The 72,089-nt window shown below is 35.9% G+C and overlaps 3 protein-coding genes and 1 long non-coding RNA gene across 4 annotated transcripts in view; 3 read left to right on the top strand and 1 right to left on the bottom strand.

Moving 5' to 3' along the window:
* Positions 1-36,824: 36,824 nt before the first annotated feature.
* Positions 36,825-38,700, top strand: LOC136832424 (uncharacterized). The gene is made up of 2 exons (XM_067093316.1): positions 36,825-36,984; positions 37,951-38,700. Exon 2 carries the CDS (start codon positions 37,962-37,964, stop codon positions 38,454-38,456), a length of 495 nt encoding a protein of 164 aa, XP_066949417.1. The 5' UTR covers positions 36,825-36,984; positions 37,951-37,961; the 3' UTR covers positions 38,457-38,700.
* Positions 38,701-39,909: 1,209 nt separating this feature from the next.
* LOC136832229 (uncharacterized) lies at positions 39,910-49,030 on the top strand. The gene is made up of 4 exons (XR_010851129.1): positions 39,910-40,113; positions 43,218-43,331; positions 43,686-43,793; positions 43,991-49,030. It is a non-coding gene; the product is annotated as an uncharacterized lncRNA (long non-coding RNA).
* A 10,730-nt stretch (positions 49,031-59,760) lies between these two features.
* Positions 59,761-69,469, top strand: LOC136832423 (type-2 ice-structuring protein-like). The gene is made up of 5 exons (XM_067093315.1): positions 59,761-59,803; positions 64,564-64,638; positions 65,930-66,028; positions 67,319-67,498; positions 68,154-69,469. Exons 1-5 carry the CDS (start codon positions 59,767-59,769, stop codon positions 68,345-68,347), a joined length of 585 nt encoding a protein of 194 aa, XP_066949416.1. The 5' UTR covers positions 59,761-59,766; the 3' UTR covers positions 68,348-69,469.
* A 2,123-nt stretch (positions 69,470-71,592) lies between these two features.
* The window catches only part of LOC136832228 (U-scoloptoxin(16)-Er12a), a 15,960-nt gene continuing 15,463 nt past the window's right edge, over positions 71,593-72,089 (bottom strand). The window contains exon 3 of the mRNA XM_067093076.1: positions 71,593-72,089. This exon is cut by the window's right edge and continues 4,506 nt beyond it. The gene's annotated coding sequence lies outside the window, so the exon portion shown is untranslated.

The following is a 72,089-nucleotide window of genomic DNA, read 5'->3' as shown; positions in this document are numbered from 1 at the left end:
GAGAGAGAGAGGGTTTGATAATAAGATTCTTGAGGAGGAGAGAGAAAGAGAGGGAGAGAGATTCTCTGTTGGTGTAGAGAGAGCATCTTTCTCTCGTCCTTGAGCTCCATCAAAGACTCGTGGCTGAGAATATCGGAAAACGGAAGAAATTTAAAGTTTCGAGTCCACCGACCTTATTAAAGTATATTTCTTGTCCGAAAACACAGTTTTCATGCGAGACTGATTCGAGTTCTTCATGCGACGCTAAAGCAGTCTTGTTTCGGCGCTGTCAGTGAATTCATGAGACATCAAAACTGTTTCAAATGATGCTTAAACTGGTTTCCGGTGAATTTTTACCTGGTTTCATGAGGTGGTTAACCGAGTTTTGTCAGAAATTACAAAGGTTTCACGAGACTAATCATTTTACTGAAATGTGTTTCTTGTTGTATGAAAACATGTTTCATATATCGGTGAAACATAAACTTTAATGAAACGGGCTTCAAGTGAGACTGAATCCTTGGTGCATGATATAGAATAATTATTCGTTATATTATTTAAAATTTTGTTACCGGCATAGAATACTTATTTTAAGACGCAGTATGGGTTGAAATGCAAAGAAATAAAACGTACTTTTGTTACCATTGTGTGAAGTAGTTAAATTGACCTTGAAAACTGTGAAAAGGAATTATCGATCAACTCCTTTTGTAGCTGGCTCACTTTTGTCTGTGGTTCTTGAACCATGCAGGGAGCGAACCCAGATTTTTAATTAGCTAAATATTCACACTGTGCACGTTCAACTTTTAATAGTCTGTTGTGAACGCCAGAACTCTCCTCTCGGTCTTCCAGATTTCTAAGCTTTCGTCATGTTTCGGTTCTTTCTTCTCTCAGTTCTCAGCTCAGTGTATTTTGTCGTTTCAGGAACTAACTGGCGATAGTAAAAAAAGTTAACTAACGGTTAAGTCGTACACGACGAGATACCGAAACTTTGTTTGAAATCCAGCTGACTATACTCAGAATGAGATGGAAACGGACATGAATGAAAGAACTAGAAAAGAAGCGAAAACAAGAGCTAAGGTAAGGACGATAGACGGGGAGACAGCAACGCTCTAAGGTCTAGACCTTGAACGCTCGATATAAACGCGAGGTGGCAACTCGTAGGAGGACAAAGAATGATGAAGCAGCAATACTTCTCCTAAAATATGGCTGCCAAGGCGAGAACTCATACAGCTCTTTCATTTTTTGTCGATATTACAGCAGAAGAAACAAGGAGCGCATTTTCTCTATTTCTGAAGGCGGTGTGAATTTTCCTCTCTGAGGGAAAAACGAACGAATAAGAGGAAGAAGAAGAAGAGAAACAAGAAGAAGATGAAAAAGGAGGAGGAGGAGGAGGAGGGAGGAGGAGGAGGAGGGCAAGGCACGAGTCGCGTATAAACCTCAACTCAGTCTGCAATTAAGAGGTTGCAGGCTTTTGCAAAGGAAGTTGCAAGCTTCTTTGTTTTATCTAAGCCCAGGAAAAAGCTATGCAACAAATTCCACGGCCTGCGTGAAACGCCCTCTGTTGAGAATGTTCTCGAGATGGCAATTAAGTCTTAGACTCGAGCTGGTCATATAATGAAAAAATAAAATAATAAATAAAATTAAATAAAAATAAAAATAAATGTACTTTATATTTTTATTTATTTTCTTTATTTCAATTTCTTTTCATTTTCATTAAAATATAAAGTAAAGAATAAAAATAAAAATCATTAAGGTGTGATAGAGGAGAAGGGTTCGAGAATAGCGGCAGTGGGTCTCAATAAGGTCCGAAAGCAACCGGAGTGAAGGGCTAATTGAGTGTTCTTGGTTTAGAAATATGCTGGCGTGCAATCTTGCAAATTACATTTATTACAATATACGAACGCTGAGTAATAATGGTAATGCATATCAGACACAGTATGGATGTAATATATTTTTCTTTGTAAATAGTATTTTACTCAACAGTTAGAGACTAAACTTATTTACATATATATATATATATATATATATATATATATATATATATATATATATATATATATATATATATATATATATAGATAGATAGATAGATAGATACAAATAAGGATTTAAATTTAGCTGAAAACACCATTAGGATGCTAGAGATTATATTCTTCAGGTATTTAAACAAAAATTTAACACTATCAACGCTCATTAGACTACAAGAATTTTACAGCATACTTGTGTCTGTGTTAAACTTTCCTATTCCTTTTTCTTCAAAATTAGTGCTCTTATATTTGTACAGTAATAAAATCTCTTTACCCTCACTTCCTGCCTTCTGGTCAATGCAACTAATGAAAATGATTGAAGGAATAAAAATCTAGATCTCTAGGAATGGCTGCGGAAGTGAACATCCAATTTGGAAGCCGATCAAGCGTGAAGATCGCCTCTGCTCGACATGGCATCAACGGATTAGATTTTTTCTCATGAATATTTGACATTTTCCAATTAAATTTGTCCTTGGAACTCCATCCAGGAAATCATATCGACCTGATATACAGATAAACACTCGTAAACTTAGATTCGTAAGCATTCGAAATACATTTACGTACGATCGTTGAAGCCACAACATAAATATTTGTGGAAATATACTTTAAAACAATGCAGTCGTTCTTGGGCTAAAATGTGTGCAAAAATTGCAAAATATATTTATTAAGGCATTTGCCAAAGCTCAATGCCCATGTCAGGCCTAGAAGCGATGACAACAAGATCAACTGACTGATTCTCTACAGTGGCGTCACATATTTTTGCGTGTGATGTTGGAATGATTTCAGCCAGACTGCTTTCATTCACGTTAAAAGTGAAAAGCTTTCACAGGTGGAAAACGGTAAGAACATAGAAGACAACAATTCGGAAATAAAGATAAAGTCTCTAATGGTGGATGCATTAGATCTCGTGACTTTCTGAGGGGATCAGCGTGTGAGGCTGCCTACCTCATCCCGAAAGATCAATGCTCAGAGCATGCCGTGAGCGTCAGTGGGTCACAATGAGGCACTTGAGACAAAAAAAGTATACCTTAGTTTAACCAGACCACTGAGCTGATTAACAGCTCTCCTAGGGCTGGCCCGAAGGATTAGACTTATTTTACGTGGCCAAGAACCAATTGGTTACCTGGCAACGGGACCTACAGCTTATTGTGGAATCCGAACCACATTATACCGAGAAATGAACTTCTAACACCAGAAATAAATTCCTCTAATTCTTCATCGGCGCTTGAGGCAAAAATGAGAGAGAGAGAGAGAGAGAGAGAGAGAGAGAGAGAGAGAGAGAGAGAGAGAGAGAGAGAGAGAGAGAGAGAGAGAGAGAGAGATTAATAAAATCTGAATTTCGTCGAAGTCTAGAGAGCTCGACATATTTAAAATGTCAAGGCTTGCGTTTCTATTGTAACATTTCACTTTGTACAGACGTGGGCTGGGCTGGAGCAAATGCAAATGAATTTATGCGGGAATAAGACAACGAAATTGAAAAAAGAAATATTCTGTATGTAAAACTTTTGGTTGTCCAAGTTTTCATTCAAAAGACGGAACAATTCTTTTGTCTTTTTTATTTGTTTACCTGTGGTGAGATGAAAATACTGTTTTTTTTTTTTTTTGGGGACGGGGTGGGGTTATGCTTAGGATGAATGAGTCCGGTATGTTTTATACACAATTAGCTTTAACGATCAGTCTTTCTTTTAATCCCAAACAGGGAAACTGACATCCAATCAAACTGAATTATCCCCAAAACTCTTGGCGGAAAATGCCATGACTTTGTAAAGTTATGACTCCGGGTTTTTGCGTCTGCTTCGGTACTCGGAAGGCCGCCATTTCGAGCAATGCTCGAAAACCTCAACCAAGGAGCATAAGAAAAGATTCCTAAATCCACTGAAGGATTATAAGGTTGGAACCTGGATTAGAATGAAAAAGCCTCTTCCTTTTTTTTTTTTTTTTTACTTTTGGTCTGTGAGTTTGACCAATTTTCCAATATATATTTGCGCAGACTATGAAGACCAATCCTTTTTTTTTAGAGAATTGGGTAAAATACGACCCTTTTCTTGAGTGTAAATCTTGATACATTGTTAAAATTACACCTAAAATCATTACGCTTCACGAGGACTGCTATCCCCATTGGCAGGGGGAATGAAATAATATATCAAGTCTTATACCTGCGAAAGGGGTATTCTTGTATCCTCATATATATCTGTATATATGACATTTGACATTTGAGCAAAATCACCCCAAGTGTCAAGTATTATGGTGTTTATCAGTAAAGTATTATGGTGTTTACTCTTACTGATTACGCTTTTCCCGTTTTCTGTTTCTCCTCAATGAAACAGTTGCATAAAATTTTTGAAGAATTCGACCAAGAAGATGAGAGGATTGATAGAGAGACCATTTAAGCATAGATAGAAAAACTTCCTAGTTTTAGCCGTCCCTAATTTAACTACCCTGCTCATGCACAGACAAGTACTGTGTGTGTGTATATATATATATATATATATATATATATATATATATATATATATATATATATATATATATATATATATATATATATATATATAGATATCTAGGTCTACACATGAATAAAAAAAGAAAATCCAGGTTTCATCATATTTCGACCCTCGTAATTCTCACGCTCGTCTTTCCTTTCAGGGAAAATTTGTTAAGGACGCTCGGTGAATTCGTTTAAGAGTCAAAAATAAGAAAGGATACCTTAATCCTATTTAGGATCAGGACGCTGATCCCATGAGCTGAAAACATCACACGCCTTTTCCTGCACCTCTTGGTCTTTAAACTGGTCCTTTTAGATATATATTCACATTACCACACTCTGTCTCTCTGTCTCTCTCTCTGTCTGTCTCTCTCTCTCTCTCTCCTCTTCGTGTGGGAGATCCTATGAATATTTCTGAGACCTTGTACAACGCATTGTATCATTAGCCATGGAAGTGCCTCGTCCCAGTGTTTTTTCCTTGCTAAGCTCAATGAGATTTCCAACCCTGCGCACAAATCAAGTTTATGACCTGAAGAAAGAAAAAGAAAACGAGTGATAATGGAAGAGGAAACCTCCGTGGAAGCCATAGCTCTGCCTCGCAAACACCGGAAGCAAGATAGAAGTCCAGGGAAACAAAAGCTCAAAGGGGGTTCCTGAGCTTGGCAGTAAGGGGGTAGAAACATTCCTCGGCCCTTAAAATTCGAGGATTACTGATTTCCAGAGAGTAGGTGTGAAAGAGGGATGGGACTTGACGGGTGTTACAGTGCCCCCTAATAAGACCCAGAATTCTCCCTTCGAATTTAACGAAGCAATGGCTGAACAGCAGCACCAATACGCAGTAAATGGACATCGCTGTCGAACTTCTCAGTTCCAGAGGTCCTTTATTCCTCGCACTGTTGGACTGTGGAACAGCTTCCCAGAGGATGTCGTGCAGTTGGAACTTCAAAAGTTCAAGCGAAAATGCAATGGATTACTACCCTAATACTATTCTCTTGCATTTTAATGCATTTTCATCTATTTACCTATTTATTTGTTTTTTTTTAATAAGTGTGATCTCTTTTCCAAATTTCCCTCTACTTCATCTAACTTCTTCCTAATGAACACTATATTCTTTGGAAGCTTGAATTTAAAGTCAGTGGCCCCTGTGGGCTTGTTCCATATGAACAGATTTCATCTCCTGAATAATAATAATAATAATAATAATAATAATAATAATAATAATAATAATAATAAAATAATAATAATAATAATAATAATAATGGAGTAGTATCTATCAAAATAAGGCCGAGTAGTCACTCCCCAGTGGGGAGAGAGACACCCTAGGAAATAGATAAGAACAGGGTTATATTCAGTTACCCAAATCTGGAAGGAATATTCCAAAGCAGGGACGAATCAGTCCAGCAAAAACTTTAAAATTCGAATTTGAATAAATAAAGTTAAATATGGAAGCAATATTCCAAAGTAGGGACTAATCAGTCCAGCAAAAACTTTAACAATTCGAATTTGAATATATAAAGTTAAATATGGAAGCAATATTCCAAAGCAGGGACGAATCAGGCCGGCAAAAACTTTAACAATTCGAATTTGAATGAATAAAATGACTTGTACATCTCAAAAATACTTAGAATTTTCAGAAGCATCTCTATTAACTTAAGCTATATGAATTCTATGAATTCGAAAATGCTAATCTGAGCGACAGGTTCATTTATATTTTCATTAAAATCCAGATGTTAAATAGTTAGAAAAATTAAAAGCAGTGAGAATCTATCATGAAAATATAGAATTTTACTATGTTACGGAATGCACATTGTGCCTGAATCTACAAAATCAGAGTCGACAGATGAAGAAAAAGTTATAAAGGAACAACAGAAAGATTTCAGAACAGGAAGAAGGATAAAATATGGAGGGCTAAATAACTGCTAAAAGAATGAACAGAAGCGTCCGACGGGGAAAGGAAGGAATGAGTAACTGAGAGAATGGAACCTCGAGGGGACCTGTTAATTAGAGGTGGAGAAGGGAGCGGATACAAAGCCGTCAACAACAATAGAAATAAAGCATGAAGAAAGGCAGAAGTGGGTTCCTATGGAAAAGGGACAAAGCTGCAAGCAGGAAGTTTGGGTGACCGAGTCTTATGACAGACTTTGTGGAAGGGTTTAGAGCAAGGCCGTCCAACGCCATGGCCGTGGGCCAAATGTGGCCCACTTGATTTTGAAAGTGGCCCGCTAGAGAAAAATAAGTATATTTCTCGTTTTTATATCATAAAAATTAGATTTACAGATTATCCTGAATAAAAGAAATATTCCTTGCAAAAAGCAATAACTGCAAAGAAAAAGTTTCATTATGTCTGTTGTGTTTACATCATATATATATACTATATATATATATATATATATATATATATATATATATATATATATATATATATATATATATATATATATATATATATATATATATATATATATATATATATATATATATATATATATATATATATATATATACACACACACACATATAAATACATACACACAGGTGGCCCGCATGACTTTATGTTTTTTCAAGGGTGGTCCTCAGACTATACAACTTGGACGGCCCATGTTTAGAGGCATCAAAGGCATTAAAGAATCACTGAAGTCTGACAGCGTAGATGACAAAAAATTATTGAAAAAGAAAGAAAATCCCTAGTATATCTGTCCTTTCGGGAGCCATAATGGGGATTAAGATCCAAGCAACATTTAAATCAAACTTCCTTTTATCAATGATAAAGAAAATCCTCAATATATCTGGTCTTACGGGAGCAGTACTGGGGATTTAGACTGAATTGCCCCTTAAATTGAACTGTCCCTTTACCAGCATAATAATAATAATAATAATAATAATAATAATAATAATAATAATAATAATATTGTTCAAAAAGAGTAAAATTTCACAAAAGAAGCGTAGAAGGTAAGTAACTTGCGAAGCAAACTATCACAAAATAGAATGTTCATACCTAAAAAAAAACAGCTAATTAAAACAATCCGATAAAAGAGAATTACTAATAATCAAAGAAATAAACGTAAAAAAATTGGACATGCTTCAAAAACAATACAGGACAGAAACAATCAAATACAATGTTTCACAGTGAAGTGAAGCGGGATTCCAGATGCAAAAGTCTGCGGTAATATCTCAAAGAAAAGATGGGAACCTTAGTCTGCTACGATTAACTAACCTTCCAATTTATTTTCGCTGTCTAATGCAATCTCAGCTGGCAGGTCGCAGCGTTCAGCCTCCCAGTCTGCGAGATGAAGCCGTTTCTCTTCATTATTTGTCTTACCTTCTGAACGCAGCCATTTTTCAGTGTCTCGGTAACTGAAACGCAAGAAGAGGAGAGACGAATGAAATCACTTTGCAGCCTAATTACGTCTTCTGAGAACTTATCTCTTCAGCTCGGTGTAAGAGTAATGTTTGATACGGCCCATCTTTTCAATAAAGGTTATGTCTTATTTTTCGTTTTATTTCATTTAAACAAATATCTATTCTTCAATCTATTTTTATCACTACCTTTATAATTCATAGAGAATATTTTATGACTATATTCCCAAAACTTTCCTGATGCTACATCACCGCGAAATTTGAAGTCAAGGCTTCAGTAACACGCTTATGATGCCTCTTGCATCTAATATTTTTGTTGCATATATATATATATATATATATATATATATATATATATATATATATATATATATATATATATATATATATATATATATATATATATATATATATATATATATATATTCTAAAAAATATATACGTGTTACTTTGTTCTGGCTTGTAGCATAAAACATAAACAAATGAGAAATTTGACAATGGGAGAGGTAATTGTGCTTGTATACATATAATATATATCTATGTGTGTGTGTGTGTGTGGAAGTTTCGTTTAAGCAGTAAATTTCGTGCTTGGTAGTTAGGAGATTGTAATGGTTCGCAGTCTTAGTGAATAACGGAGCATATTCTGGAACGACCCCAATTAAGATGAAAGAGGAAAAAAGTGCAGGTCTAACATTAACGTGTGTCCATAACGCGAGTGTGCTTTTATGTGCATTTAGCTTTTGTTTGTTTCCCAGTAACTCACTATCTTTTTACGTAACGTTTATCAATAAGCCGAAAATGCTTCACGGAGAACAAGCAAAAGTCATACATAGCATCAGCCGATGCCGCAGGAATAGATTAAAAAGAAACGACCAAAGAGTGCTAAGTACTTCAGTGTAATTAACACGTCCTTGTGCCCCGAAAATGTGTCAATTACACGAAAGTACTTGGCACCCTTTAGTCGTTCCTTTTTAAACGTTTCCTGTGGCCCCAGCTCATATATGATGTGAATATTATAAAAAAATAATCATTCACACAGCGACACTATTAATGCTATGATGACACGAAAAAGAGAAATGTAATACAGTATTTTGTTTTTAGTGTCAAGAATCTCGCAAAAGTAACGGAAATTTTAACATGCTACCTCGCTGGAAAACCGCGGGAATTAATCCTCTATTTATTTTGCTTTTTAGATACGATGAAATCATTTGTGGCGAACTATGAGCTGACAAGTGGATATAAAAGCACTCATTGTATATATTAATTTGATGAGGCGCCAGGATATTAACACTATAAATATTTTTTCCTATAAAACCAAAGCTAGAACAATTTATGATCAACTATAAATCAAATTTAGTGACAAATAACACTATAAAGATTGTCAGTGCATAAAGCAAAGGCCGATAATGTACAATGAATAGTCTTTGGGTCGTACTGTTACGACACCCGTAAAGTCGTTCTTTCTCTTTAGTCAAACGCATGCTTTTTTTTTTCTCTTTAAATTTTACGGTATTTTGTTGCCTGAATTAACCTTTAGTTGTTGCACAAAGAGCTTTGTTGTAAGAGGATCTTCTCCTGTTGCATTTTATATTTTAACATAACAGAAAAACAAGAACAGCCAACGCAAAAGCAACAAGCTATTGCGTCTAAGGCAAAATATCAGTTTATGTTCCCAAGGTATTTATTTTATCTTTCTACGTCGCTAATTTATCTTAGTGTGTTTATTACATTCGACCTATTTTCTCTCGGATAATGTGTTTGCTCTACCTATTTTCTGTGCTTTATCTTTTTTCGTGCATTCTATCTTTTGCACATTAAAATTTATTCATCTTATTCTCTTATTTGATAATGGTATAAATTCCTGTCATCCTTTCTTTACTGTAACTGAAATTAAAGCAGTTTACTCGCAACTGCGTTTTCATTTTGCGAACCCTATTTTTCATTATTGTTGCTAACCATTAATTCATCAAGTCTATTCTTTGTCTGTGTTCAAGTTACATAGCCTATCATCTGCCATATACATTCTACTTTGTCTTCATTTCATTAATTTAACACCTTTTCCTATATCATTGAAATTCCTCTGGCTATTCTTTATCGTATATCAAGTTTGTTCGACGCATTTTAGCTTTCCGTCTCCTGAGTGTTGCTTATGTTCCATTATCTCTGATTTGAAATCGAATTTTGTTATATGCTCCTTGACCAAATAATATCTTCATATTTTTTCCTGTTGGGTAACCATCCCCGTCATCTGGCGATTTATTCAATGCTCGACATTATTTAGCCTATTTCTTAATTCATTTCCAACTCATTCAATCGTATGATGATATATTCAATGCTCGGGATATCTAGCCTATTTTCGAATTAATTTTTAACCCGTTCAACTTAATCTTCATCTTGCCAGTAATGTCCTATCAATTACCATTTGTTTGTTTTCAAGTTCGGTTTCTCTGGAAAGAGCAACGGAAGTTTTTTCATATTTACTTTCAATCAGGCGAATTCACGAATGCTCAAAAAGATTCATTTTCTAATCTGTTTTAATGGCCTCTTATTAACTTTTATTTCTTCCTACGATAACTGAAGGACAGTACAACACTTGATATACCTTTTGTAATGGAACTATGCAAAAGGAGAAAACAGCACAAGAATAGACAAAAACTAGAAAAAGTTAATACTTTGACAATGGAAGATAGATTTCAAGATCAATTTAAAGATTCAAAACCGCAAAATAACGAACGTTGGGCAGAACAGCTCGTGAACACAAGACGGTTTTATCAAAAACCCAAAGCCAGTGCTTTTAGAAATCATCATTCTTATAGGTTTCTCCTTGAATATATCATTATTATTATTATTATTATTAAAATGGTTTTACCAGACCACTGAGCCGCTTATCAGCTCTCACAGGGTTGGCCCGAAGGAAATGAGATAAACACGTCAGTCCTGTTTTTTCCAAGACCTTACTGAATGAATATAATCATCGTTTGCGAATTCTCCCTCTGTTGCTAAGTCTTGGGATTCTAACTGGGGTTACGTCTTCAGCTTAGAACCCTACGTCCTTTGAAGAGTCAGGGTTCTCTCCTCACTCTCTTCTTTACTTTGTGGTGTGTATGTAAATGCGTATGTGTGTGTATGTGTATGTCTCCTTCAGACCTATGTTGACAAGGGCATTCACCTGTCTTCCGAATGGCTTTTGCTTTGTGTTGGTGCGTGAATAAGAGGCTTTCTGGCCAAAGAGAGCAGCAAGGCACCCCAGAAAGATTTTATTTAATGGACAAATGTATTAAGACTTACTCTGTGTGAGTAAGTGGGAAAGCTTCATTTTCAAATTAATGTTCATGGTTTGAAGTACCCGATACTTTTAATTTATAAAATAGACTATTAAGGAAGAAAAAAAAAAGGATGTATTTTTCACTGGTATAAAAAATACTGGGGACTGTACTGTTATACCACTGTGTATCAGTACAGAAGTACGAATCAAGAATAATATTAAGACAGAGTGCTTATAGGGTTGCCGTTTCCATAAGAATGACGCCTTAGGTTTAAATATAATTATCTGGTGTTCTTCAGAATTATGATTTTGTTTTAAGAAGAACAGACATTTTGAAGACCTTCAAAGAGCCTGTTTGGAGCTATACAGAGCAGGGCTTGTTAGGAGCATCTGCACTGCTAGTTTAATCAATGAAGGCAACGGAAATTTCGAATCGTGAACACAAGTGAGAACAATGGCTGTCAGAACAACGAGCAGTTGCCGAACAACAATCGAAAGCCAAAAGGTATGTGGCAAAACGTGTAATTAAGATATGTGTTGGCGGCTTGCATAACAGAATTTCGTTCTCTCTCTCTCTCTCTCATGAAAGAGGAAAATATGAATACTATATTAAGAGTACGCTTGGTCACACACACACACACAAAAAGAACAAACTACACTGACGAAATGTTTCACAATAACTTTAATACTGTTTGGCTTTTCTAATTTTCCGGTGATAATACCCTGAAGGAAAATTAGTGCAATTCAACCCATACATGTTAGCTATTTGAATGCCATTCATATTGAAGTTTGTAATTAAAAAGTGATATAATCGAGTAGGATATTGTTTACTATGATTCCAAATGTTTCCCTTTGACACGATGAAAGTTATGCTTGCAAAAGATGCTTCGTTATTCGCCACATTTTGGGTTTTCTCTCAACTCCATGGATGATGCTGAAATATCAAGAACTGTTTTTGTGCTTTGTAATCGACAGTGCCTTGTTTAAAGGTCGTTATAAGCGTTTGAGGGAAGGAATCTATCAATGCACTGATGCATAATACCCTGGAGACTGAAATTATTCACATATGACCAGAGCCCAGGCGCCCGTCTCCACCCAGTCTAGAGCCAGAGGGGACCAGGCATTGGCCTCTGATGAATAAGCAGGTAGACCTACACAGCCCCATTCCTAGCTCAGAGAGACGGTATGTATGGTAGTGTTGCTTGTGAAATTAATCAAGACAAGAGCGAGGCTTAAACTCAAGTTAAGTATACCTTAGTTTAACCAGACCACTGAGCTGATTACCAGCTCTCCTAGAGACGGCTGGCCAGAAGGATTAGATTTATTTTACGTGGCTAAGAACCAACTGGTTACCTACCAACGGGACCTACAGCAAGCCTACGATTAAGAATCAAAGGGACTCAAGGTGAATGATGGTGGTCATATCGAGAGAGAGAGAGAGAGAGAGAGAGAGAGAGAGAGAGAGAGAGAGAGAGAGAGAGAGAGAGAGAGAGAGTACACAATTTAGGCCGAAGGCAAAGCGCTGGGACCTGTGAGGTCACTCACCGCTGAAAGGAAAATTGAGAATAAAAGGTTACGAAGGGTAACAAGAGGAAAACCTCGCAGTTGCAATGTTAAGAAATTGTTAGGAGAGAGTGGAAAGTAAGATGGAAGAAAGAAAGTGGATGATGGTACAGTTTAAAAGGAATACAAGGGGTTGCAGCTAGGGGCCTACGGAACGCTACAAAGAAACTTAAGTAATGCCTACAGTGCATTACATAGATATAAAGCTGCCAGTTTATTAAAGCACTAAGGGTGACACTGATGAGTAACCTTTGTAACCAATGTGCGCTTTGTTAAGGGAACGGCAATTACGTTCCGGATAAATAACATATATATCGTTAAATTCTTTTGTTTCCTCACATTCAGGGTTACACTTTTGTTAAAGTCACGCAGAATAGTTTTTATTCTTTGTTTATGGGTCTGTATCCCTTACTTGTTCATAGTACTACATTATGTGCCCTTCGGTGGCAAACATTGATAGGGTCGTTGTTACAGAACAATTCATTATTTATATATATATATATGTGTGTGTGTGTGTGTGTTATATGTATATATGCACATCAATATGTATATAAATTTGCTTTAATGGCAAATAAGGTCTCTGTATGGGATGATTTACTTCAACTGATTTGAAACAGACAACTTGTTAACATTTTGTACATAACAGAACGTGTCGAAATGGCAAAAACCTGATTCTTATTAAGGATCAACTGACAAAGGGTACCTTTCCTTATTAATTTATCTTCTCCGTGAAGGCGGACGAGGTTCAAATTCAAATACCCAACAGATTTGATTTGCATCATATGATACTTATTACTGAAAAGCCTATCCCTACATGGACGAAATGGACGTTGTCTTAAATCTGGCGTTTAAATACTTTCCTTGTTTTAACAAATTACTTCTCTGGCTTATGAGATTTATATTTATTGGATCTCTTGCGACACTAGATGAAAAAATCCAAATCAACTGATTAGTTAGGTTTCCCAGGGGACGACTTATTAGAATGAGAACTTTTCTTCTTTGATAATGAATTCCTTGAACGAATGCTGGGTACAAGATTCTAGCGTCATACCAACTGACTTACATTTTTACAGACCGCCAAGAGCTTAGTTTGAAGCTGTACAAAGGATCGCCTGCTTTGTTAGCTTAATGACTGAAGCGAAGACTTCCAGATATACAGACACGCCAGAACAATGGCTGTTTGAACAATAGCCAGTTTCAGCGTTACAAGCTCGCTGCAAAAATACGATAAGTCGGACTTAGGGACTCAAATGTTTTTTTAAAATTAATATTCATGAAATATGCGGTATTTCACACATCCACGATCACATCCACCATGAACTAAACGTTGGATTCAACCTAGGCGCCTAAGAAAAGCAATTTCTCTGGAGCTTCTTATAGTAGATTAGAGTAGGGAATTTAGGCCCAAGGCCAGGCACTGGGACCTATGAGGTCATTCAGCGCTGCAAAGGAAACTGACAGTAAGATCTGAAAGTCGTAACTGGAGGAAAACCCTGCAGTTGCACCATGAAGCAATTAAGAAAAACCACAGTTGCACCATGAAGCAATTGTCAAGAAAGGGTGCAAAGCCAGATGGAATTAATAGGATATGAACGGAGGTACAGAGAAATTAAAGAAAAGAGCTGCAGCTAGGGGCCTTAGAGACGCTGCCAAGAACCTTAAGTAATGCCTACTGCGCACCACGTGATGTGTACTGACGTCACTACCCAGCTATTGGGGAAACTTATTAGTGGATTTCATCGGGGCTGTAACGGCTTCGAGCGGCTATTTACAGAATGTGTGACAGTATAAAGCTTCTTGAATGTAATCATCATCGAAGACAACGACTGAAAGTAACCTGACAAGTCCTCTACAATAAACATTCTTTCTACCCTTCCTCCGGCGTTATATATAACAACGAACGGGAACCTAAACTCAACATTTTCTGGTATCCATGATTCTTAATTATCTTAGTCTGATACATTTAAATCCTTTAATTGCTTAATTTACCACAATTTCGGCCTTCTCTCGGTAGCTGGCGGGAAATTTTAATCTATTGTTAGTGAAATGTAAGCGTTACGCGTTCTGTTACCTTATCGTAAAGAGGATTTACAATAAAAGATTCTTGTTCCGTCGGGAACGTCATTTGCATAGCCTAGTAGTGTTATATTTCTAATGAACTTTCTGAAAATACCACCTCTAAGATCACTCGGGAGGCTACTTCGTCTTTGTTCGTTGTATGACTAAAGAGTTCATTACTAAAGGGACAAACTACTTACCTCAAACCCCATGGCAGCGTTTTCCTCCCGCTTCCGTACGGCTTTTCAAAAAACCAAAGCAATCGACTAAAGGTGCAGGTGTTTACACGATCGAACTATGTTCGACGGGACAAAATCGTTAATATCACAAGAGAAGCAGGATGACGTCAAGCGGTGAAACGATGGAAGCGGATTGGCAACAAGCAGTGGTACCAGATGAGGGTGTTTGTTTCGAATCTGCTCACAGGGCAAGACCGGTGGACAATGTTCGAAGGTGATGTCCGTTGGTAACTCAGGCATTTAATTCAGTGTGTGACGTTTCGATGTTGGGAACACGGACTGTCCGGTACATCACTTGGTGATAGCTTCTGACGTCATCAGCGAGCCTTTTCGCTTTCCCACAGCTAGTTGGTAACAATGATATCCGTCGAACATCGATCATGTGAACGCACAGGATGGATTCTCAACTCCCATTAAATGTTTGTTATTTTCAAGACTAACCTGTTGGCAGATAGTAATGTAGGCGAAGCGATGATATCCGCGTTATCACATCCACAAGAACAAGTGACAGGGAAGCTTTGCAGCGTCCACACGATCGAGCTTTGTCCGATGTGACGTCAGAAGTGGAGAAACAGCGGGCAAAGGCAGAAGTTTACCCGCTTCTGACGTCACACCGGACAAAGTTCGTCGAACATAGCTCGATCGTGTGGACGACACACCTTAAGATATAAAAAGAGCTTGCGTGAAGGAGAGGTTTTAGAGGACGGTAATTTGCGAATATGCAAGTCCCAACAGATATGCAAGTGTGCTGAAGGGTAGTTTTTGAGTAAGGATGGATATTAATGAAAGGAAGCGTTCCAACCACCATCAAGCGCAGGTCGAGAGATTAGTGACTGACACAAGTGAGAACGTCAGCGGACGGACTTGTGCACAGCACTTTACAACATAACTGCTACTGTGTCCAGAATCAACGGTACTGTATTAATGAATTGTGCATGAACCTTTCTATCAAAAGTTGAACTTTATGCTTAGTGGACTTTTTTTCTTTGCATAGGATTAACCAGAATGTAACAGCTACCATGTCCAGAATTAACCGCACTATATTACCTAAATCATAACCGTAATAACAGATAATGTATGGCACTTCGAAGTATCAAATTCTCTTAACCTTAACGTTACTACATCAAGGATTCTGCAGGTTACCAATTTACAAGGGTTTGCAGTCTTAACCGCTAAAAACTCATTAATACGAAGCTTTCAACAATTGTGTTTAAAGTTCTGCTCGACAATATATTTCATTAATACAGCTGTAATCAATCCCAAACATTCAGGAAAATCTTAATTTCCAATATATCGTACTTCAAAATCAAAACGCCATTAACCATAACAGGCAGATTTGTGTTAACTGTTCTTACGTCAGCTTAATCCCACAGAGGATTTTTAGTTTTTCGATTTAAACCTTTTCACCCTCGTGGTTTCTGAAATCATAGCGAAACAGTTTGACTTATTGTCATTACCCAAACCCCAATGTACTGTGACCTCACTAAATTTTCCATCTCTCACCAATAAGAGTGAATGATCCCTTTATTTTTACACTAGGTGGTTAGGTTCTTTATCCAGGGTCAGTATTTTTACCTAGGTTTAAGGACGTCAATATAACTAATCTACTCAAATTTATATTCAATAAAATACAAGCTATGTAGCAGAAACATTTATTGAATTTATTGAAGTCTTTCACCCATGAAATTTACCTTCAATCGAAAAGCATCAGAAACCAGTAATCCAGGATGCAAACTTTATACCATTTTACTATAGGCTTTCACCCATGAAATTTACCTTCAATCGAAAATCTGCAGCATCAGACACGTTTGAAGCTTCCATCCAGGATGAAATTTACCATTTTACTTCAATTTTCAATCGAAAATCTGCAGCATCAGACACGTACCATGTAATGAAGTCTCGCGTAGTCCATCCAGGATGCATTTTAGATGGATTTCAAAACCTTTAACAATTCAGAGAACCATTTTCGCTCCCACTCCAAAACTCTAATGGAAAAGCCAAGCAGAATTTGTTAGTATTTTTTTTTTAACTATCCTGTCCATACCAAATTCTTTAAGCTCTATAATTAAACCATTTAATCCATTTGAAATTTTTAAAATTCTTAAATTGAAACTATACTGCTTTAACATTTACTTTACAATTCCACAGAGAAAAAAAATGGATCATTAATTACACAAATTGATAAGGTTTAAATGGTTTAAAATATATTAGAAATAGAACTTAATACACCTAGTTAAACCACAGTCAACTTTAAAATAAAACTGCTACTTAATGCAATGTCTCCAGAAAACCAAATTTTTTAAGCTAACCATTTTTCGTAAAACTTGAAAACAATTGGGTATAAATTCAAAAAACTCCATAGCCTTCAGAAAGCACAGAAACCATTGTTTAAAAACTACACACCTATACACACACCAATCTCAAAGCATGAGACAAGCCCACTGTCATTTAAAACAGTAACATACCATAAACCCACTGTTATTTAAAACAGTAACATACCATACAAACCCAGTTAACAGTAACATACCATACAAACCCACTGTTATTTAAAACAGTAACATACCATATATACCTATTGGCTCAAAATAATACTAGCAGCATACAAACTTTCCCCCCACCCCAAAAAAAAATCTACTATCCACAAAACCTCACATGTTTACCTTAAAATTACCCCCTTCCATCCTTCATAAAATTATAAACTATCATATATTTATCTGCAAAAGGTTAATTACTACTAGCCTAACCTAATATCCACGAAACCTGACTTGTTTAATACCTTAAAATTACCCCCCTCCCCACCTGCATAAAATTATAAACTAGCCTATATCTGCAAAAGGTTAATTACTACTAGCCTAAATTAACCATTATCTGCAAAAGGTTAATTACTATCCTAAACTAACCATTACTAGAGTTCATAAACAAATTTATAAACTTACCTGATTTTAAATGAAAATTTGGCTAAATTTCACTTTTACACAAAATTAACTTCTCGGCCTACACCGAGTTAAAAATTGAAAATTAGGCTAAATTTCACTTTTACTACAAAATTAACTTCTCGACCTACAGTGGATAAGTTTCACTCTTACTACAAAATTAACTTATCGACCTACACAGGGTTAATTTTTATAGTGACCTTAGTAAATTTTTAGTGACCAGACTAATTTAATTTCTTATAGGTATACTAATTCAATCTGACATTTCTCACATTACAGCTTTTCATTGCAGTTTCACAGTCTAATTATACTTAATTTTAAAAGACAGCCTTAAATTCTCGTAACAGATAACACCAACCAATGAAGTGGCCTAACTTCAAATCTTACCGAACAGCAAAAATCTAACACTTAAAAAAACTAAACTTGACATTGAAAAGTACAACAGCAACTAAAGCCAGGATATAAATTTAAAGGGTAAACCGTTTAGAATTTGATAAGACTAGAATGAAAATCTTGAAGACTTCCTACAAAATGCTTAACAAACCAGCCAATAATCAACTGCTAAATAAAATAAAGTTTAAAAGCATCCTAATTTGACCCACTACAATTGAGTTTTGGTCGTGTAAACAACTCTTGAAAACTGATTACTTACAGTTCCCTAGTAAACTACCCTAAATTTTGCTGCTTAGCTTTGAACATTCCTACAATACACCTAGCCTTCCTTATTTAGACCGACAACTTTTTAAATCAAAAGTCTCCCGAAGTTACATAGCAGGCCTATAGGCCTACTATGCAAGCGTGGCGTACCTCCTCCCCGAACTTACATAGTAGGCCTACAGGCCTACTATGTATGCCAAGAATACCTCCACCCCTTCAGGGCACCGCCCCTGAAGCGGTGGAGGCTTGGTGGTTGGTTTAACATTTGAAATAAATTTGCAATATACACAGTAACAATAAAATAACTAAAATCACTAACCTCGAAATGTCCAAGAAGAAAGCTCACGCAATTCTGACCTCAGTAACAAACCTCCATCCTGGTGAAACCTTGTCCTCTGAAATTTGGAAAAAGTAATATTAGCAACCAGAAAAAACCCACTGAACTCACAAGGTCTAATGGCGAAACATTAGATTTTCAGCTTAACTTGTTTTGACAATAGCTAAAAATGTATTCACATGGAATGAGGTAATTACTTTTAAACTAGACAAGCACTTCAAACACTTACCTACACTGACCATAAAAATTATTTCAAACATTAACAAATTTATATCCCATAAACCAAAAACTGTCAATGACCGATGATACCTATGTAACAAGCCTTAAGACACTAAACTTCTTCACAAAGAACACTATCCCACCACGGCAGTTTGGTCAACGTATAACAACAGTTGAAAATGTAGCGTCTACGTGGGACGCCGTTCCTCCTGTCACCGGACAAAGACTGGGAGACGGAGAGCAGTATTGCCAACTCGATTTGTCAGTAAAGCGCTAAAAGTGGATCGCAAAGGCACCAAAAAGGCGCTAGACTTTCTGATCAATCCACCGAAAAAAGCGCCGAATAACAAATAAACCGTAATTAATAAAGCTTATGCTGTACTTACGCGTACTGATCATTATTAAAGATTATATACGTGGTTCTGCTAAATTTAGAAGTCTTCTAACATTCCAATAAAGTCGTCATCTGCAGCTTCATTTTCAGAAGCTTCGAGACTTCAATTTTCTTGACAACATCACTTGGAAGCTCACATTGATAGCAACATTGCCCGCGCCTCTTCAATCCATATTTAATGGCAAGAATACTATTTAATATAGAAATCCTCTTTCCTTAAAAAGCGTTAAAAAAGGCGCCAGCGCCAAACGAAAATTTTTGGGAGCCGAAATAATTGAAAACGCCCCAAATCTAGCGCTATATTGGCAACACTGACGGAGAGACAACGGTCTCTCGTGAGTTCAGGAGAGGAACCCATAACTTGTTTATCAAGGAGGACGGATAGAAAGACTCAACACTATTCTAGCTTAGCCGTCTACTCTTCGTCAACAAGGATTCTAAGCCAGTAGATGTACATGATTGCTTTCGTTCTTTAAAATGTACCTGTGTACAGTACATTGTTTATTTTACATGTTATTACTGCACGGTCACGTGTGGAAATAATTGTTTATTTATCCTAATGTCTGGAAACATGGGATCACGCGTTAACATCCCACAAGTACCTACAAACTCCGCACTGCTAGTTTATCCACGTCAGAAATATGAACGGGAATATGAATATTGCATTAACGAGATATTAATAAAATTCGTATAACCAATGCAAAAATTCTTTGAAAAATAATACGAAATTTCATTAACCGAGAAACTCACTCATGCGGATAAGAGAAAAATTCAACCGCGCCTGACAAAGGCACAACGTTAATTTTGATCAGATGAGGAAATGTGGTTTTGAAATGTCCATAAAAGTTTCAGTTTCCCAACTGGATTAGAGTGTCGTCCTTTTTCTCCCGAAATAACGAATGAATTAATAAGAAATTCTGAATTTTTTTACGACAAAATCACACATATATATGTGTATACATATATATATATACAAATATGTATATACATAATATACATATAATTATACAGTACACATTTGTATATATACTGTGTATATTATATATATATATATATATATATATATATATATATATATATATATATATATACTGTATGTATATATAATCGTCACAAAACCATTTACTTGAATTTATTGGAACGAAACAAATAGTGTATCTTATATCACATAACATTTTGTAATGGTTCAGCTTGGTTTTCAATTAGCATGGCGTTGCGAGGCTAAAGTTTCTTTTTTAATTAATTCGTCATTTCCGCAGAAAATAGACGAGGCATTTAATACCATAAAAGGCAGATATACATCCTGAATAATGATAGTAAAAATATGCTTGCTTGAAAACTATTTCTGAGTCAGCTGAATTTAATTAATATTGAGTCTTTTCAGTCTCCCTAATTAGTATTTTTTCGCTGTTACTTCGATCTGTAAGTAACTTGGCAATATCAATTTCTCTATCGTCGGAGAAAGCTAAAAATATTTTGCAGGGAATATTGAAAACCTTACTACAGTACTAAGTTAAAAATAATGTCTCCTTCCAATCTACAAAAGCAATAATAATAATAATAATGGTCTAAACTTATAATTTTGAGAAAGCTTCTCAGGATATGGAAAGGACTAAAAATGCCAAACTTAATTAGCTGAACTAATTAAACGGGCAACGTATTAGACTGAAATAACAGTTTTTGTACCCTTCCGTTAGTTTATTCCATCAACGTCTTATAGGAGATTTATAATTTTCATTGTGTGGAAATCTCATTTTTGAAGACCCTAAATGGAGTTGAAGCGAAAGAAAGCAGGGTTAGTTAAGAACACTTGTTGTATTGTTGGCAAAATTAATCAGGGTATACAAGAAAATTCGAGTGGCTCAAACGCCGGCGGGAACAATGGCTGTTTAGAACAATAGGCAGTTTTAGAATTCAGATCAGGGACGAAAGATAAATGGAGCGTAAATATTTCACTTCAAAACTTGTCGTCAAGACCGGTGTTAGTGTAATGAACAGTTGGATTGTCTCTCTCTCTCTCTCTCTCTCATCATCACCATCATCATCGTACTCCTACCTTATGTAATTTGGGAACATACCCTGCAGCGATATTATATGGGAATTCATTGACTGACAAGATAAAGGCAGAACAGAGTAATTAGGGTGCCCCTACGCGTACATATTAACGTCAATAAGGTTGACTCAATGAGTCAGTCTTTCGCCCTCAGAGCCTTCAATTTTATAGTAGTTTTCTACTAGACTTCGTAGAAGCAACATGTCTGCATTTGATGCTGCTTTCTCAGTACCTTGTTGCTTTACTTCAAGAAGAAAGACTAGAGAAAGCATCGTTGGATGATGAACTGGTACAAGAAGGGAAATTAACATAACTACGAAAATCTCTATCTGACTTAAAGGTTTAGTTTTTCATTGTTTATATTCCTTAATATATATAATTACTTTTGTTGTGTTTTGCATGTTTCTAGTTTTTCATTGTTTATATTCTGTAATATATATAATTACTTTCTTGTATTTTGTTGTGTTTTGCATGTTTCTAGTTTTTCACTGTTTATAGTCTGTACTGTATATAATTAATTTTGTATTGCATTTTGCACTTGCGTTTCCATCGCACCAGAAACAGTAAAGTTATATAATTGCTATATAATCATTATGAATAAAGCCCTATAATTACTCACCGAAGTTGATTCTTTTGTGAGAGGCCAGAACCCTCATTATAATTTGTGGTATTCATCGACTCTGTAGAAATTTACAGTCTCGTTAAAATAACATTTCCTGAAAGCAATTTAATATCGATGCGGGAATTTCCTTGTCTCGTAAAAATAACATTTTCTGAAAGCAATATAATATCGATGCAGGAATTTCCTGGTCTCGTAAAAATAACATTTCCTGAAAGCAATATAATGTTTCTTAATAAGACTTCGAATCCCATATGTTCTTCAGTTCTTAACTAAAGTTTGCACTCGGCGGATTAAGCTGCTTCTTTACACCTTGTTGGGTAGTATTTGGGTATCTCTCTCTTCATTTCCCTATCAATATTGCTCAGTCCTCCCGTTTCTCATTTCTGTTGACATACCCCTCTGCTTTCACCTTCCAGAGGGATCCCCGTAGGGAAGTAGTGCCGTCAGTGCACCTCACGCGATGCGCTGTAGGCATTACTTACGGTTCTTTGCTGCTTGCATTCGGCCCGTAGCTGTAACCCTTTTCGTTTCTTTCACTGTAACCTCCTTTCATATTCCTTTTCTTCCATCTTACTTTCCACCCTCTCCTAACAACTGATTCATAGTGCAACCGCGAGGTTTTCCTCCTGTTACGTATTTCAAGCCTTACTGCCAATTTCCGTTTCAGCGCTGAATAGCCTGATAGGCCCCAGTGCTTGGTCTTTGGCTTAAATTCTGTATTCAGTTCAATTCAATTCTTCCAGAGGGATGGCACCCATTCATCTTATAAAATTCCTTTCTGCTTCCCTGCAACTTTGGCTAGCTCCGGACATGTTGTTGCAGTGTTAAGGTGAAAAGTGAGGTTTGTTGTCAATACCAGTTATACCACCCTCAAACGAGACACTTGTTATTGTCAACTTTAGATTGTTTCAAAATTATTGAACAACCTTTCAACCGGGATATTGGTCAATAGTATTTACCGTGTAGGAGCACCTTAGTAAGTCTTAGAACAGTCAAGTAATACTTTAAGAGATAGGAGTCCAACAGAGAGAGAGAGAGAGATTCTACTGAAAGCTAGACGTGTTTGTTGGTGGCACAGCGTCTCAGAAGGATTGCCACCCAGAGTCCTTCACAACAAACCATAGTTCCTTGTATCCTATATCGTTAGACGTTGATTATATCTTGACAAGAAAATTTAATGAAGCGTTATCCTTAAGCGTTGGCTGTGTCAACATCACGCACCTTACAGCCTGCAATTACACGTTGAAATGAACTAAAGGAAACCAGAGAGTTCGTACACCTCTAAACCCGCAACTTCATCGTGAAATAAACTGGTGGGAAACCGAAGTCTTCGGTTCTGTTCTCTACGATTATAATAGCACCCTACGCGTTCTTTTCCTTCCATGGCTCAGGTGTGAAATACCCCGTAGGAGGGTATTGCCGTCAGTGTACCTCATGTGTGCAATATAGGCATTGCTTAAGGTTCTTTGCAGCGTGCCTTTTACCGTACCTCCTTTCATATTATCTTTCTTCCATCTCACTTTCCACCTTCTCCTAACAACTGATTCATAGTGTAACTGCTTTGAGGTTTCCCTCCTGTTACACCTTTCAGACCTTTTACTGTCAGTTTGCATATCAGGGCTGAATGACCTCATAGGTCCCAGTGCTTGGCCATCGGCCTAAATTCTATATTCAATTCAGGTGTGACATAGACAAGAGAATTGACCTGTCCATTGGTTGTCCAAGATTTCAAGTTTCCCTTTGAATTCCCCTCCGATGAAAAGCCAGCGCTTGACAAGCCAATTAGACTTAACAATGCAGAGCTTTCCAGAGAATATAAAAGTTCGTCATGACTTTTTATAACGTCAGGTGATGTAATAACAATATCTAAAGCTTTACAAACCTTAGTTGTGAAATTCAGACTGAAAAGTTAGGTTTAAATTGCACACTGAAGAATTTAAGCACTAAGCTATTTTCGTCTCTATATTTGGTGTATGAGATCACATAAGAGAAATGTCAACTGGAATGATAATAAAAAAATTGAAGAGCTAAAACAAAAGTTGTCGAAAAGGTCATAACCTATCTGATACGATGGAATTTGTAACTGTAATTGGTGCCTCGTTCTTATGCTCTGTTGATCAGTCCGTGGGAGTTTTACCCTCTTGGCAACGATGCGGGAATACTGAAGACTGATTTCTTTGACGTGGTTGACAGTGTCTCTTCCCTTATAAAAAAGGTTTCGAAGGGGATCTCGCGATAGATGAAACCATCTAAAATATACCTCCTGTTATGGATCCTATTACGATATGTAAAATGACCCAGTTGTTTGAAAAAGGTAATGGTGTGGCGTCAGTGGGTTGTCGCTATGTTTCCTGTGTATCTACACATCTACAGTACAACTGAGGGTGCATGCAATTCCTTTCAGAACAAGTCATTCTGGAGGCAAAGTGGCCTGTTCTTCCTCCTTTTCCTCAGTATTCTTTTATGTGGCGAGGTGCGACGCCAGGTCGTGACTGCAGTAGTTGCTAAAGTTCGGCCTTGCTGTAGAGGCCCCTTTTTTGTTTGTGAGAGCCTTTAGTTGTATCTGTAAGAAGTGTTCTGTGCTATTCGTTGTAAAACAATCATGATCTTGTTGTCATTTTTGGATATTGATTTTTGCGTATGAATACATACATATATGTGTGTATACATTGTGTGTGTGTATTCATTATTCTCCAGTTATGCATTCTTCCTATCTGTATTTGACGATCGAAATTAACGACGTAATTACGTATGTATGAGTTTTTTCCTGTTGTCTGAATAAATGCTTCTCCGTAATTTGAAATTCTTATCTACTGTCATGTACTTTTTTTCATTTGTGCAGATTACAGGAAAAAAATTATTCTATTGCTCCTCGATTTAGTTTTCGATTTTTCATCCATCTGTAACCTTTAGATAAAAATATACAATTCTTACATGTCTATTTGCTAACATATTATAATGGAATAGAAAAGTCCATAGGGTAAATTCATGGCAAATGTTACTATTACTTGAAATTTCGTCTTGAAAAAATAGCATCCAAAACATGCTTCTCTTAAATCAATTGCTCTTTAAAATGATGAAATGTAGGACAAATTATTAAAAATAATCATAGAATTACATAACTACTGTTACTTCTGTATATGAACGATTCTAAAGAGCTTTTCTGTCTTAATTTACATGTATTTTTTTTTCTATATTCCCTTATATTTCTTTTTTTTTTATCTTACCGCAAATGGTATGTGTTTTTATGAATGTATGTTTAGCAGCAAAATAACACCCTTTTTTCAGCGATTTACATGGACATGCACGCACATTGCAAGACAATGTTCTGCCCAGTAGCGACAATTGTGAAAGCTTGCTGAACAGCGAAATTTAACACCTTTTTTCACTGTTTCACATGGATATGCACTCAGACTTTATGACACTGTTCTAACTAACAGCGATAATTTCAGACACAGTCCGACACAAATTCGGTTTCAGAAACAGAACATGGCCACTTGGGTGAATTACGGTGTGATTTGTAACCAGACTTGGCAACAGATTGCGGGAAATATCATGCTTGCCGAGAGAAGCATCGGCGTCGTCTATTATCATTATTTTGTGAGATGCTTTATACCCACAGCTTTGCCGAGCACATTAAGAATTTCACAAATTTGTTCAAAAAATCTCAGCCAGTCTTCAAAACGAATCCGGGTAAAAAAAGTCACAGAAAAAAAGTCACATTAATCTTTCTTAGATAGTGACCCCCAAGGGTTTTAACCCGGTATGTATCCACCTTTGCGGCGTGTTTAGTACAAGCCCGTTCGGATTACCGTAAAATCAAACAAGAGACTGTAAATATCATAAAGATAATGACCCCCAAGAAATACTGAGAAATTTTTCTCTGTGACTTTATTACCGGCCACTATAAATTAATGACTTTTTTTTCCTGTGACTTATTACTGGCCACCTACAAAACTTGTCCCATGTAAGTTTTACTTGTAAATTCCTCAAGACAGCTGCCTTTGCTTTAGAGCTTTTAAAAATGGTCGAGACTGGATGCTTTCTCCATTTGCTGAGGGCCAAGAATGTGTCTGACAACATTCTGCCTAAGATTTTGTTCAAGTTCAAGAATGAGTCTAACATTATTTTATTTAAGTTCGTCCAAGTTCTCTTCACAGGATTTTTTGCGGGTTCGTGTGGCTTCAGGAAAGTCTGTAATTGGATTCTATTATGATTTTGTTTGCGGGCGGAACATGTTAGAAGTAAGCGTTGAAACTACAGCCATAAAACATACTATGAAATGTACCGCTGAAATAAAGAATAAATATTCGTTTGCAAGTCCCGAAATACTATAGACTTCACCGCATCGTATTCGAAAATGGCCAAAATATATCTATCATTATCCATGCTTACAATAGCCATAAGAAAAATACAGTGTCTGGAAATCGTAAAGGCTGTTATGTTCTGTATTGAAGACGGGACAGGTATGTTATTATGTAGTAATATATATATATATATATAAATATATATATATATATATATATATATATATATATATATATATATACATATATAATGTATATATAATATATATACACATACATACATATAAGTATGTATGTATATATATATATATATATATATATATATATATATATATATATATATATATATATATATATATACTCAAAACAATATTTCTGACATGAATAAACTAAGAATGTGGAGCATGTCAGTATTTAATTATTAACACGTGATTCCGTGTTTCAAGAAATTCAACTAAAAAATACTTATTTCTACAACAGACAAAGCGAAAATTAAAGGAAAAATTAACTTTATACACAGATAAGTACATTTTAAAGAAGAAAAACGATTGCATCTCTGTATTTCGTCCAGGAGACACTTATGACAGTTCTGGAACGATAGCTTTGGCGTCCTTGATTGCGAATAATAGACTAGTGGTTGTTCGTGTTTTTTAGCGGTCGTCCTTGGGCGGGTTACGTGAGGATTTCCTCAGTTCACGAGAGAGCGATTGTCTTTCGCGGTCGTTCGTTGGATCGATATAATGTTCGATGTTAATTGTGCAGACTGCTTAGAATTTCAACTTTATATCAGCCTGCAATGTGTCGTGTCTTAATCCTTGTCTATAGTACAACAATTAACTTTATTTCAAGCTCGGAGCATCTTTGCCGGGGTTGCAGGCGTGGTCAATCTGCGTTGTTCGGTAGCGTTAGGTGCGTGAAATCGAATACTTGCGAGGTAAAAAATATTTCAGTTAATTTATGCTGGTGGGGGAAAACTTCCCTGGATTAGAGGTGAAATACAGTAGTTTGAGTTCTATAGCAACGTAACCTCCGGTGAATTCATTGGTCTGTTAGACAAGTTAAAGCTGAAATTTCATGGATCGTAAATTTTCAAATTTCTTAGTTTTACTAAGGGACGGGCTTTTGGTTTTTTATATTAGTGTACTGGTTTTTTATTTGTTTGTTTGATGGTTAATGGAATTTTAATTTTTTTCAGATGACAAGGTTTTTCACGATGGAGCACAATTGCTATCTGAAGTCAAAATTGCATCGCATGAACACTTTTTGGGGGATATTTCAAGGTAAGTGTGATTTCAGTTGTAACTGATGAAACCTCCACTGCCTTCAGGGGCGGTGCCCCTGAAGGGGTGGAGGTACGCCCAGCTTGCATAGTAGGCCTATAGGTCTACTGTGCAAGTTCGGTTTGGGTGGGGGATTCGAAATTAAACCGAACTAGAAAGTTCGTGTTTTTCACTAAAGTGGTAAGTCTTGGTAACGGTGTTTCGGGAGCTAGGCAGAATTAATTTAGGTTTGGGTATTAGGAAACAGTTTTCAAAGCCAAACTAAAGTAAAAAGTTCGGGTCTAGTTTAGTAAACTGGAAAGTCCTCGAAATTTCATATAATTTCGGGAGCTGGGCAGGTGAAATTTGTCAGGGTATTAGTAAATTTTGGCAGTTTTTAGCACAAAAATTTAATGTAACTTGACACCGTTTCCCATGTTAGGGTATTGATTTTTTTTTTTTGTGGGGAGTGGCCTTAAATATCCAGTTGGGAGCCTATCAAACTTTTCGTTAAGAATTAAAATGTTAAACGATTTTGTTAAAATTTCAAATTTCATATAAAATATAAGAATTCGGCTGGGTACATACGTACTGCAAAATGAGACTGAATACTTTAATGTTAGTAGTAACCAAGTGTTAACCTGTTCAAAGTTGTTAGAATTAGTTGACCTGTTTATAAGTGATAATTTTTGAAAGCGAACAAAATCTTTAAGTTTAATACTATCACGTAACATCCTTACATTTTTTAATAAATTTTGGTTGGTTTTGTAATTGGCTTATTTTAACTAGTAGTATTTGTTTCATGTTGATTTAATAGGCTAGTTCATAATTTCACTTGAGATTAACTTGGAAAAATTCTATGGTGATAAATGAAGTGGGATGGCATGGTAAAGGTTCAGACAGTAAGCTACTGGTAGGTTTTCTACCATTTAGAGACTTGGGGTTTATTTCTGTTACGAAGAGTGGGTTGGTTAATTAGACAATAGACTGGTATTTTGCTATTTTGAGTAGTTTTGTATGTTTAGGCAGTGGGTTCTGTTTTTTTGAAGACATTGTATGATACAGGGTTTGTATACTTTAGAAAAAGTTTTGTATGTTACATTTTAAAGACTTAATGGGTTTATATACTATTTAAAGGCAGTGAGTTCAATTAAGTGATTTGCTTTGAAGGCAATGGGTTTGTTACTTTGAAGGCAGTGGGTTTGTTACTTTAAAGGCAGTGGGTTTGTTACTTGAAATTGTTTTACATATTGGATTCTAACAGTTTTAGTGGATGTTTTTTGAAACTCTTATTTTAAAAGGCTTTTATATTTTTTGTTTTTAATTCAGTTGTTGGCATTGTTTTTTTCTTAATAGGATTTTCTAACAGTTTTAATGAAGATTTTTTCCGAGGGAAACTTTTGATTTAAAAACAATTTAATTTTTACTGTGGTTTAACTGAAGGATACCCACGCCACAATCTCTTAATCATGATTGTTACACGGTTTTAAAATAGAAAAATTTTCTAGTTTAAGCTGTAAGGAAACCTTTGAAAGTAAATGTTTAATTCCTTGTGATTTAGTGTTGAATTATTAAGTAAATATTTAAATGTTACTGATTATAAGGAAATATTTAAACTTTTCAGTATATAAAATTACGAAGTTACCAAGCTATTCTTTTGAAAAGATAAATTCACCTTTGTTTTTTTTTAGGATATTGAATGTATTTAAAAGATTATAATCATGATCTCTCCTGGAACAAACTTCTGCTGCTTGCTTTTTCTTGACAGGTTTTTAGGAGGCGAAAGAGTCTTGTTGATCAGTAGGTTTGAGATTCTTGTACGGGACCAAGACATCGTTAAATGGCACGGTGTCTTTCGAGGCTTGCAGACTTGGGGTTGAATGAAGGTGATTTTTTTTTAATCATTTATACCAGTAGATTGGTATAATACTAGTGAGGTCTTGATTGCCTTCAATTTGAAAGTTTAGATTTTTTTTTTAAAGCACGTGTTAATGAATTTGAGTCCTAAATTCGGCCTTGGTAAAGCTGGACGGACCCAGGTTAGGTATTTAGAAACTTTACCAAGTGCAGAAACTGTGATAATTCCGAATCTCCTAAAGGGCAGGAGAAGGTGATTTTAAATCAAAATGGCCACAGCACTACACAAGGTCCCGAATGATGAGTAACTTGATAACAGAAAAAATAAAAGTCTACCCCTTTTTTATATTTGTTCATTTCCGGAGGCACAAGTCTGTATTTTGGTTGTGAGTTTAATTTTCATTCCCTAAACTGTAAACTCAGAGGAGGATGGCGTATGAATAAACCTTTTAATTATAAACCTGTTTGTTTTTGTTAACTGTTGTTCCCTTTCAAATATAAGCTTTTTCAGAAAATGTAAGATTTTTCTGAACGGCCTGAGCCGATTAGTTGTATTAGAACTGTTGACTGTCTAGCAGAACTGATCAAAAGATCAGCTTGGCGAGTGCATCGGACTGGCTGGCATATTGTGAGCTGAGTCATGATAAATCCATCGGAGGAAGTGAAAACATTGTCAAAGAGGAACAGGTTGACTATTGTATCAGTACGCTCAACAGAGCAGATACCAAATAGAGTATGGTTAGCTCTGGACATGGTAACTGCTAGACTGTGTATTAACCTTGAATGCAGCAAATTAACACTAACCCGACTCATACTAGAGAACTTGCCAGTATTATGCCTGACACCGAAACCCACACTAATCACTTCAATCTCACGCTCACTTTAATGAACATGAAAGCCCATACTTGATAATAGGACTTCACACTACTCGCCACCTTACCTTTTTCCTCTTGATAGTTTCGAATTTTAAAATCTGTTAAATTACCGTCCTTATTCTTCCACTTACTAACCAATCTCAAACTCATTTTCTTACGTAAGCATTCTTCAGGCTTCTCAAAGACATTGGAAGAGTCGGCAGAGCTTGGACAACACTCGCTGGGCCAGTTCATTTCCCGGCCGGCTGATGAAGAGTTCGCTTTAAGATAGAAATTAATTTCTGCTATAATGTGGTGGATTCCACACAGTTGTAGGTCCTGCTGCTAAGGCAACCATTAGCCACAAATAAGTCTAATCCTTCGGGCCAGCCCTAAAGAGCTGTTAATCAGCTCAGTGGTCTGTTAAACTAAGGTATACTTTATACACACGCTTACACTACACACACGCATACACAAACACAGAATTGACCAGGGTTAAAAATGAAACATTGTACCCCTTAATAATAAATATATTGGTCATACTACATAGTTGTTTCCTAACAATTTTTAAAGCATATTAAAATTTTCATTTCTATTGTCTTTGGTGCTAGTAATTTTTTCGATTTTACTCTTGAATATTTTTGTTACTGCCATCTCTTTAACTTGTTAGCTAATATTCCACTGAGGTAGTTCTGATAACCTTGTTTTAACATAAAATAGCATAGTCTGATAGTGGTGTCAGTATACACTGCTCCTGTGTAATGATTTTGTGATCATATTAGCAAGTAATCGCGAAAGCAGGAGCCGGAATTAGTATTCCCACCACGTTTACATTCCAAATCGCATCTTAAAGTGTTCAGACTACTTTGTTCCTGGGAAATGGTTTTGTGATCACATTAGCAAGTAATTAATCGTATTTAAAATTCAGACTATTACTATCACAAAGGTTCACATAGAAATTACATGAGTGCAGTACCACAGTACTATAACGAGTCTTGGGCATGCCACAGTGGACAGGATATACTGTCAATTTTCCTTGAAAGTGGACTGAGATTTTGGGAGTGAGGCCGAACGTACAAGTTTCTGTAGTCTTCAGAGACGAAATGTTCCCATTTGACACTTAATTTAACAAGCTTAAGCCAGGCTGCGCCCACACGGTCGCATTTTGTTTGGTAAAGGTTTTTATGCTCGTGTCCAAACCAAGATCTTCAGACTTTGGTCCAAACGATGACAGTCGAGCAGTGTGAGCCTGGTGCTGACGGCAGCAAGAATGATTGATGTACGAGAAAATGGACATTTACATATGTTTAAATGTAGGGAGTAACAGAAATGATATAGTTCATTGACATTGATGAACAACGTTACTTCGTACGTCAGACAACTAATCTAAACCCATCCTCCAATCTTAACTAGCAACGAGCAAAGCCTCGGTAATTCGGTAACCATACGAAAATAAAAACCTATACAGTACTTTGCCCGCTGTTTCTCGGCTTCTGACGTCACATCGAGCAGATGTTCGTCGAGCAAAGTTCGGTCGTGTGGACACAGCCTTGATGTTGAACCAAGGGATTTTAAGTTTTATTTTCCGATCAGTCTGATCTTCCAAGACAAGTTATGGAACAAATCACGAGTTCTTTGCTTTTCAACCATACCCCAAGGAAGGTAGTTAAGGCCTGTCCAGACGAGCGGGCCTGATCGGCGGCAAACACTGTTCCCATTGTTCCACTTTACTGACCCGACCGGGAGTGTGGAGCCAGAACGATGCGATTGACTGGTAACGATGCTTTAGAAGAGAGAGAGAAAATATAAAAGGTTGGAAGCGCCAGACGGGCATGCCCGCTAGTGTGGACAGGCCATAAGTCTACACATCACTTAACGACAATAGGATTTAAGAATTTGAGTTCATTCTGTATTACCCCACCTTAGTGAAGGGGGTCTGTTGTGTCAACAGACTGATGAGATGGCCGGAGTTGACTTTGATACTTGGAGGCCTTCCTTTCTTGAGTGGTGTGTGTACACCATCATCTATGTAATTCCTAACATGTTTGTCACATGTCAAAGAACTTCAGATGTGATTTTACTTTTAAAACTACCTTGTGGGTTAGTAGCAGTTAAGCATATCTTTTGTCAGCTGTTGATCTGCAACTTATATAGCTAAAAAACTTTTCAAGACAAATTTTCGGAAAAAGGCGGATTGTAGTGAACTGTTGAAGGTTCTTCGGAGCATGAGACGGGGGTTTCCTCTAAAACAGCAGCAGTGATTTAGTCGTCCTAGAAGACAACTTTGCACACACAAACGGTAAAAGAAATTTCTGACAAAACAGCGAAATCTTCAATATATATCTTTTCGACATACTATCCAGTCATTAAATTAATTTTAATCTTAACTTTATAAATCGTCGTGGTCTCTCGCCTAATCATAACAGAGGTCTGTGGATGTTGAATTTTAATGCTTTTGTGGCACCCTGTCTAACCATCCGAGATATTTCTGTAGGTCGTGATGATAAAGTCTACAAACAACTTGAACAGTCATTCGGAGTATGAAAACCACAGTGTTTTGAACGTTCAGAATTTTAATAGGCCTACATATTCCTGATTTATTTTTTCTCGTCGGAACCTTTTTCACATTTGTACGTTGGTCACTCCTTCAGTCTGCTTAATGGAATTCTCTCCGTAAACACCGACCACCTTTCTCTAATGGTTTTATGCATTGTTTCCTTTTCATGGTTACTCAAGCATGGGCTGTGTACCGTAAAAGAAGATACAGATTTCAAGCTATGGCTGGGTACCGTAAAAGAAGACAGAGAGATTCCTTTTGTCACTCAAGCTATGGCTGGGTACCGTAAAAGAAGATAGGCAGATAGAGAGGTTCCTTTTAATAGTCACTCAAGCTATGGCTGGATACAGTAAAAGAAGATAGATAGATAGACAGGTAGAGATACCTTTTAATGGTCGCTCTAGCTATGGCTGGGTACCGCAAAAGAAGATAGATAGATAGACAGATTTCCTTTTAATGGCCACTCAAGCTATGGCTGGGTATCGTAAAAGAAAATAGATAGATAAATAGACAGAGAGACAGAAGCCAGTTGCAGTGTCGTAGGGCTTCGCTGTCAATGTAATTAGTTACCTCGCCCTCTATAAGACTGATGAAGTGGGTTGGGAAACAAGAGAGACCGAAAAGTATTTCATGTTCTGAGGTGAATGGTGTGGAGAGAGAGAGAGAGAGAGAGAGAGTGTGTGTGTGTGTGTGTGTGTGTGTGTGTGTATCTGGGACTCTAACGATTGGTTAACGAAGGAAATCGATAAAGGATTGTTGTTACATTTGCGGCCCAGAATATCCATTCCCCATCGAAATCAGCTTCACCAAAATTTAAAATGCATCTAAAAAGACTAGGCATCATTAGAGCAGCTAAAAATTCAGTGTGTCTTATCTAAGAATTATTTTATTTAAAATTTTGTATCCTGTGAAGAAAATTCTATAAAATGTCTCGAAAAAAAAAAAATTTATTGCGAGAAAGTTGTCGCGCTGAAAATATTACTTCGTAAGACAAAGCGATATACCTCATCTCAAACAAATTCCATTTCAGATCGAAATATTACAGCTAACGGGGGAAAAAATATTGTATCTGCTGTGGAATATATAATATCTCAAGACGAACATCTATTACAAGTTGAAAGTGTTAATTCGCGAATCGCAATATAACTTGACAAATATAAATGTAATGTAGTCAACGTCTTTGATAATATAACGATGTTGAAAATATCAAATTCCAAATAAGTAAAAAATGCGCCGAAGTTTCTTCAGCGCAATCGAGTTTTCTGTATAGCGTATAATGCTGTATGAAACTCTTAAGCCATGGCCCATGAAACTCTCAGCCACGGCCAATGAATCTTTCAGCCACGTCCCGGTGGTGGACTGTGTTTTTGGCGCACCTATAGCGATGCCAGAAGCAAGATCATGGCTAACTTTTACCTTGAATATAATAAAAACTACTGAGACTAGAGGGCTGCAATTTGGTATGTTTGATGATTGGGTGGTGGATGATCAGCATACCAATTTGCATCCCTGTAGCCTCAGTAGTTTTTAAGACCTGAGGGCGGACAGGAAAAAGTGCAGACGGAAAGACAAAATAGCCATTCTCAATAGTTTTCTTTTACAGAAAACTAAAAAGATACATCCAAAGTCGACTGCAGTGCACCTTCAATAGAGAAGTTACCGTTCATCAGATAAGTCAAAATCCACGAATGAGAAGCCAAGCACATGTTGCCAGCCGCTAATGACCCGCAATGAAGAGGAAGCAGATAGGAATGATAGCGCTGGGTGATAACACTCGGTGATAGCAGAAGAAGAAGAAGAAGAAGAAGATAGCATCCGATGATAGCACTCACGAACAATGGATTGCGTGGCACTCGTGTCAGATGGACTGTTCTGAGACCATTGTTTGGTCTAAATTGGATTGAAGGTGATCTGTAGTGCGTTGGATTTAATTAGCTTGTTTTTCATTTCGCTGCTTCGGATCGAGGAAGAGGTGAGGTCGCGGCTTACTCAAGAACAGTTGGGTAGGAGAGTTATTCCAGTTCAGTGGTCTAGTGTTTGTTGCGTGCAGTAGTACCAATTGAAGGGAATTTGTTGAGAATTGTATTGATATATATATATATATATATATATATATATATATATATATATATATATATATATATATATATATATATATATATATGTGTGTGTGTGTGTGTGTGTGTGTGTGTGTGTGTATGTGTGTGTTAATATCTTTTTTCTTTTGTATATTTATTTTTCTTAAAATTTCTTCAACATGTTATTTAATCATTTTAATTTTAGAAATCGTTTAAAGCATTTAACAATCAACAAAATTTCGAACACCAGGCATTTAAACTGATGTCTTATCATTAACCTCTCCCTCTCTCTCTCTCTCTCTCTCTCTCTCTCTCTCTCTGTTGAGATTTTAAAGGAAAACTCGTCATCATATGGGAAGTGGATGAATAATCATTATGTAATGGGGGGGGGGTGGCGGCTACGAAGCAATAACTTGAAAATTATGTATTTCATATTTTCCTCCACTTCTTTGGTTTTCTGTTATTAATGACTCAATTTATATGAAACGCCGTCAATACAATATCGATTAATAGCAAAGAAGTTACGCAATAGACGAACCTACCATTCCTGGAAACTCTGATAGACGCAAACGCCCTCTTAAGATCGCCGCGTTCCTGAATATCGTAGACTAGGCCATTCTTAATTAATACGACCTCATAGTTTTATAAAATAATCCAAAGGTCTCTCACTGGAGGGCCCTGATTCACCTTTATGAGAATCAATAAGGGTATTATCTAAAGGCATCTCTGCGAACGACCTGAGAAGTAGTAAGTTTGAAGACTAATTTTGAAAGCCAGAGAAGCTCTCTCTCTCTCTCTCTCTCTCTCTCTCTCTCTCTCTCTCTATCGCACGCACTCAGTCATCTGCAAATTTCCTCCAAAGTTATGAATAAATTTATTTACATTTTAAAACATTAACAGTTCGGAGAAATTTGGCGACCAGCTTTTGTTGTTGCTAGAATGCCTGACGTCATTTATAATAAAGGATTTTCATTCAGCGTCCAATTAACATCATACTAATTTCTAATTAACTGCGTCGCTATAATTAATTATTAGGCAACTTCCTGTGTGTAATTAAACTTTTTGATATACTGCTGCTTCAACGAGAACTCAGTGAATATGTTTATTTTCCCTTCTAGAAGTAATTGTACATTTTAATTTTACTTAAGAAAAAATACAGGTAATTCAAGGGAACTTATTGTGGAAGTAATAACAAGAAAGAAATGACTGCATAAGTAACGTGAATTCAATTACATGTCTTAGATTTTATCAATCGCTAGTCGACAGATATACGAATTTCTCTGAGTGAAAATTCATACTTCATCTTCGCTGACATGTGAAGAAAAACTATTCATAACTGCCCTAGCCTTTGCGAAAATAAACTCGTAACGTTATACAGTATCACAAAACACTTGCTAGCATTTTACTTTTCCTCCATTTCCGCTTCCTTTCTTCAATCGTGCTGTCCAACCTCTCATATCCTTGTACTTCATCTTCCCGATTTTCTGGATTTATTCATCTTGCTGTCCAACCACGCCCACTCCCTCTTTTCACTGTCATAAGAGGTGAACGACCGAAAGTGCTCGGCTCGACAGCCTAAATTTCACAAAATCAAATCAAACCGCTTTCAAGGCACGAAGAATCTATATTTCATGGTGTTTCCTGGTGCTACTCTTATCTCTGTTGACTACGTGAGAAGTGAACAGCAGGTTAGTAGATATTTCCATTGACTGTACGTACACCACATTGGAAACTCTCACGCCTTATCGGGAGACTTCGCCCTATGCCTCAGTTGTGAGCTTCGTTTTGATTTTCCAATTTCTACCCAGCGTCCATGCGTCGTTAGTCAGTACAACACCTGCTCGAGCGTTTCAAAAGAGGCTGATGGTAACAAGTCGAAATTCGCTTGTGAGTTCTGAAGTGGCTGAGCATAACAGATTAAATTTTTCCTTACGATTCCATGGTCATAAATCGTAATTCGCTCCAGGGTGTTAGAAGTGCCCTAACGTAAACATTTAAAATTTTACTTAAGATTTCAGAAGTAGCTGAGGGCACAAATTCTTAGTGCATTCTAAAAATATCGAAGTGGCTGATTGTTACAAATCGAACGAAATTCACTTTAGTAGTTCTGAAGTAACGGGGGAGTAAAAACTCAAGAATTCAAAAGTGGTGAAGGATAACAAGTCGAAATTTGCTCTATGACTTCAAAAGCAGCAGAAGATATCAAGTCGAAATTTGTTCAAAGATTTCTGGGGTGGCTATAGGTCACAAATCGAAATTTTGACACAACATGAAAAACTTTCATGCAGATATGTACAATTGTGAATTTTCACTTATTTCTCGAAAGTATTGTGAAATCAATTTTAAAAGGCTGGCTGATCAGGATGCCAGTTAGTCTCTTCCTCTTTGCAAGTAAAATATATGAACAGAGGGATATTTTTATTCACTGAATTTTCATATTTAACGGTTGGGTAGAAATGGTATTTACAGACACAGGCATTCACACAGAAAAAGAGTGTTAAAATCTGCATGTTTCATGCTTAGGTACAGAATATCTTTGCCAAAGTAACATTTGGATTAAATAATTAAGAACCATTGGCCTATGAGCTGTTGTCTGACCTTTTGCTGTATATATGGATGCTCATATTTGAAGGTGAGCCTATTAATCCTCATTTAATTCCTAATCTTTTGTTTTCCATTTCTTCATTAGGTGGTGCATAATTCTGTGGAAGCTTGTTTTGTCAAGTCATGGCCTTTTTGGCTTATTCCATAGAAATATTTTCATATTTTGAATAATAATAATAATAATAATAATAATAATAATAATAATAATAATAATAATAATCACTTTACCTTATATGCTGGCTCCTACAGATTCGCGTACCATGATGTCAGCCATTGCAGAACCGCCAGGCAGTGAGAGCGCTTCCAACTACTCCAACTCACAGGCAAAGCGAGTCGCCGTTTCTGCGGCTCTGTCGTCATCCACAGGAAGTGTTTGGGCTTTGGGAATCGACCGCGACGGAACAGGAATCAGTAACCATATGATCATCCACAATAACACTGACCATAGCATTGGCCTTCATGAATATTACCTCCACTGGGGTCAGGCTAAAATAGTGCCCAAGGGCATTCTTCCGAGCCGTAGTGAAGATGACGCACTTTTCCACGCAGCTGGAGGCTGGGCAACTACTGGGAGCAACGGCATCGTCACCTACCAGTTGGACGAGGACACCTACCTCCACATTCTCTGGGACTGCCCATACAATTTTAACCACTACTGCAACTTCATAGGCCTCTACCTCTGCGACAAGGAGAAAAAGAAACCTTCTGGGACTCTTTCAACAGGATGGAACAATACATCAAAGATCCGGAAATGATCCCAGACAGGAGATCGTCTTTTGATCTTGTTTGTTGTGGTCCTGGGGAAAGATCATACAGCAGTAACGGTAATATAGCCTGGGGTGTGCGGAGGCCATGCGAAGTTATGATGGGGAAATACTATGTAACCATGACTATGGGGGACAGCCACAGAACGTCTAGTACAGTGACTATATTTGACATCAACTCATTGCCTGGCTTTGTTAAAAATAAGATCAAGTAATTATACGATAACTAATGTTTTGTACGACTTTGTAATTTTACCTTACAACAAATAAACGATAATGGAAGATTATCTGCTAGCACCCCCTTCCTCCTTTGGTCTTGAAAAATATGGATTTTCTTTTTCTTTCAGAATAGTTAGTAATTTACTGTGGGTGTATCATAAGCTGATATAGGAATTCAGTGGCGTGTAATGTGAACAATGGAATATTTCCTTTTCTCAGCCTTCTTTTTCTTCACTTCAAGCAATCACATATTTGAATTAACAATACAGAACTTAACAGTGTGATTGCTACAAGGATGAATAAACGAAGATCTCACCATCAAAGGTCATCAGTGCCAAAAGGAAAAGAAATTAAGATAACTGATATTTACTAAACTGAAATAGAACCAACAATTCTTTATGTTTACTGTAATGAAAGTTACTTCTAACAAATATAACCTAACGAGTTAACTTACTGAGTTACCTATGCGAGAGAGAACGAATAAGACAAGCAAAGGAGAAAATCAGTGCATGTGTCAATGGACTTTAAGTGACAATAGACCTGACTCTTGAGCAGGGGCATACTAAAGACTCCAGGAAGCGCAGATGGCAGAGATTTCCATTCTTTCCAGTCTTCTTGCAAATCATATGGATTCTGATGCTTGTGAAGTTTAAGAAAGGCTTGAATCCTTTTTCTATGTGCCATGGTCCCATTAAACATCGTGTATGGAATCCCTGATAAAGACTCGTCACTTGTTTGCCAATATCATTAGCTTTGGCTATACATTTTTATGGTCTAGAAATTGTTGCATCGAGTAATTTTGTAGTACTAGTTATGCAAAAGGACTATGGTTTCATAAAAGACATTTATAGGAAAACTAAGTATAATGCAAACACATTTCAGGTTTCCCTGAAATGAAGAAGGACGAATAGAGCAATTGTTTAGTGAGAATTAGCCATAATTCCTTATATAATCGACACAGGTGAATATAGTAACCTCTTCAAAAGTAACAATACCACGATCAATATGACAAAGCTCATTTTGTGCTTCCAGAGAAGTATTGCTTAAATAAACTGTCGAATTCACTTGAGAGTAGAAATTTGACTGTATTTTTGATAAGTACAAAACTTATAAAAAAGCTGAGAAAAAACAGAAAATACTAAGGAAGTCAAAACTGAAAGATGCTGTTAAGAATACATTTGAAATGCAAGAGGGGAAACAAATCATTACTCCGTGCATAATGCGGGCAAGAAGAAGAACGCCAAAAACAATAACAAACAGAAAACTACTACAAACCAACAACCTATGCTGGAGAAACGAGGAAAATGTACAGGCTCTCCAAGAAACAAAAGCCACTGCTGGCACAAGGCCATCATGTTATAACAACAATGAACATAACGCTGAAACTTTCGTGCTTTAGGCAACGATAGAGTACTTGAGGCTAAGCCAGGTAGGCCAAAGCCATAGTCAGCCTTTTGACAGCCTGGACTATGCCTTGAATCATTTATCTATTCTTGGCGATATATTTTACTTTAAACCATGAGGCCACCTATTTTAGGTCACTTTGAACTTGACAAATTTTATTTTCCAATGGTAAAATTGAAGATTACTAGCCTACCATGCCCCTCTCGTTTGGTAACTCAATTTACGTGCACAGTGGGCGCCGCGTTTAGTACCAGCCCCTTGGAAATGAACGTGAAAACATAAACAAAAGACTGTAAATATCATTAACACAACCAAAAGGTATAAACAAAAACAAGTAAAAGCCAGTAAATGTTATGGTTACCGACGAGAAATACCCCATATTGCAGTATAGGCCTAATTGAAGTCTTCAGTTTTGCCCGAAACTTAACCTATGTTACTAATTCCTGTCTGTAATACGTGATACTAGTTTGGAAGTTTGCTATGTTATAGCCTGAACTTACGTGAATCTGAATGAGAGCTATCAATTGGATTAAGGTCCATGTATTCTACTTTTTCCCCGCCCTAAAAGCCCAATTTATAGAGGATAAGACTGGGTCCACCTTTGCTAAACTTATTTGCTGATGAAACTCATGTCAAAAACATTCAAAGCTCTCATTAAAACATAAGAAAGTTATATTTTAAAGTGCAAATGGGTTCCCCCTGGAAGCCTGCTCATAGCCTAATAGGCTACAATTACATTACTGACCTGGCCAGGGGAGGGCCGAGGCCCCCAAGTGACAATGAATGTTGAGCATGTGGACTGGCCTGGGTAACCCATAGCATTAATGGGTCCAAATGCTCAATTTTTGTCATGAAATGTTGAACAGCGAACAGGTGGAATGGCTTAGGCCAACCCTTATTGGTACTAGGTCCAAATCCTCACTTTTTCTTTGTGCAATGATATTAAGATCAGAGAACAACAGATGATTGGCTAACCTTATTCAAAGTTGCTGCTGATAACTTTTTCAACACATCTGATTATTACACTTCCATGTGTATGTTGGGTGGATGATGTGGGAGGTAGGACTATTACTCATAAATTTCCTTTCACTATGTTACATACATCACAAGCACCAGAGAAATCAAGTAAATCCTCCTGGTGTAGCCAGTTTTGGTATTCACCTTGGTTTTGGAGAAACTGGAAATGGGTTGAAAGTAGTAACAACCCTGACATATTGGAATCATCAGAATTGGAAAACTCCCAGAATAGTATAATATCATGTCTTGCCATGATTTTGGTGGAAACAGGAATGAAAGGTTGAATGCTGGTCTTAGCATGCATGTATGAATCATAACACTGCAAAGATAGTAACACAGTAGAAGTCTTTTTTAAAATGTTCTCATACTGTATACCTATTCCATTAGTGGTAGGTAATAAGTTTGTTGTGTGTACAAATGAAATTTAATCCCTAACAAACTTTTAATAGATTACAAATGTAAAATAATATTTCTCTTAAAGTTTTTTTATATGATTTTGATGACTCAGGCAGTCCATTCCTTTGGAAAGGGGCAGGTGATCCATTACTCCAGATACACCCTCTCCACTAATCCAACATTAATTGAAGACCACTGTTGAAAACGGGAGTTTTTAGGCGAAGAAATACAAAATAAATACAGGGATGCAAAACCCTAAACCCAAACACTTGTCAAGGGAATTTCCTAATAAAAACCATTTTAGGACTTCAGCTAATGCAATAGAAATAGCCCTAATAAATTGTCTGTGAAAATGTAGACTATACTGTATCCTTACTTCACGTGGGGGACTTGCCTGACAATGAGGGGAGGGCTTCCTTTGTTATCTTTAGAGGTAACTGTAAATGTCAATACTTTGAAAGATGTAAGTAAGCATGTACATTCAGTATACAGTCAGTTTTGTCAATAAACCAAGAAATTAGCTAAATAGTCTTCTGATTGACTGAATTTCATGCAAGGCTAATTTCCATTATCAATAATTTCTAAGTTTCCCCAGTCCTCACCTTGACTAGATTAACTTGGATCTTTCCTTGATAGTGACCCCCAAGGGTTATAGTAATCATAGTAAGGATGAAATTTATTCAAATTTGAGGATGGTTAAGAAATTATTGCTTCAAAACAGTACTGAACAACCTATCTTATCTTGAAGGTTGGTATTTCATTGCGGTGAAATAGAGTACAGTTATTTATTGGCATATCTTTTGAAAAATAATCTACAAGTAACATCTCAACTTAATGGACAGTACCTCAACCCAATGGACTTTTATATTTATCAGGAAGATTATTATGATTATATTTATCAGGAACATCATTATGATTATTTTTTGCTATGTTGCCATTGTAGATCTGATTAATTTTTAGATAAATCTCTTAATTGAATGTTAAGCGTAAAGTACAGGTTAGTGTAGGTTAGGAACTATGTGGAATTGCTATTAGCAGTAAGATATCTAGAACATATTCAAGTACAGGCTATAATATAGGGACTTTGTTACTTATCAGAAAGCCAGACTCCCAAATTGTCTATTAAGTTGAGGTGCTACTTTATTGGGAAATTGCATATTTTGTGTGAAATGAACAAGGAACTTATTTTTGATGGTGAATTGTTACTGCCTTTTGCCTATCGTTGAAGACTAATTACTGTATAAACAGGTAGCTTTATTCAAATAAAGACTACTGGACCATTTATTATTTTGGTAACAGGTTTGAGGCTTCATTTCATAATAGTCATTATTAGATAAGTAAGTTTTATCAATGTTTTCATGTAATATTAAAATATACATTTGACTATTTGATAATATTTGAGACAACAATACATAATTATAGAGTTTGTAGTTATAATGATAACTGTCCTCATTAGTCAAGATATAAGCACAGGTTCATGTTTAACAAGCTAGACAAGAAGCAGACTTCTTATGTGTAGGATGAACAGTATTCTGTGTTGTCTTTTGTATGGATTATGTTTTCAGGTGTGTCAGATATGTTAGAAATAGTGTCTTGTATCATGAATACATACTGTCATTTTGGGAGGTAGAAAATAAAAAAAAAGTTGTCAATAGGATTTAAAATGCAGTCAGAATTTTTTTTGTTTCTGCTAATGAATGGCTTTATGATTCACAGGTACAAAATTTTTGAAAAGCCCTAAATGATGTGGGTGAGGAAACACCAATTTAATTGCTGAAATGAGTTGGAAAGACCGTACAAGAAGCAGACTACTCATGAATAACATGAAAGGTAACCTTTGGTGTATTCTATACAGGCTATATTTTCAGGTGACATCAAATGTGCTAAAAAACTTATGTCGTGAATCATGAATACTCATTTAGGTAGTTTGTTAATGAAAGGAAAGTTTGCAGTGAGGTGTGAAATGTAATGAAAGTTGATTATTTTAGTTTATGCTGTACTGATGAATATCATTGTAATTCAGAGGTGCACAATTTGAGAAAAGCCGTAAACAAACTGGATAAGCAAATAAAAATTTGATTACCATGACAAGTTAGAATATAAAAAGTTGTTAATATGATTCAAAATGTAATATAGATATTTTTTGCTTTAATTTATGCTAATGAATTTCTTTGTTGTTCACAGGTGTAAAGTTTGAGAAAAGCCCTAAACAATGTGGATATGGAAAGAAAAATTTAATTTCTGAGATGAGATGGAAGGATCATACAAGAACCAAGATGTATAATATGAAAGGTAATCATGGCTATGTTCTGTAGGGATTACTTTTTCAGGGGACATCAGATTTACCAAAAATTTGGAGCTTAAATTACAAATACTGTCATAAAGTTAGTCTGTTAATGAAATAAAAGTTTTCAGTGATGTAACAAAATTAAATGAAAGCTGATTTTTTTAGCTTATGCTGTAATGATGAATATCTCTCTAATTCACAGGTACAATATTTAAGAAAGCTGTCGACAGCATGGATAAGCAAAGAAAAATTTAATTGCTGTGACAAGATGGAAGGATCTTTACATTAATATGAAGATAATTTTTTTTATTTCTATACTTAAGGTACCATATTTATGTTTTTTTGAATTACGAAGTTTTACAGCTTGAGAAAAACTTTTAGATTATCATTTCCAACCCGTCAATCATATATAGCCCTTATTTTTGGGTCACTTACTAAGTAACTCCTGTTAAGTTCTGTATGATTGATAGGTTTGTATGGAAAAATGTTTCATGTTATAAAAACTTAATACTTTAAGAGATTCATGCAATAAATTAAGTTCTTTCAGTTGCTTTTTAACTTTGTTATCTCAGAAGACTTGCAACTTACTGAGATCTTGACATATTTATTTTATTGTTTTACAACAATGAATATTCTGCCTGTGTTTATACAGTAAACAAACCTTCTTCAGCTTTGTATTTTTGCAGTAATAAATGGGAACAGTCCTTTTCCATCAGAGGAGGTCCCCGTACTCATTGGCCACATATGTTGCACTGTATTTGGGCTTTGGTCCTTACAGTTGAGATTAGCCTTGGTCTTATTTTATCCGACCTCCACTTTGTACCATTCTGCAAAGTAAGAAATATCTTTATTTGTATATAGACAGCATGATGGCATTTTATTATAAAATCCACGCCAGAAGGTGAGTGAAAACTGGGACTTTGAACAAGTACTTTCGAAGTTTATTATACATTTTCAAGTTCACACTGAATACAAAAGAAGTTGAGAGAGCCTTATATACAAAATCAGAAGGGGGGCAGGGTTATAGTTTGTTAATTTGGGCAGCATGTTCTTTTATGGATGGTACAAGATTGTTAATTGTTTGCAAGAGATCAGGTATATTTACATTTTCTCTTACTATACAAAAACAATCATCTACATATCTAACCCAAAACACCTTAGAGAATAGACTTCTTGATGGCAATTTGCAGGCATAATTTGAGATAAAATGAGGTGTATCAGCAGTTGTTGTTTATGTATAGCAAAGATGCTTCCAACTGTAAGGTATTCAGACTTGTAACATCCAGTTAGGGAGATGACATGGTGTTGAGAGTAACTATTTTACTTTTTACCATTTTCTTAGTACTGTAACATAAAATTATTCGATGTTGCTTTGCTCTTAAACTGTATTAATATTTGTTGGGGGGAGGTGGCTTGATATAGAATTTTATGGAACATAATCCAGCTATTTTGCTGTGAAACCATTTCAATATGAATTTTTGTATTGGAGTTTATAGTCTCAGGATAACCCTTGTAGCTCCCTGGTGGCCTCATGCAGAAAAGTTCCCTGATCTACTGTCCCTGCTGTCAGCAGTTCCCAGAGAGATCCTTCCAAGAGGCTTTTCTCGCAGAGCAGCGACAGAGATGTCTGGCTATCTCAGAAGATCTTCCTCAGCCGTATACCAGGGAATATGGGCCATCTACTGTGATTGGTGTCATTGAAGGGTTCTCTCTCCAGTCAGAACTTCTGTTCAGGAAATAGCAGATTTCCTAGTTTTTCTCAGGAGGGAGAAAAGTCTTTCTGTGTCTGCCATCAAAGGCTACGGGCTGCTTTGGGTTTGGTTGTGCACCTAAAAGATGTGGACCTTTCTTCTTCTTGGAAAATCTCAATGCTACTCAAAAGCTTTGAGCAGTCTTGTTCTCCTAGAGAACTTAAACCTCCCTAGTTGGGACCTGACGCTGGTGCTAAGTAGTCTCACTCGAGCCCCATATGAACCGTTACGACGGTCATCGGGCACAGACTTGACCCTTAAAATGATCTTCTTACTGCCTTTAGTTTCATTGAAGAGAGCAGGAGAACTCCATGGTCTCTCTTCTAATGTTAAACACACGAGGGGTTGGGGGTCCACAGCCTTTGAACTTGTACCGGAATTTGTAACTAAGGCTCAAAATCCTTAGATTCATGATGACAGATTTGAATCCTTTTCCATCCCTTCCCCAGGGAGATTTTGTTAATAACGACCCAGACGAATTGCTCTTATGTCCTGTCAGAACACTGCATGGTTACCTAAAAAGGACTCATCACCTCAGGCGGGGGTGGTAAAGACTTTTTTGTAAGCACAGGCTTGATCAAGAAAGAAGTATTCAAAAATGCCATCTCCTGGCTGTGAGGTTATTAGTCGTGCTTATAGCTCTTCTACAACCTCGGATTCTAACACAGTGTGTGCAAGAACACATGATGAAAGGGGTTTAGGCCCTTCATTAGCTTTTAAGAACTTATCTGTTCATAGGATTTTGAAGGCTGGTAGTTGGCTTCATCAAACCACCTTCACATCCTTTTATCTTTGGGACGTTGCTCACAGGTCCTTGACTTTTTCCTTGGGTCTGGTGGTGGCTGCTCAACAAGTGTAGCTCATCCTGTGCCCCTAGCGGGACAGTTTGTATCTTACCTAAGATAATGATATTAAAGTGAGAGTGAATGAGATGACTGGTCTTTTTTCTTTTCCCTTTTCCCCTTCTTCTCTATCCACGGGCAGTAGTAAGATTGACCCGTCATGAGCTGGAACTGGTCAGATACAGGTGAACAAGTGGCCTTTCTGTTTGAGAAAGTTTATTCTTACGTGAATATTTTCCTTGCAGAAGCTAGTCCTTCCTCTCTCTGACAAGGGGAAAGAGGAATGATAACAAACAAATTGGTGGCTAACATGGGTTTGTTTGTCAGAACAGATATAGCTGTTTAACCTCCACTTATACAGTGTTCCTCCACATTGTGTATGAGCTCAGTAGTCTGACTGTTTGGTAAACTTTTTTATCTGACAAGTCAGAGGCATGTGTCTCCTTCATCTGCTTTAGCCTGACCAGGAAATGAGACCAGGTGTGCTGAACCTCCAGTTGGTCCTCTTGATAAGACCTAGGTTTGTTCTGCATATGAAGAAATGACAAATTTTAATTAATTTGTATTTTTCATAGCTAACAAACTATGGTCTTAACGTACATTGCCCACCTCTTGCTGCCCCTCAAGTAATTCCCTGATGCGTCATGGGACTCTTGGGTGAAATGAGGTCAGCTGGTGCCTTCTCTCTCATCCAATTGGCCAAACCCCGTTGTCACCAATATCTTGTTCTACAATTTTATATGTTTTTTACCGATTTCCAGCTGGCGCTAGAAGATTTTATCCTCATGCTAAGACTGAAGGTTTGTTAGCTATGAAAAATACAAATTAATTAAAATTTGTCATTTTACTTTTTTATAGCCTTTTTATATGTGTAGTGTAATTAGTGTGCATATAAACTAACTAATATGCTTTTGTATCGGCACTGACTTATTTTACAATCAATTCTTTAAACTGTTGAGTCTGTACATGAAATGAGTTTAGTAAATATGTGAAATGAGTTATTTAGCAAAGTCCAGTGCTGGAAAAAGTTCATAATAAAAAACTGTAGACCCCAAAGACTCTACTATTGCTGAATTTTTGTGCATTATATAAATTCTTAGTGTACCAGGTTTATGGAATGTAGGTAAGGCAAACCCCAAGCTCTTGCCCCTGAAACTGGATTTTTTCCCTTTTTCACACAAGTAGGGTATAATTCTTCTTCCATAGCTTCATAAGGTCAACAGCAGAATTAGTAGTTATTTATACTAGCTCTTCCTTCTTCTATAAGTTCAGAAGATAACAGTCACTGTGGAAAAGGCTTTGGCTTTTATATGCTCATAGGAAGGGTGAGTGTCGTGCATATTGTGCTCTTTTGTTGCGATATTGTGCTTATACCCCGTAGGGGAGTGGTGCTGTCAGTGCATCTCATGGGTGCATTGTAGGCATTACCTATGGGTCTTTGCAGTGTCCCTTTGGCCCCTAGCTGCAACCCCTTTCATTCCCTTTACTGTACCTCCTTTCATATTTACTTTCTTCCGTCTCACTTTCCTCCCTCTCCTAACAATTGTTTCATAGTGCAACTGCAAGGTTTTCCTCCTGTTACACCATTCAAACCTTTTTACTCTATTTTCCTTTCAGCGCTGAATGACCTCATAGGTCCCAGCACTTGGCCTCTGGCGAATATTCTATATTCCATTCCATTCCATTCCATATTTTGTCTAAATCTTTGGAGCCAGGTTGGTTAGCGTGCTAGATTTATGCGTGGTAATGTTTGTTAATTATTAGTGTTATTATAACTAGGCTATTGAGTAATTTTTGTACACTTGAAGGCCTTGCATTTGTAATGAGATGGTTTTTTTTTAAAGGAAAAGTGAAAAAATAAAACAAGGTAACACTAAAGAATTGGACAGGTGTGCCAAAATAAATCTGAGGATTGGAGGAAAAATGAAATTTATAAAGGGGTACAACGTGAGCCAAAAATGTGTTATAGAAAACATTTACGATCATCTACAGTGTGCTAAATAATATATGAAGTTAAGGTTAGTTTTAGGGGTAGGTTGCCATCCTGATAAGGATTTTTTGTAGGGGTTTGCAGGTTGAATGCATACAGGACTTTTTAGCAGTGGGCAGGGTTTTTGGATTTTTCAGTCTTGGTGGAGGTGAGTGTCTCCAAATGCTTTTTTGGAATGTCTGTCATAGTTTGAATTGTCTGACACTAGCTGTGATTGTGAATTAATGTTAAGGTAAAATAATGGCAAAATACAGTAATTGTATGTACATTCAGAAGCAATGAAACTGTTGTTTTCACCTGTACATTTTGCCCCTGATATCTGCCAGTAATAACTGTTCATAGGTAATTTTAATCTCTTGTAAAGTATCTCATTTCCACGAGAAATGCCTTTAATTCTAATATGCACTTATTACTTTAAGTACAGTACAGGGAAATGTTACTGTACCATCAGGAGTATACAGGGCAGTACCTCAGTAAACTTGTTACCATCTGTTTTAGTCATTGTAAGGTACAACTGTCAAAGGTGAATAAACATTAACAGTTACATGTGAACTTATTGGTCTTCATTTGTCTAATTTTGTTTGTTTGTTGGCAATGAAAATTCTCTTATATATGATGGAAAAAACTAGTACACATATTGTTATAAATATCTTGTTTTATCAGTCAAAATAAGTTGAGTTCAACAAAATTGGAAACATTAAGACATGAAAATAAAATGCCAATGCATTGAATATAAAAAAATCTACAAGAAGGTACACTAGGAAAATAAAAAAATCCATAATTTCCAAACTGGACAAAGTCATCAACCGTATCCCTTTACTCTCTCCTTGGTAAACATTTTCATTACATTCACAATACTTCAGATACACAGTTAAACTTTTCAGTAATCTCAATTCAGTTGCACAAAATACACTTCAAGATTCTCAGAACATTCAGTCATCCAGATTTCTTAGGATATGGCTCAGTGTGATGTAAACAAAGACAGAGCACTGTAGGGTATCCTTTACAGTGGCCACACGATGCTGAATGAAGCTACGTTCAGCATCAGCCAAGTGACATGAGTAAGTCATGTAAGTGATGTTATATTTAAATGCAGAATCATTTCTAGAATCAAACTGCTGTTTTTTCTGACAACTTTTAGGACCCCATTTGTCAAAAGTGTGATATTTGAAGATTATTCTAGAAGATTTAGTGTCGTATGAAAAATAAGTATGGAGTGAGTATTGTACAAGTGGAAAGAAATGTACCAAATGACATTTGATATGACTCAGTATTATATCTGAATTGGACATGAAAACAACTGAACTATATTTGAATTGGACATGAAAACAACTGAACTGATGTAATTTCATTAATAGATCTTTGGTTATTTTATACTTTCACTTTCTGTGAATTATGCATTTGCCAAAGAACAAGAGGTCAAGGAGTGAGAATTGCCCAATAGGTCATTCTTATTTATTTAACGTTCCTTGTGTCACATACCATATATTTTTTTAGGTATCTTTCATTAGCTTGACAGTGCGATGTAGCTTATGAAGGTATTCTTAAAATAGTAGGCATACTTGTAGAGTTTGATATTGTGCTTTTATTTAGTCTTATATGCCCTGATTAACTTATGATTCATAGAATAATAGAAAAATTTTTCAATTATAGGATATTGTAAAGATGCAGCATTAATACTCTTGAAACATCATAGAGTTTTTACAATGTTTCATATGGTTTACTTTGAAGGTTATGATGGTTTAGAGAAAATAGAAACAGTTATATGATTCATGCACCATTCTGTATGTATTTACTTGTTCAAGCAGCATTCCAGTATTACAGTACAATACTATTTCCCATTATAAGGGTGAGAGAGAGATTCTATTTTTATGGTGAAGTAACACCTAAAATTATATAGTATATCTTAAGTAAAAAAATAAAGAAGTACGATTTATAGATCATTCTAAGTACTCTTTCATGCAAAATTCCAAAGTGTGTCCTTAATTTTAGCTAAGATATGTATGTATGGTAAATCTTGAAACATGGTACCCCACAAAACCTGACTTCACAATCTGGACAGAAATACCCACTTTCTTGTCTAACTTTTTTCCCTGCTGCATTTCTTTTCCAGCTGTTCATTAAACACCGTTGTAGGATTCTTCTGTTTTTTCAGTGGGAGGAATTATATCAGGGAAGTGTCTCCCTGTCAGACAAAGTGGATGTGGTGATGTCCCAGGCTTTTCTCCTTTTTAAGATAGAATTGGGGAATGATATCTCTTATTATGCAGTCTATTGTGTGTATTCGGTACACTTCAAAGCTGAAGAATTTCCTCCATGTTTCTGATAGATAATGAATGAATTCCATAATGCCCAAGTCCATTATGCAAAAAAGATTTATATTTCACTTCGTTTTCCTCTTTTTCTTCAACTCGGTAGTTAGCCAGCTTTATTTATACTACCCTTTGAGTTTTTTCTGAGTTGTTTATTTCTTTGTTTGTCAGTTTCAGCTGTATGTGCATTGTGAGGGGTAGACAATCATAACATGTCTTTTTTGTCTTTTCACTTCATTATAGTAACCTCACATCTTGAGTAGTACACCTTTCTTTAGCATTTCATTTTTCTACCCACTGGCATTCCCTTCTTCATGAGCTTTACACTACCAAATATTTTAGTTTATTGAGAAATAAGCATATCTGCGAGGATTGGTGACACTAGTCTTAAATTAGCAAGGACTCCATTAGAGTCATTACAGAATGTGGTGAAATAGGAAGGTTCAGATACTTATTGTCAAAATTAATTCCTTCCTTGCATAAATGATGTAATCACAAACATACCAAAAATTTGATCAACATGGCATGTAGTGTTTTATGTCAAATCAGAATACTACAGTATTAATCATACTGTTTACATACTTTACTGTTACGTAGTATCTTCAATGTTGTACAGCTGTTGGCTTTGTTTATGCAACTAATAATATGTAATGATATCTAGAAAGTCACACAAACCTAAGAAACAGAAAAATCAGTTCTCAAGAATTTGTCTTGGACACAACCAGTACACCTCATTGTCATTGGGACTGTAAGTAATTTTACATGACATATGATGACCTGGCTCTGGAACCCTTTGGATATTCAGTACTGCAATCAAATAGGTATTAGAATATTCGGTATTTTCAAACAATGCTGTATTTTACTCAGAAGATGTAGGTCATGGTTGTTAATTTGAAACAGATTGATTATGAGGTTTAGGTCAAAGGACAAGAGCTGGAACATTTCTTGGCTGTTCAACGCCTCTGAGAATGCTATGAAATGTTTTACACCCAATTAGGATAATATTTTGGCCCTTTGTTACTTTGTAAACTCAGAATATTCTTGATTTTTGGCTATATATATTTTCTGTAGGTGCTTGGCTACAATGACAGGAACTATAAAGAGCCAGGTTTAAAATGGAACTCTGTGAAAGGTTTGCTATCAAATTCACACTCTGTAATTCCCTTCACCCCAACATTTCATTAAATATTGCTCTGTTTAAGATGAAAACATTTCTGACCATATGAAAACATTCAAATGAGGCCTCTTAACATGAGCTCATTCTCTTGGCCATGTTTCATTGTTTTCTGCTTTCAAATGTTCATCTCTTCACTTTCCTCTTTTTCACCTTTAATATAAGTATATATCCCTTGGGAGAACCTTTTGAGGTTCTAGAACTGCGATTCATTGATCTTGTTAAACTACTTGATAATAAACAAGGAAATAACTTGTTTTACTGTTGCTTTTATAAATAAATTTCATCAATTAATAGGCCTTACAAACTGGTGTAATTGCTACAAAATACTTATTAATATAATTACAAATAGGCCTGCAGGAGTGGTTTCCATGGGGAAGAAGTTTCAAAACTCATTTTTTGGTTAGAGAGCATTACACATGTATTACAGACATAAAAAATATTTTTTACACATAAATGAATGGAACACTGAAGAGAGGAATACATCCCTATATAAAAACTAACCAGAAAGGTGTCTTAAACTATCAAGTAGACTGATTTGGTATGTCAAGATCAACTAGTGCAGCAATAATCAACTTTACAACCAACGTAAACCAAGATCAGTGCTCAGAAAGCTAAATGTAACTTCAAGTGAGGTGCTGCGACATAATAAACTCACGTTACCATTCAATTACTAAGATTCTGTGAAACAGTGGTGGTTTGGCTGTGTTTACTACTAACTTCCCTCAGAAGAGATGCCTGGTGTATAGCTAATAATGCCTCTGGAAAAAGAGGGCATCCAGTATCTTTGAAGAACTGAATTTTCATCCTGATGATGGTTTCAACCAACAAGGTAAAGCAAAATAAACATCAGTGTAACAACTCATACTTTGTACTTTGGAAAGGTCAACTGCAAAGTATTAAAAGCAAGGGCTGGAAGAATGATCTTGTGTTAACAAGTATTTTGCAGGTGTGAGAAATGCTAAGAAAGAGGGATAAATGCCATACTTATATGCATATTCAGCTCCACCTAGGGTAATGTTTAATAACCACAATATGCAATAGTAGGGAGTTACTTCAGTATGGATAGTTTGCTCATTTTCATAACTGCCACTCACAGCTTTTGTAAAACCAGTAGGTTGGCACAGGCATTCAAACACATTGGTGATATTGTAGACCATTTGTCCTTGACCAAAATTAATTTCTGTATCATTAGGCACATTTTCTGTGGGGTGTTAAGTAAGAGAAGTCATCTCAGTCCTACTGTTGTTCAAGTTAGTGCTTCTGATTAGGAAGAGAAAACTGCACTATTTTAGTTTACCCCTTCCTGGTCTTTGAGCTAGAATGCCAGTCCTTCCATATGCCTTTGGAAGATCAGTAATTCAGTCTGATTTAAATGAATAACCATCACTGTCAATACAATGGATAGGTATTAATTTTATGATCAGAAATATAGATAGCTTGGATACCAAGATTGCCACTCAACTGAGCAGCAAGGTTGCCAGTGACTGGTGATATCAAGTTAATGTTAATGATCAGCAGTGATAGTCACTTTTCAAGAAAATTTAATACAGTACAGCACTTTCATATACCAGATTTCCGGTTGTGGTGATGGTTGCCAGTTATCAACGTGCAGTTATGGAAGGTATTACTTTGCTCAGTGCCCTATATACCAATGATGCATGATAATGATCATTAACTGATACAAGTTTGACAACAGGTGACTGTTCACATATACAACAAACATGGCCATACAGATTCAATAATTACAGAACACTAGATGGTAGCAATTTGGTTTTGTACATATCACTTTTCATTCTGTTCCCTTGGTTCTCTTCCCACCTGTCTGCCTAACTTCTTAAACTTTGCCTTGCACTCATTTTCAGCTGTCATTAAAAACAAATTCTTTGGGCAGTCTTCTTAAGATTCTTGGAGTGTAATACATTGGTCTGATTAAAGTACTTAATGGTATGTAAAAAAAATGATGGGGCTCTAGATCCTCGGGAATGTTATCATTGAACCTTTCCTTTCTTTTGGTCTGTTGATAAGGAGGGTATATTGAATTGAATTGAACATAGAATTTAGGCCCAAGGCCAAGCACTGGAACCTATGAGGTCATTCAGCACCGGAATGGAAATTGACAGTATAAGGTTTGAAAGATGTAACAGGAGGAAAACCTCGATGTTGCACTATGAATCAGTTGTTAGGAGAGGGTGGAATGTAAGAAGGAAGAAAGAATATGACAGGAGGTACAGTAAAAGGAATGAAGGGGGTTGCAGCTAGGGGCCAAAGGCACACTGCAAAGAACCTTAAGTAAAGCCTACAGTGCACCGCATGAGGTGCACTGATGGCACTACCCTCCTATGGGGAGGAGGGTATCATGCTAGAATTGTTAATGGAAAGTTCCTGGCAGCTGTGGCTTATGGATGAACAGCTGCAGGTAGCAGACTGAAAGGTAAGGTGGCCATGGTAATGTCTAAATCCAGATATATCACAGTTTCAGATCTGGATTTAAACATCCTGGGTTTGACTCTTTGAGTGGAAAGCGTATAGGACCTAATACCAGGAATAGATAGAAAAGATGTTTTCAAAGCCTTTATTTAAGTACTCTACTACCATGATTCTAGGTCTTTGCTCCCTAAAAGGCTATGCCTGCAGTTACATCCAATACAACCTTCACAGTGGATGAATCCAGTCTTGCTGAAATAGATTTTGGTGCTGCTTTTGACTTGGATAACCACCAGGCTCTCATATGTAAACTTTGTCAATCAGATGTGAGAGGCCATGTCCATGTCCTTGCTCCCATTCACAGGATTTTTAATTGATTAGCAACAGAAAGAGTTTGTTAATGGTATTTATAGTGAGTCCAGACCTAATTAAATGGTATTTCACAGGTAGTGTTGTCTACCTTAACTGATATCTGTGAAAGTAATATACAGTACTAATTTGGGGAGGAAGCTGAACTCCAGCAAAATTAAGAGTTTAGTTATGAGCCTGTCTTATAGTATCTCCAATCCATGATCTTTGACGTAGTGCTTAAAAAACAAAGACTTTCGTGGCTACAGAGAGTTATTGGTACTGAAGCTCTATGTTTTTTATACCTTTGTTATGTTTCTTTCTGGATGTCATCAACCTCCAGGGATCCTTACTGTTTAGACACATGCTTTTATTCATATCTATTTTTATGTTTCCTTACCAATAATAGCATATTACAAGTATGCCGAAGTTTCTTTGGCACAACCAAGTTTTCTGTACAGCTTATAATGCTGTATGTAACTCTCATGGCTCTTGAGACTCTCAGACCGGCCGTGGTGGTCTGTGTTGTTGAGGTGCCAGATGCATGATCATGGCTAACTTTAACCTAAGTAAAAATAAAAGAGGGCTGCTGAGATGCTGAGATGATCAACTTGCAATTTGCAGGTATCAGTAGATCTTAGATCTCAGGGCAGACAGAAAAAATGTGGACAGACAGACAGAACCATCTCAATAGTTTTCTTTTACAGGAAACTAAAAATCAGCTCAGCTGAAAATCCATAACCCTAACAGTAATCACTTGCCAAGAGTAATGTTTCAGTGATCATATTAGTTTACTGTATGAACATAAATTTGCAGTGAAGTCAAAATAAGGACTGTTGATAAACACTTTTGTACACTTTGACTGATTTTTGTTTATTTGATCAGTGACCACATACTCACCTTATTCTTAATCCCTTTCTCTCCTCTGCAAGGTGGCTTTTGTATCTCTTTTCTAGAGGTACTATATTGATCACTTTTCTTGAACTTAGGAGGAGGGTCTCTCTTTTTGCTAGGCAACCTCATAACTTTTTGTTTGTGTTCTCTGGTTTCTCACCTCACTCTTCCTTTCTTCTCTTTCCTTTTGTTTTTATTTTCATTGTGTCTGGGCTAGAAAAGGGTAAAAGGTTACCCTTCAGACTGACTTTGTATATATAAAAGACAGATAAGTTATGATGTACAAGGAAAAGTTCCCAGATATATTTGTCTATTTTCCCATTCAAAAGGGAAAACAGACAAACATATCTGTTCTAATTTTTAGCTACAGTTAGAATGAACACCTCACCAGCAAAAGGTCCCAAGTTTGATCCCCCGAGTAATTTGGAACAGTTTAGTCAAGTTTCATAAAACTTTTCTAGAGTTGTTAACCAAGCAGTGAATTTTTCCCCTTGTAGTTAGTTGATGTGTGGGTTGCAACTATGTTAGAGAAGTCCATGGTGCTGCTACTTTATTCTATGATAATTGGTGAGATACAAGGTTAACACTTGGAGCTTCTTCTTCCATTTAGTATAATTTTTTTCTGCATTTAGCTTTTCTTCCCACAGAGGGTAGCTCTAGGGAAAGAATAATACAACAGTCACTGCCACATTGATATGTTAAATGTTGAATTGTGGATGAACCCTTGTGCAGTAAAGTTCCACTGTATCAGAAGACTCATCAGCTGTGCATCAAACCTTCTGACACAGACGCTGCACCATTCACCTACATCTTTCATGAACTCTTTTGCTTCCTGGATATTAAGTCTTATTTTCCAGTATAATACATCTTTTAGTCCATCTATCCAGAATCCATCTATCCAGAACTACCTTTGTCTTCCTGTCTTCCTTGCTAACACTTTCAAGTTATATACTCTTTTCACACAATCTCAAAACACTGATCCATCCTTTCACCTCCACTAACAATTGTATCCCATATATGTGTTTCTGCATATCTCATCTTTCAATTCATCTTACACCAAATGTACTTCGTGTACAATTAAAATCGACAGATTCAACTGTTTTCATTAATTCGCATTCAACACTCACACTTCACACCCATAAAAGATAAGTGACTCTTACAGTCCCTTCACACATTACCACTTTGGCTTCCATAGACACTAATTCTCTTTGCAAAATTTTGCACACACTTTGCTACCATGCTTGCTTCTTCTGTTCTGTGCCTCATCTCTTTTCTCATCCTGCCATTAGGTCATATATATTAGTTCATCTGCTTCCATTCTTCCACAGTCCATATCAACATTCATTGCTCCATTTTCCTGGTTTACATTTACACTCATAACCTTATTCTTGCTCACATTTAACTTCTCTTGTAAAATATTTTAGACTCTTTTACTAGTTTCTGTAATTTCTCTTCATTGTCCCCAATCATTGTATCACCAGCAAACAACTACCATTACACAGTCCATTGACAACTTATTTTCTTATTATGTAACTTAGCACTTCTGTTAAGTCAAACTCCTCTGACTGATTGCATCACACTATCCAAAAGATATTAAAAAGCAGTGGGAACCTAATGCAAGCCAAACTTACGCCAAACTGGTCATTTCCCATCTACTCAGTCTACATGGACAGCTTTTCCACCTACATAGTCTGTACAGTACGCAGGATTTCCCACTTACATATTGTAATGCATGCATCAGTTCCATCAGACTTTTAATCACTCACCAAATTATCTATACCATACATCCTCAACACTCTCAACATTGACTCTGTATCAGTTCTGTCATAAGTTTTCCCTAGATCCATGTATGCTTCATATAGCTCTTTTCCTTTAGCATCAAATTCCCTCTACTGCTTCATAATGAACACTTAAACCACACACTCTCGTCCTTATTTAAACCTACAGTGTTCTTCCCTGTCAGTTCTTTTTGTTATATCTTACTTTTTTAATATCAAAATACTACCATAGTTGGTATACTAATTGATATTTTCCATGCTATAATTCTTACTTTCATTTCTGTCACCTCTTTCTTTATACAATGGGACAATTATTCCTCTCACCCATTCCTCTGGAAGATTTTCTTCCTCCAGACACACTTTATAAACCATGGTCATTAGACATTCAATCGCATTATCATCACCATACTGTTACGTCTCATCTTAAATCTTATCACCCCCAATGTGGTTTTGTTCTTCACCTAATAAGAGAATAAGGTCAATGTTAAGCAACTGAGATATCAAAATTAATTCTCTAAGTGGGTAGGTAACTCATCTGCCAAAAGAGTTCCTTTACATTTTTATCTTTTGATTTTAAGGCTGTCTTCCATAGGATGTTAGTGCTTTCATTGCACTTCATGAGGTGCACTGTAGGCACTGCTAAAGGGTGTCTGCTGCATATCTTTGGTCCCTAGCCGCACCCACTCTTGCTTTACTTTCCTTCCAGCTCCCTTTCTTCTTTCTCCCTGTTGGGGGATAGTGCTGTTAGTGTGACCTCATGCAATGCACTGTAGGCACTACTTAAGGTTCTTGCCAGTGTCCCTTCGGCCCCTAGTTGCAACCCCTTTGATTCCTTTTACTGTACCTCTGGTCATATTCTTTTTCTTCCATTTGTCTTTCCACCCTCTCCTAACAATTGTTTCACAGTGCAACTACGAGATTTTCCTCCTGTTACACCTTTGAAACTTTTTTACCCTCAGTTTGTCTTTTAGCACTGTATGACCTCATATAGGTCCCAACACTTGGCCTTTAGACTAAATTTTATATTCCACTCCACCCCACTCCTTTCTTTCTTCTTGTTTTCCAACTTCTCTAACTGTTACCTCTTTGATTATCTGTGGATTTTTTCCTCAGTTCCACCTTTAGATCCTTGTTCTTCATCTTATTGTTTTCATGATTATTTTATCATGGTGGCCAAAAACTCCAACTCCAGTTTTCACTGTCTTAAGAGTTGAATAACATAAAGTGCCCAAGTGCTTGGCTTTATAGTTTAAATTAAGTAGTTTATCATCCATTTAATGCTTTCGTTGAGTATGAGTCTAGAAATACTGCATTAGGAAAGTGACCAGTTAAGATGGTGGTTGTAGACTATGTATATATATATATATATATATATATATATGAGAGTATATATATATATGTACAGTAAGGTCCCCGGTTTACGATGGGGTTCCGTTTTATGCCATACAGTAACTAAAAATTGTCAGAACCGAAATCACAAAATCGCCAAAAATCATAAGAAAACCTTACTTTAATGCTCTGGGTGTGCATTGGAAACGACGCAAACTGCATTATTATTGAGTTTTACATCAAAACCTTCAAATTATGATTATCGCCGTTTGGGCCACCGCCGGATCATGCACGACGATCGTAACCCCGAACATGCGCCGTAAGCCGGGAAATAATTTCTGATGAATATATTTGAAAAGCGTCAGTAACCTCGAACGCCGTAAGCTGGAACCGTCAGTAAACCAGGACTGCCTGTATATATATATATATATATATATATATATATATATATATATATATATATATATATATATATATATATATATATATATATATATATATATATATATATATATATATATATATATTTTATATATACTCTGTATATATATATATATATATATATATATATATATATATATATATATATATATATATATATATATATATATATATATATATATATATATATATTTTTGAAAGGTATGAAGAGATACAAAAAATTAAAAAAGGCTGTCTTGATATAATGAAATGCCTTTGGTGAAATTAGCAATTAATACCACACACACACACGATATATTTATATATTATATATATATATATATATATATATATATATATATATATATATATAATGTTTATATTTAAATAAATATATATTTATATACACACACCCACAAACATATATATATATGTGTGTGTGTGTATGTATATATATATATATATATATATATATATATATATATATATATATATATATATATATATATATATATATGAGTGTTTGCTATATATATATATATATATATATATATATATATATATATATATATATATATATATATATATATATATATACACATGTGTGTGTGTGAGTGTGGTATTAATTGCGAAGACATGAGAGTATTACCGTTATCTATGGTTGACTGGAGCCGAACTGGTGTTGAGAAGACATGTAAGTATTACCTTTATCTATGGTTGACTGGAGCCGAACTGGTGTTGCGAAGACATGTAAGTATTACCTTTATATATGGTTGACTGGAGCCGAACTGGTGTTGAGAAGACATGTGAATATTAACGTCATATCTAGACTTACTGCCTTATCCCAAGACATGTGGATAAGACTCTTCAACTAACTGAATAACACGGAGATTGTCCTCTTGATCGTTTGAAAAGTTAGGAATGAATTTCCTGTGTCTGAAGGTCAGTAACTCTGATGTTCCGTATCCAAACAAAGTTGACAGATTTTCATGTATTACTCTGCCATGTTTCTATGAATAAGTAAAGTGTACATGCCGAAGGATAATAACCATCATCATCATCTTCATCATCATAATATTTTATCGTTAATATTTTTTTTCTTATTTTCGTCTTTTTTGCCATCGCAGTAATTGTCGCTGTTTAACAGTTCCTGTTGTGCCTACCACTATTATTATTATTATTATTATTATTATTATTATTATTATTATTATTATTATTATTATTATTGATTACCAACATTTTCTTCTAGAATAAAAATTTAGAGAAAGCAACCAAGAAACCTTTCTCTAAATTCATAAATAAAACGTTCACAGGAATTCCGAAACTCAGCTTTCACTCTCTATATGATTTCCATTTTCAGTGAATGTGCTTAGAAATCATCCACCAACCCATTTTCTAAGGTTTCTTACACATTTACTACAGTGAATTCCTGTGTCTGGGTTCGTTTTCTACACATAAAACTTTTTCCTTTATGGTGGTGTCACGCGAGCAACGTTTTCCGCCATTTTTGTTAACGCCTTGCCGCTTAATCTTGGCTCCAAATAGGCAATATTGGTGGCAAGTTTGAAGTCCCAGACGTTCTTGACGAATAAACGGGACTTACGATTTCGTTACGTCATCGAAAACATTCCCTGTGTCGATGGAAAATTGTAACGATTTCGTTCCGGCATCGAAGACATTTCCTATGTTGATGGCAAATTTGAATTTGCTACTTCATGCAGAATTCCGTGGCTGGATGATATAAAAAAGTGAGCATAAATCCCCTCCGGGTAAATTACAGTATTACAGGAAAAACTGGGAAAGTATATATGGTAGTCTTTTCATAATTAGTGAACGGAACGATACATGCGAAGCGCCTGAAAAATCACAGGAAGTGGGACGTAGCACGCGACATTAATCAACACAGCGTGGAGGGAATACTGATACAACAATAGTTTTGAAAAGGTTTTCTGTGTAAGCTGAGCATTTCCTACGGACACGCATTACTTTTATGTTAGCTATGCCCTTGTCAGTTAATGATATATATATATATATATATATATATATATATATATATATATATATATATATATATATATATATATATATATATATATATATATATATATATATATATATATATATTATATATATATATATATATATATATATATATATATACATAAAATATGTGTCTATATATATAATATGTATATATATAAAATATATATATATGTATACATTATATATATATATATATATATATATATATATATATATATATATATATATAGATTGTAATTCTTATTTCTTTTCTTATCTTGTTTGTCAGTCTGGTACTAACGCATACATTACAGCATTCCGTAAAGATAAAGAAAATGCATTATAATTACTATCATTATTGTTATATAACGACTTCACCATGGCTTTCAAAAATTGACCTGCAAATTTTCAGTACGTTTCCACTTGCATCAGGCGTAATGGTAGAACAAGTACGTACATTATGTACTTCACCTTTTTAAGTTCACTCCCTCCTGAATGATGATTAGTGCAGAAAAAAATAATACGTAGAGATTAAAAGCAATCCTTTGTTTTGGCCCAGCAAAGCAGTCACCGGTATGATAAATGAAGCTATTTTTGAGAACATGCGATAATCAGGCCCATTATTTCAATAGTAAGAGGAACTAGGTGAGACTCCTTTCAACACGGAACTTCATTTAGACTTATAAAATGGTAATAAGAATGCCCATGATTCCTGATGACGTAACTCACAAATCAAATGATATCGGTAACACTGAATTATGCACATGCGTTAACATTCTGCACCGTATTAAAAAAATTACTTTTCCAAAACCAAAAAGAATTTTTTTCCACCTGTTTCCGTTTGCTGTCTGAGATTTAGAAACACGACCAACAGGTTCGAAAAGAAATTATGTGACAATTTATACATCAGTGATAATTTGTCTACGTCACTTATATGCCTTCGAGAAGAAAATATTTGGTGGTTTATGGATCAGTGATAATTCGTCTATGACAATTCATTTCTTCCAAGTAGTACATTGTACTATGTTTCTCATCAATACCCAGATCAAATTGACAAAGTATGGTGGATCACATATATATCATTGGCAGGGACAGTCCCATGTAATAAATGATGTGAATCCTTTATAAGTTTCCCGAGACAGGGATCCAACAATTCATTTCTCCTAAGATCAATAAACTCTCACACACGAATTTCTTTCTCGTGCCATTCGATAGATTATCAGAATGAATAAGCAATGAAGTCTGCTATGGAGGACGATCAAGTTTTCTGTATAAATGAATAAATCAGTGAACAAATTTTACAATAGAGTAACCGACTTCATAACAACTGCAGTTAGGTCTGACTAGTGACAAATACTCATAAACCAATAAACGCTTCGAATTGACAGAAAAAAATAAAAACTGATATGAAAGCTTATATGCCTCAGGATTATGGAGCACCAGTGAATTAAGAAAACGCCACAGAAACAAAATCAGAATAAATCACCACATACTACATGAATAAAATAAGAATAAATCCCAGATTACTACAAAACTAAAGTATCATCTGATAAAGATTAGTGACAGAATTTAAGCAGCGGAGGAATTACAAGCACAATGAAAGCATTTCGTCAACCTCGGTTAAACAAATAATTCACACGACTTCCGTTCAGTAAAAATAACTTGTGGTCAGTTGTTTTAAATTAAGATTAATTGGAAGGGTTACGACACAGTGCACCCACGAACAACTGAAATAACCCTTGTCCTAAGTCTAATAAAACTTATGGCTTCGTGGCACCGAAGCGTCGATAAGCATGAATTAATGTTAATTATTTTTTTCTCAGTGAGTTCACACAGTGGCACCAAAACTAGCCAAAATAGACCACAGATTTCTTTAGGAAGCATCTATAAGAATGCCTGCTATTATACGCAAGGAAAGTGTTAGTAATTATTAATAAATATAAATATGTACTTCAAAAATAATTTAAAGTAGAATGCCATGTTATAACAGATTCAGATGTTATTTATAGTGCAGTTCGAAGGTGCACTCTAAGTGGAAGGATTGCTTTTTAAGTCATCGCTAGTTCAGTATATCTTAGTTTAACCAGACCACTGAGCTGATTAACAGCTCTCCTAGAGCTGGCCCGAAGGATTAGATTTATTTTACGTGGCTAAGAACCAACTGGTTACCTAGCAACGGGACCTACAGCTTATTATGGAATCCGAACCACATTATGACAAGAAATTAATTTCTATCACCAGAAATAAATTCCTCTAATTCTCCATTGGCCGGTCGGAGAATCGAACGCTGGGCCAACAGCGTGCTAGCCGAGAGCTCTACGCACTCTCCCAATGCAGAACTAGTCATCGCTAGTGCACAGCCAGTGCAACTTAGTAATTGTTTGGGTGGCATATTATTTCCATTAGGCTAAATGCCGTAAGTGCGGTCTTTGAATGATCCGGAAGTAATAGATACGTTCAGGTACCCACTACTCTGTTCAGAGAACACACCTGGAACCCATTTTATAGCAAGCGCTGAATGGCCGTAAGTGCCCGAGTGCTGGGCATGACGGCCTAAATTTCATAAATCGATCTCGTTTTATAGCTCAGTGCTAATTTCGATGATCATGAAATCACCCATTTTTATGTGGACCTGTTTAACAGCTCATTTTGGTAAATCAGATAGCTGATGCCTTTCACGAGGCATGAATTTTTAATTACAGTAATCTGCTTCTTGCGTGCTTCTCACCGACACGACCTAGAAAATCAAATCCCCCACGCTTGTAAGGCCATAGTCCAACAAACACACTAATAGTCTGTGGTAGGTTTTGGAGGGTAAATTTGCGCTACCAAATTCACCTTCATTTTTGTTCAAATAATGCCATCGAATTTCTGTATTGCAGTACCTGAAAATTTCCGTACAAGGAAAACCTTCAAAGCCAGATTCAAGCCACTGACAAAATCAGCACTGCGAGCAAAATAAAATGATACTGATAGAAGTGTGTCAAGCCACTGACTAAATTAGCCCTGCAAGAAGAATAAAAATGATACTGATAGAAATGTTTTTTTTTTCAACCGTTGTTGTTCCCGTTCTCTGCCAAATCTACAAGAGATAATTGATGACCTTAGGGAGGGTGGATGATTTAGCGTAAATTTGCATTACCAAATTCACCATAATTTTTGTGAAAATAATGCCGTCAAATTTCTGATTACGGTACCTGCAAATTTTCTGTACAAGGAAAACTTTCAAATCACCACTGCGAGCAGAACAAAAATGATACTGGTAGAAATGTGTCTGTTTTTTTTTTAACCGTAATTCCCATTCTCTGCCAAATCTGCAGAAATAATTTATGACTTCATGGACAGTGAATAATTTAGAAAGGGACACGAGAAGATAAAAATGGCAATGTTGCACCACGACCTGGTTAAATTGGTCTGACCACAGACCATCGAATTATTTTTCCTACCCTCACTAATACGTTACTGACCTTGCTTTTCTTACTCCCCAGGCTTGTGTAGGTTGATGTGCCAGTCTCTGCCCAGTTGCACAGCTGTGACAATTCAACCGGACAGTGACAATTTCGGTAAGTTATGAATGACCTGGTGACGTAACGGTCTGATATGCCATGTGATTTTTGAATGTGCTGAATGCATTTTTTGTTGGGGCACATTATGGGTCCAGTTGACGAAAAATAGTTAAACCTCATTAAATATACCCGATAACTGATTACTTTCATGCATCTTTAATTAGAGAGGATAATAATTTGTCAACAGTAAAATGTAAAGCGGAAAAATAAGTACAATGTAACAGAAATGAAGTAAATTGCTGTTTTTTGTCACTACTATTATACACTTTCCCCTATTTTTTTTTTTTTAGTATTCTTAAAAAGCCATTACTTGTTTTACATCAAATAAGATTCTAAATTTCCTGTGAAAATGATACTCATTTAATTAAGTACCTCGAAGATGACTCTGAATTCCTTAAAAAGACATTACGACTTTTCTGGACTTCGTCAGGAAGAAGTTATTATTTCGTCAAACTTTTCACGAGAGCTTAACGACTTTTTTTAATGCTCGTACATTTTAACTACTAATACAGTATTGTCAAATATCTTAGGAGTATTTCGCTACATTTTTTTAAAGAATCCTTTGAATGAATAAATCTTATTTTGCTAAATATCCTTTTAGGACTTTTCGGAAATTTCTGTGAAAGAAAATGCTTTCATTGTTCAGTTCAAAATACCTTGTGAGTAATCAGTGTCCTTTCTTTTTGTTTCTACGAAGAAAATGGTTATAACGGCAAGTGCCTTTAAGTATTCACCGTACTTTCGTCAGGCTTCCCTGTAACAAGAAAATGCTTATTTTACCAAATGTCTTACTATTTTTAACTTCTCTAGAACGACGTAACTCCTTCTCCTTTTGTTGAATATCTTATGAGAGCATTCATGAAGAAAATCACGTTCTTGTGATTTTTCTTAAATCGGTTTTCCATGATTTTTTTAAAATTTCTCTCGGAAAGAATGGCCTTTTTTTTTTAAGTTAAATATCTTATGACTACCCATGATTTTTCCTGAACTTTTGGAAAGAATGTAATGATATTTTTTGTCAAAACCTTATGAGCATTCATGACTTTTCGTAAAGTTACGGAAAGAACTTAGTTTTTGCCCAAAATCTTGTGACCATTTAATGAATTTTCTTAAACTTCTGGAAAGAAATACCTTTTTTGTCAAATAACTTACGGATAATCCATGGTTTTTACTCAAGTCGTTTTGGAATGATACCTTAAGACTGTTCCATGATATTCAGTAAGCTTTTTCTTGAAGGAGTTACTCGTTTTTTAAAATGTCTTATGGGTATTCTATGGATTCTCTTCAGGTTCCTTTAATTGCCACTTCACCAACCAATCAGTCTCTGGAGCTCTTTTGTTGCCTGTGGCAAATGAAATCACCCTGATCAAGCCTCAGAAGATAGATGGTAAGTTTCATCTTCAAGTCATTCACTTGTGTATGTGTGTGTGTGTGTTAAAGTTAAAACTCTGAAATTTAGAGAACAAATTGATTTGTTTGAAAACTGTTAAAGATTAAAACCAAGAGCTATTTATATCTATCCATCTATCTATATATCTATATATATATATATATATATATATATATATATATATATATATATATATATATATGTATATGTATATATATGTACAGTACTGTAGATTAAAACCAAAGTCAATATATATTATTTTTTATAATATAAAGGCTTAAATTATTCAAAGAACAAATTAATTTGTTTGAAAACTGTAAAAAGATTAAAACCAATTTTATACATACAGTATATATATATATATATATATATATATATATATATATATATATATATATATATATATATATATATATATTATAGATCTTGGTTTTTAATCTTGACAGTTTCGAAACCAATCAACTTGTTCTTTGAATAATTTAAGCCTTTACATTATAAAATAATCAGTTTTCGTTGAAAATTGCTACATTCTGCATCTTGCCTAACACAAAACACTTCTTCAGCAACGTGTCTGTGTCCTGGTATCTGACCTGGCGATTATGCTGGACTACGTAAGTTTGACGTTCGTGTTAAATTAAGGCTTGGTTTTATCCTCACTTAATCGGCAAACTTGTATTGTTGTTTCACCTTAATGAGGCGAGTCATTCGTATCCTTCTTAATTAAATCTGACTCGCCTTCCTTTTCTTTGATTCTCGGTTCCGGAGGGTTTTATTCTTCACATCACTGGACTGTGGAATAGCCTCCCTGAGGATGTTGGGGAATTGGAACTTTCGAAGTTCAAGCGAAGTTGCAGTGTATTACTACCCAAATACGATTCAGCTTGTATTTTAATCATTTACTTACATTTTTTCTATGTATTTGTTAATTTGTCAGTTTAATTTTCCTTTTGAATAGGTGATCTCTTCTTTCTGTATTTCCCATTACTTTCTGTTACTTCTTTCTAATGGACACCATCGTCTTTGGAAGCTTGAATTTCAAGTCAATCGTCCCTTTGGTGGGCTTGTTCCATATGAATAGGGTTCACCATCGGAATAATAATAATAATAATAATAATAATAATAATAATAATAATAATAATAATAATAATTTCATATTTATCTGGGCTAGGCAAGGGCATTAGACTGCCCGCCCAGCTCCTCAGCATTAAAAAAAGTCTTTTGTTCGTGAAAGACATTAGCATTAATTTTCTGGCCTTCATGAAAACTGAATCACTCGTCTCGCCTCAGATGTTGTGTGCGACGATGGATTCTTCCTCATAGAAGGTACCGGGTGTTTCTACATCGACCAGACCAGAAGGACGTGGAATAACGCCTCTCTGTTTTGCCAGAGCAGAGGGGCCAATCTCTTCCTTCCTTCAGTGTCTGGAGAGTTGCATGTTGCGGATCAGTACATGGACGAGGCTGGAGGTGAGGCCCAGATAAAGTCAGGTTCCCTGCGGATTTTCCAGAACGGTTCTTTGTTGGAAGTGTTCCTCATTTTCCTCTTTTTATTTTTTTTTTTATTGGAAATGCTTAATTGAACGTGCATTTTGACGTTCAAGTTTATTTTCATATCGAAGCTTACAGTGATGCTTTAAAAAAAAAATACTCATAGTAGCATGAGTCTTGAAATGGAGAAACAAATCCACAGTTATGTATAGGTACAAATATATTTAGAAATAACTCTAAACAGAGAGTTTTCGAGAATCTGAAAAGGGAATCGAACAGATTCTCGAAAGCTCTCTGTAGAGATTTATTTTTTAACATATGTGTACCCGTGCATAACTGCGGATTTGTTTCTCCATTGATGCTTCAGTTAATGTTCAATTAAAGTTCACATTGATGATTATGGTGAGGCAGACATTGACGTTCAGTCTTATGCTCAAATTATTATTCATACTGGTATCCGAGGAAGCTTTCAAATTGATTTTCAAAGACTGTCAAATTAATATTCACGCTGATGTTCAAAATCATGTTGAAGCAAATGCTCATCTGTTGCTGATGTTATGAAGAACCTCCTACAGATTTCAATAATATCGATCATACAGATGTCTGGAGTAATTCAACTGACTCCTTCCTTCAGCCGTTGACTGGTGGGTGGACGCCAGAGGCCGGACGTGGGGAGATGGCCGTAACATTGACGGACAAGACTGGTACCCGACGAAACCCAATGGCGCCATGACAGAATGCGTTGTCATGAAGAAGAAGGCCACACGTCGATATCTTCTTGATGACCGAGAGTGCAATGATGAGAACTGGTCTCTCTGCAGAAAATGAGTTGCTATTAATATTACTGCTACTACCACTATTGTTGGTGCTGTGTTTCTGCCGTTGCTCCTGCTACTGGTATTACATATGTTACTGATGCTGAGATTCTTCTTCCAGTACTACTATTGCTAATGTTGATGGTTCTGCTACTACTACTACTACTACTACTACTACTACTACTACTACTACTGTTGTTCCTGATGGTCCAACTACTATTACTGCAACACGACCGTTGCTGAAGCTGCCTATCCTGCTGGTAATGCTGCTACTACCTGCTACTTCTGTTTTTTAATGCAATAATACTTCTACTACTAATCTTACTGTTGTTGTTTTAACGACAACAACAATAACAAACACAGTTAATAGTAAATTGTACTAATACTGTTGCTGCTGCTAATGATGATGATGATTATGACACTGATGATGAGCGTTATCACGACTACCGTGCTACTAATATTTTGGCTCCATCGAACATCACTAATCAAGATACTCAGGTAATGCCCTCCAGCGCGCCTTTCCTTTCCTCGTGTCTTGTACCGATCAAGATCCAACTTCAGAGAGTTGGAGCGCAAAAGAGGTTGTCCCACCCCCCCTTTCTTCATTGTATTTCTCCGAACAACATTTCCCTCGTGAATTTTAATTCCATCACTCACTGTAAGATGGCCTATGCATCGGAATCTTCGTCTCTGTTTGTGGTCATGTCCAGAGGTTCACATCAGGCTACCTAGTCCTTTCTAAGACTTACCAAACTTTCGTGCCGTGTCTGGGTTAGGTCCCTTCCTGGCACAAAGCCGGCTTAATTTAAATCAACCAACCAATGAGCCCCATTTTACTTATGTGAGTATAAGTTGCTTTGTTCAAGACCCTCACCTTTTTCTTCCTCTGAAACTAGCTTATCACAAGGATCTTTCTCAAGTAATGGAAAGCTATCAGGTCTCTCGAGCTGGTGTGCACTCGTGGGTGATCTATGAAAGTGAAATAACACATAAGCATTGTAAACTGACCTTTGTTATTTATTGCTGAGAGTACTCTGTTGAGTCGTCCTCCCTTCGACAAGGGGCCAAAAACTCCTGCTACCGTACTATCTTGGGTTTGAGGCAATAGCGGATCCAGCAAAAATTTCATTGGGGCGGCGCCAATTTTTCATATATATATATATATATATATATATATATATATATATATATATATATATATATATATATATATATATATATATATATATATATATATATATATATATATATATATATATATATATATATATATAAATATATATGTATATATATATATAATATATATATATATTTGTATGTATATATGTAATTTCTGTAATAGATTTTTTATTTTTTTCCCATTTTTATTTTTCTCATTTATGCTATTATCTAAATCTTCAATATTATTATTTTATCATTATTTTTCCACTAGTGGTTTGAGGAATGAGTGGAATTAAGTTGGGAAAAAGAGACAGAAATTTTATTCAGTCTAACATCCAGTCAAAAATACTTATGCCTCTCCATTCCCGGCAGCATAACACCAGTTTTTGTAGAACTAATGACGAGGCCGAGCATTTTGCATGCCTTTGATATTTTGTTCAGCAACCTTCGTAACGGCAGTATCATCAGCAAAAAAACAGGTCCGTTATTATAAAACCTGTGACCTGTGCTTTTGCCTCAAACCTTCTAATATTAAAAAATCCCCCAATCTTCTAAAATGCAAATAGAAGTTGTCCTCATTATCTTCAAGTGCCTGATGCAAGCACACATCTTTGCTTCAACCTATGATTCGCAGCAAACCTGCATTACTTTCGTAATTGCTCCTCTGCTCTTTATAACCTCTTTGAGTGATATTTCAGTCTTGAAAGGTTTAGGTCGAGCGCCAGATTTTCCAGTGTGATAAACAGTTCTCTTTTGGTTACTGTATTAGGGCCGAGGATAATGGCAGCAGTGAAATCAACCAGAAATGAAATACTGGAGCAACAACGGCTACAGTTATATCAGTAACCAGAATTCTGTCTAATTGTCCACAATGATCAATAAACTTCACCATTGCGGACAATGTTCCAATTGTCTCAAAAAAAAAAAAAAAGGTCATTGCTCGTGCTATCTGAAAGTCACAGTGAAAATTCACCCAGAGCATCGACCTGTACCACCTTATATTTTTGTTATTTTCACATTTATTTTAGGTTTCTGATAGTTAATAAGAGAGTAATTATAAGCTGAATTAATATGATTTACCGAACTGCGCAGTTGTGAAAATAATGAGCAAGTTTTAGCATCACAAAATTTAATCCAAGACTTATTAAGAGTCCAGAAGTTTAATACATTTCTTCAGTTATCAATTTTTTTCATGCATATTGTGTCATTGCAAATTAATATTGCACAATACGTGTAAAAAAGCGTAATTTCACCTTCCTCAGAAGTTTGAAAAAAATAAATAAACTTTCCTGAAATTGTATGTGTAAATGCTGGCTATAAGCATTTAATCTTTTAATTTATTATTAAATATTACACGTAGATGTGTCGTCTGCAGAATTTAATATCTTTTGTGAATTCCATGATGATCTTGTGTAGCCCTGATAAGGTGGTGGTCATTCGATTTCTTTAATGTCTTCTGATTCGTCTTAATTTTATTATAATTCCATTTCATTTGAAAATATATTTTTTGTCTTGACCTTCTATTTTTCCAGCGTCAACGAAGGTACTGAATTTGGTCCTTGAAAATGACGTGAAAACTATAGACTATTTTACAGTCCCATAGAAATCCTAAGCTCGGTAATCAAATAAAAAAAAAACATTCGCATACATGAATTTGAGGTTAAACACCAGCTAATAACAAGACACTGATGTTTATATTAACTGAAAGCCGTTGACATAATTGTGATAAATAAACTGACCATTACTTGGTGGCAAGACTTTAGGAATAACAGCCGACTACCATTTGGCAACAAAGTTTTCCCCCAAAAGGCCAGCTGTTAGCTGGCTATAAGATGGAGATAGAAACATGCTTATAGGGGGCGGAATGCTATTTCCCATAGAAAAATCGATCAGTTAGGGATAAGATGTTAATTAAAAGATATCGATTATCATCAGGAGACAAAGGTTAAACAGACACATCTGATCGAAGACTGGCTACAAGATAAGACAAACCGTCAGCTGGTCATTAAAAAATTCATCACCAGGTGATAAATTACAATAAAAAAAACTTTAAGCTCAGTTGGTGAGAGACTTCAGGAGAAAAAAAAATTACATGAATTAGAGTAATGGAAGACTTTATTGGTATCAATATATACAGGATATCAACAAAATAAAATGCCACATATACTTAGTTTCATTTATCATTCTGGTCTTTCGACCAATGGTTTCAGCATCAGCTCACAGTTGCTGCTTAGAATTAATGATATAACAAATATCATCTCCCAAAATAAACATCACTGAATGTTTTTCTATGCTTCAGCGTGTAATAAGAGAAGCGAGAGAATGAATACGCATGATAAATATAATAACAACACAATAACACTTTTGTATCTAAGGCTAGAAATCTGTTCAGGTATGATGTGATGGCGAAAGAACCGAATTGCTGGAAAATAATGGCAGTGGATGAAATAAAGATGATAGAATTGTGAAACCACAGACCAGCAGCTTTTAACCAGTTCCGTTCTCTGTGTGATGCTTAGGGGTGATAACAGAAAAGCTTACTGAGAAAAGCACTGAACTGAATCATAATTATTTTCCGTTCGAGCAGCAATTCG

The sequence above is a fragment of the Macrobrachium rosenbergii genome, chromosome 49 (assembly GCF_040412425.1).
Source record: "Macrobrachium rosenbergii isolate ZJJX-2024 chromosome 49, ASM4041242v1, whole genome shotgun sequence".
NCBI classification, from domain to species: domain Eukaryota; kingdom Metazoa; phylum Arthropoda; class Malacostraca; order Decapoda; family Palaemonidae; genus Macrobrachium; species Macrobrachium rosenbergii.
This window is presented reverse-complemented; position numbering and strand designations above follow the sequence as displayed.

What these genes read in the sequence shown, in the direction of transcription:
- LOC136832423 (XM_067093315.1), top strand. Translation starts at nt 59,767, where the DNA reads ATGGTTGACTGGAGCCGAACTGGTGTTGCGAAGACAT. An exon ending in CAAGCCTCAGAAGATAGATG is followed by an intron (nt 66,029 to 67,318) that starts GTAAGTTTCATC and finishes GTCTCGCCTCAG; the next exon opens with ATGTTGTGTGCGACGATGGA. An exon ending in GTACATGGACGAGGCTGGAG is followed by an intron (nt 67,499 to 68,153) that starts GTGAGGCCCAGA and finishes TCCTTCCTTCAG; the next exon opens with CCGTTGACTGGTGGGTGGAC.
- LOC136832424 (XM_067093316.1), top strand. Translation starts at nt 37,962, where the DNA reads ATGATGTCAGCCATTGCAGAACCGCCAGGCAGTGAGAGCGCTTCCAAC.